Source organism: Primulina tabacum, chromosome 6 (genome assembly GCF_025594145.1).
Source record: "Primulina tabacum isolate GXHZ01 chromosome 6, ASM2559414v2, whole genome shotgun sequence".
Taxonomy (NCBI): domain Eukaryota; kingdom Viridiplantae; phylum Streptophyta; class Magnoliopsida; order Lamiales; family Gesneriaceae; genus Primulina; species Primulina tabacum.
In genome coordinates, this window is record NC_134555.1 from 37,991,035 (window position 1) to 38,063,123 (window position 72,089).

General features: G+C 36.1%; 5 protein-coding genes and 1 pseudogene across 5 annotated transcripts; 4 read left to right on the forward strand and 2 right to left on the reverse strand.

Moving 5' to 3' along the window:
• The first annotated feature begins 7,486 nt into the window (after positions 1 to 7,486).
• Positions 7,487 to 29,344, forward strand: LOC142549936 (putative auxin efflux carrier component 1b; annotated as a pseudogene).
• Positions 8,281 to 10,451, reverse strand: LOC142548185 (uncharacterized). Its single transcript, XM_075656508.1, has 5 exons — positions 10,260 to 10,451; positions 10,049 to 10,179; positions 9,898 to 9,973; positions 8,488 to 9,826; positions 8,281 to 8,376 (listed from the first exon to the last, which is right to left on the reverse strand). Exons 1-4 carry the CDS (start codon positions 10,369 to 10,371, stop codon positions 9,168 to 9,170), a joined length of 978 nt encoding a protein of 325 aa, XP_075512623.1. The 5' UTR covers positions 10,372 to 10,451; the 3' UTR covers positions 8,281 to 8,376; positions 8,488 to 9,167.
• Positions 29,345 to 33,330: 3,986 nt separating the features above from the next.
• Positions 33,331 to 35,510, forward strand: LOC142550246 (uncharacterized). Its single transcript, XM_075659484.1, has 5 exons — positions 33,331 to 33,587; positions 33,654 to 34,084; positions 34,194 to 34,301; positions 34,480 to 34,867; positions 34,928 to 35,510. Exons 1-5 carry the CDS (start codon positions 33,331 to 33,333, stop codon positions 35,508 to 35,510), a joined length of 1,767 nt encoding a protein of 588 aa, XP_075515599.1.
• A 7,294-nt stretch (positions 35,511 to 42,804) lies between these two features.
• On the forward strand, positions 42,805 to 46,110 carry LOC142549370 (uncharacterized). Its single transcript, XM_075658288.1, has 4 exons — positions 42,805 to 43,317; positions 43,533 to 43,847; positions 44,151 to 44,233; positions 45,572 to 46,110. Exons 1-4 carry the CDS (start codon positions 43,152 to 43,154, stop codon positions 45,977 to 45,979), a joined length of 972 nt encoding a protein of 323 aa, XP_075514403.1. The 5' UTR covers positions 42,805 to 43,151; the 3' UTR covers positions 45,980 to 46,110.
• A 20,947-nt stretch (positions 46,111 to 67,057) lies between these two features.
• On the forward strand, positions 67,058 to 69,298 carry LOC142549371 (thaumatin-like protein). The gene is made up of 3 exons (XM_075658290.1): positions 67,058 to 67,205; positions 67,337 to 67,714; positions 68,715 to 69,298. Exons 1-3 carry the CDS (start codon positions 67,136 to 67,138, stop codon positions 69,014 to 69,016), a joined length of 750 nt encoding a protein of 249 aa, XP_075514405.1. The 5' UTR covers positions 67,058 to 67,135; the 3' UTR covers positions 69,017 to 69,298.
• Positions 69,299 to 70,629: 1,331 nt separating this feature from the next.
• On the reverse strand, positions 70,630 to 71,219 carry LOC142548187 (calcium-binding allergen Ole e 8-like). Its single transcript, XM_075656509.1, has one exon. The coding sequence runs from the start codon at positions 71,167 to 71,169 to the stop codon at positions 70,696 to 70,698; it is 474 nt and encodes a 157-aa protein (XP_075512624.1). The 5' UTR covers positions 71,170 to 71,219; the 3' UTR covers positions 70,630 to 70,695.
• Between the last annotated feature and the right edge of the window lie 870 nt (positions 71,220 to 72,089).

Below are 72,089 nucleotides of genomic sequence, written 5' to 3' on the forward strand. Positions count from 1 at the left end.
CGACTCGTTTATCATGTTAATCAAGCTGGATTTGATCTTGGTTAATTAATAGCTCGTTTATCTATTTAACAAACCTGGCTTGAGCTCGGCTCATTTTCAAGTTCGTAAAACATACAATTGAGTTCGAGTTTGAGCTTGATTCGAACTTGTTAAAAATTATATATAATTATAAAATAATTTTAAATTTGACAAAAAAATGTTTTTCATTCATAAATAATCAAAATGATAAATATAACAACTAAAAAATATAAACGAGCCGAGATCGAGCTCGACCTTACGAGCCACCAAAACAAGCCGAGCTCGACCTCACAAGCCTATTGACAAACATGTTTACGAGCTCATGAGCCGAATATCATTAGGCTTGAACTTTAATTTGTTTGATTAAATTCTTGAGCTCGAATTTCGAGCTCGGGTTTGACTTGATATGATTAACAAATGAACTCAAACAAGCTTTTTATCAAGACGAGCTACGAATAACTCGCAAATGATTTAGTTTGTTTACATCCCTACGTGAGTAACATGAACAAAACCCTAAACATAAGTATGCTACTTTATAGCCGTCAATGAGGAATATTAACCATGCTTGTGAGCTTAATCAATTAACTAATCAAAATGGAAGGTTGTTTGATATCAAGATCCGAACTTGAGATCGGAGATCTTATTGTACATATTCCTTCCCCAACTCAAAAATAAAAATTCACTAATCAAAACAGTAGTAATAAATAATTTTTTAAAAATTTAAAAAAAATCGATGTAAAAAATATATAATTGGTCATTTCTTCGTATTTCTAGCAAAAATTGACCGTTTCAATTATATGTATGTGAAAATAATTAAACATTGTCATGTTTTTGTTGAAAATAATATTTGAATGTTGAAAAAGTAACAGTTGAATATTTGAATGTTGAAAATAAGAGTTGTAAATATTGAAAATTAGTGTGTGATGATGTAGATAATGATGTATTTTATTTTTGGATTATTTGTAAAGATTTCCTATAAATAGATCTCTCATTTGTGAAGAAATTCACAATTAAGTGTAGAGAAAAATATTATAAAGTGTGTAGTTTGGTAAATATTGAGAGTTTGAGATTTTTACTTTTTACCATAAATTTTTACTTTCACAACACGTTATCAGCACGAAGCTCTAAAAGTCCTCCATACTTTTCCAAGCTCCAAACAGAAGAAAAAGGTAACAAAAGTAATAATATTTATTTTACTGTTATTTATTTATTGTGTATATATTTAATATATAATATAATGTTATTATTAGAAATAATAAAAATAAATTTTTCAAAAACTTGTTATAAATCCTGGGAGGATGTTAAGACGACATCCCACACTCCCGGTAAGGGATACGACAAGTATAAAAGCCTATAAGATTTTTAAACAAAATAACTTATGACACTTCATTATAATAATGTGATATGATATACATAATTATGACTAATATTATATACATCATATTATTACCATAAAATTATACAAATACATACATTTATTTTTTTGTACACCAACGGTAATAAACGGTAACAAAACGGCTAGTTTTTACCCTATAAATATGATCTCACAAACTCTTTCAATAACTCCAACTTTCTCCTATTCTCTAAAAATTATTCTTCATCAAATTTTCGAAGAAAAAAGAAGATGGCTTTCTCAAGGTTATTTTTAATTATTTTGGTTATCATACTCACGAGTCTTTTATTTATCGGAGAATATCCTCCTCGTGTGTTTTCTTTATTTTTACAAATGCTTGTACTTGTTGTTTATCCATTACTTTGTATTGCAATATTCATTAACTAATAAAATGCATCGTAATTTTTTTAGTACCACCATGTCAAATTTGACAAAGCTCGAATTTGTTGCGCTCGACATCACGGGAAAAATTTATATGCCATGGACTCTCGATGTAGAAATGCATCTTGAGTCATTGGGTTTAAGCGAGACCATTAAAGAAAATGGTATATCTTCATCACAAGAAAAAGCAAAAGCTATAATATTTTTGCGTCGACATCTCGATGAAGGTTTAAAATGTGAATATCTTATCGAAAAAGATCCTATGGCTCTGTGGAAATGATTGAAAGAAAGATTTGAACATATAAGGGAAGTTATACTTCCGACCGCCCGTGATGAATGGAATATGTTAAGATTCCAAGATTTTAAGAAAGTCAGTGATTATAATTCAGCGATGTATCGAATAATCTCGAAGCTAAAATTTTGTGGACGTGAATTTACAGAATCGGAAATACTTGAAAAAATATTTTCCACGTTTCACGCATCAAATATACCTTTACAGCAACAATATAGAATGCGTGGATTTGCGAGATATTCTGAACTCATCGCCTGTCTTCTTGTGGCGGAAAAGAACAATGAGCTATTAATGAGAAATCATCAGTCCCGACCCACTGGATCAACAGCATTTTCAGAAGTAAATGCTGTGAGTAAAAATGAATTTAAACCTGAAAACCAAAATCAAATTCAAAGACAAGGTTTTGGTCGAGGTCGAGGTCGAGGACGTGGTCGTGGTCGTGGACGTGGAATTGGCCGTGGTCGTGGTCGAGGCCGTAGTTTTGAAAACAATAGAGATAGTTATTTTTATAACTCATCTCAAAAGGGCGTCACGAACCACCCACAGAAAAGGCATCATGAGAACATGAGTGTTAATGAAAATCACTCGAAAAGATTTGAAAGTTCTTGTTTCAGATGCGGCACTCCAGGACATTGGTCTTGTATTTGTCGAGCCCCTGAGCACCTTGGCAAGCTCTATAAAGAATCGATAAAGGGGAAAGAAAAAGAGACCAACTTCACTGAACGCAGTGACCGTTTGAGTGATTCAACTCATTTTGATGCTGCTGATTTTATGAATGATTTCTCTGGAAATGATCAATATGTTGGTGGGATAGAAATGAACAATATTGATGCTTCTGATTTTCTCAATGATTTCTCTGAGAATGAACAATATAATGGTAGAATATAAATGTACAATAATTTATTTTTCATGTATTCATATAATAATATTTTTTTGTACAATTATGATATGTGTTATATTTACATATGTATTGTCAGTAATCTTATTTCATTGCATATTTTTTTTTGAAGTTCAAATATGGAAAATGCTATGAGCAAAGCTGAAGTTTGCATACCCGATAGTTGTACAACGCACACTATCCTCCGAGATAAAAGATATTTCTTGTAACTAAAACCAACAAAAACAACAGTGAATACAATATCAGGTCCTGTAGAATTGATTGAAGGATGTGGTAAAGCACAATTTTTGTTACCTAATAGTTCAAAATTTTTGATCAATGATGCTTTATATTCACCACAATCGAAAAGAAATTTGTTGAGTTTTAATGATATATATTCCCATGGGTATGATACTCAAACAATGAATGAAGGGAATGAGAAATATATGTGTCTTATTACATATAAATCAGGAAAGAAATATGTGATTGAAAAACTATCAATGCTCCCTACTGGATTGCATTATACACATATAAGTCCCATTGAATCAAACATGGTAGTAGATAATTATTCAATATTAACCAATTGGCATGATCGATTAGGACATCCTGGTTCAACAATGATGCGAAGAATTATAGAAAATACATATGGTCATCCACTGAAAGACCAGAAGATCTTTCAGAATAATAAGTTTCAATGTAAAGCATGTTCTCTTGGAAAACTTATTATAAGACCATCGCCAGCCAAAATCCAAACTGAATTACCAATGTTTCTTGAACGTATTCAGGGTGATATTTGTGGACCAATCCATCCACCATGTGGACCATTCAGATACTTTATGGTATTAATTGATGCCTCCAGCAGATGGTCACATGTATGTTTATTGTCAACTCGAAATGTTGCATTTGCAAGATTACTTGCTCAAATAATAAAATTGAAGAATCAATTTCCCGATTATACAATCAAGGAAATTAGACTTGATAATGCTGGTGAATTTACTTCCCAGACTTTCAATGATTATTGTATGTCTATGGGAATCATTGTTGAGCATCATGTTGCTCATGTACACAGAATGGATTGGCTGAATCATTGATTAAATGTCTGCAAATGATTGCTAGACCAATGATTATGAAAACAAAGCTCCCTATTTCTATATGGGGACATGCAATTTTACATGCTGTTTCATTAATTCGCATCAGACCAAGTGCATATCATAAATACTCCCCATTGCAGCTTGCATTTGGTAAAGAATCAGACATTTCTCATCTGAGAATTTTTGGATGTATGGTGTATGTGCCTATTGCACCACCGCAACGAAAGAAAATGGGACCTCAAAGAAAGGTTGGAATTTATATCGGTTATGATAGTCCATCAATCATTCGATATCTTGAACCTCAGACAGGCGACGTGTTCACAGCACGTTTTGCTGATTGTCATTTTAATGAGGAAATCTTCCCAATGTTAGGGGGAGAACAAAAACATACCGAAAAAAAAATTACATGGTATGTATCATCATTGTTACATCTGGATCCAAGAAAAAAACAATGTGAAAAAGATGTACAACAAATTGTGCACTTGCAAAGAATAGCAAATCAAACACCAGATGCATTTGCAGACACAAAAGAGGTAACTAAATCATATATACATGCTGCAAATGCCCCTGCTCGAATTGAAATTCAGAAGAAACAAATTGAAAATACTCATGATGTCATTAAACGCCTGAAGCGTGGAAGGCCAGTCGGTTCCAAGGATAAAAATCCTCGAAAAAGAAAATTCATAGAGAAACACGATGATCACAAAATAAAGAATGATGTTTATGAAGAAACACTTGATGATCACAAAATAGAGAATGGTGTTCCTGAAGAAACACATGATGATGAAAATGTTCTGTCAGAACCACAAACTGACGAGAATCATGAAATCTCTATCAATTATATTAATACTGGAAAAATATGGAACTGAAAAGATATAGAAGAAATTGATGACATATTTTCTTATAATGTGGCAATCGACATCATAAATGATAATGAAGATCATGAACCAAAATCTTTTGATGAATGTAAAAATCGGCAGGATTGGATAAAATGGAAAGAAGCCATCCAGGTTGAATTGGATTCGCTAAAGAAACGTAATGTTTTTGGACCTATAGTCCTTACACCTGAAGGTGTAAAACCTGTTGGATACAAATGGGTTTTTATTAGAAAGCGAAATGAGAAAAATGAAATAGTAAGATATAAAGCTCGACTTTTTGCACAAGGTTTTTCTCAAAGGCCTGGAATTGATTATGAAGAAACGTATTCTTCCGTGATGGATGCAATTACGTTTCGGTATTTGATTAGCTTGGCGGTATCTGAAAATTTAGAAATGTGTCTTATGGATGTTGTTACAGCTTACTTATATGGATCACTTGATAGTAATATATATATGAAAATCCCTGAAGGATTTAAGATGTCTGAAGCACAAAGTTCAAAACCCAGAGAATGTTATTCTGTGAAATTACAAAAATCATTATATGGGTTAAAGCAATCCGGTCGAATGTGGTATAATCGACTAAGTGATCACTTGATGAAAAAGGGATATGTAAATAATTCATTATGCCCTTGTGTTTTCATTAAGAAAGCAACATCCGGATGCGTAATTATTGCTGTATATGTTGATGATTTAAACATTATTGGAACAAATAAGGAAATTCAAGAAGTTGTGTCATACTTGAAGGAAGAATTTGAAATGAAGGATCTTGGAAAAACCAAGTATTGTCTGGGTTTACAAATTGAACAAAAAGAATGTGGAATGTTTGTTCATCAAACAAATTATACAGAAAAGATCCTTAAACATTTTAATATGGATAAATCAAATCCTTTAAGTACTCCAATGGTTGTTAGATCATTAAACATAGAAAAAGATCCATTCCATCCATGTGAAGATGATGAAGATATTCTTGGTCCAGAAGTACCATATCTAAGTGCTATCGGTGCCCTTATGTATCTTACAAATTGTACAAGGCCTGATATATCTTTTGCCGTAAATTTGTTGGCAAGATTTAGCACATATCCAACAAAGAGACACTGGAACGGAATTAAACATATATTCCGTTATCTACGATGAACGACAGACTTGGGACTTTTATATTCAAAAGATGCTAATCCAAGTATAATTGGTTATGATGATGCTGGATACTTATCTGATCCACACAAGGCACGTTCTCAAACTAGATATGTATTTACTCGTGGAGGCACTGCAATTTCTTGGCGTTCACAGAAACAAACACTCGTAACAACTTCATCAAACCATGCCGAGATTATTGCACTACATGAAGCAAGCCGTGAATGTGTGTGGTTAAAATCAATGACCCAACATATCCAAATCTCATGCGGATTATCATTCGACGAGAAGCCTGTGATACTATATGAAGATAATGCTGCATGTGTTGCTCAAATGAAAGAGGGATACATAAAAAGCGACAGAACTAAACATATTCCTCCTAAGTTCTTCGCATTCACCAAAGAGCTAGAGAAGAATAAATGTATTGATGTTCGTCACATTCAATCAAGTGAAAACTCATCAGATCTCTTCACAAAGGCACTTCCTACGTCAATATTCAGAAAGTACATATATAATATTGGGGTGCGCAATCTACGAAATTTGTGAAGAATTGTTCGTGTCAACATGAGGGGGAGTTTACGCGACTGCACTATTTTTTCCTTACTATGGTTTTTATCCCAATGGGTTTTTTCTAGTAAGGTTTTTAACGAGGCATTACAAAAACACGTAATGAAGACATCATCGTATCATGATCATCATCACAAGGGGGAGTGTTGAAAATAATATTTGAATGTTGAAAAAGTAATAGTTGAATATTTGAATGTTGAAAATAAGAGTTGTAAATATTGAAAATTAGTGTGTGATGATGTAGGTAATGATGTATTTTATTTTTGAATTATTTGTAAAGATTTCCTATAAATAGATCTCTCATTTGTGAAGAAATTCACAATTAAGTAGAGAGAAAAATATTATAAAGTGTGTAGTTTGGTAAATTTTGAGAGTTTGAGATTTTTACTTTTTACCATAAATTTTTACTTTTCACAACAGTTTTTACTATTTAGTACCATTTGTGTCTATATTTCTTTTTCAGATTTATACACTCTACGCTTAAGAATATATAGTTTTCAAAATAAGAAGGTATTAGTTGAAATGTCAATATAAAATAGTTCCGATTAACGAATGGGTTGTCGGGGTATAAATTTAAAATAACTCAAATATAATATTAAATATTTACGTAAATAAATTTATTTTCATTTTATGTATTATAAATATATACCATTATATTACTTTTCAGGAAAAAAATCATTCGGGACTTAAATTTTTTCCTTTTCAAATGCATAAATTATATTAATATATTTAAAAAATTTAAATATAAACCAAATTGGTTTACCAAGTTAATTTAGTTATTTTGTTAATGGTCATTAAAGTGGGAGATGAACAGAGCGAAATGAAGATGAAAAAGTGGAAGAAAAGAAAGTGAAACTAATGCCTCCTGCAAGTGTAATGACAAGGTTTATTTTGATCATGGTTTGGAGAAAACTCATAAATCCCAACACTTATTCAAAATTAATTCTTCATTTTTCGGGTTTATTTTAGAATATGATTAAAAATCAAGTTTTATTTTTGATAATTTAGTTTATTTTTTGTTACTTCTTTTTCAGGAGGCATGCTGAAATGCCTGCAATAATAGCAAAGTCCATTTCCATACTGTCTGATGCAGGAATTGGCATGGCCATGTTTAGTCTTGGTAAGCATGGTTCGTTGTCGCAATCGCTGAGATCGAAACGGATGCTACCGTTCCAGTTACAATGAAATTTCGCAGAACGGGTATTTTAAAAAAATATTATAAATATATAAAAATTAAAAATTTTGGAAACTATTTAGAAATATGAAAATTAAAATATATATCATTTAAATAGATTATTTGATGTAAATAAGAAATTAAAATATTTTTAAAATTTTATTAACAATTTATTGAACACAATTTATATCGTCATTATATTTAAAATATTTCCAACCATATCAAAAATTAAATATACTATTAAAAATTATTTGTATTTAATTAATTAAAATTTTAAAATATTTTCGATTGGATATATATAAGTTCGCACAAATTTGAATCAATTTAGAGTGATGGACTAATAATAAGCATCAAATCTTATATAAAGTAATGTTACAAATTATTTAACATCAATTAAAATAGAAATATTTTATAATTAACTTAGTTTTTTCCACACTTTGTAATGAAAATTTCTCAATAGAAATAGTTGACTTGTGGTCTCTTCTTCATTAGTCTTTCATTGATGGATGCAGCGGGAAGAAGACTCAAGATTCAACATCTCACATCAACCGATGTGCTTTGCTTTCCAATGTTCCTAGTGAAATTAATGTTAAGCTTATTAAATTACTCATATCATATGATAATAAAATAACAATGAGAAATGAAATATAAGTTGATGAAAACAAACATTTATATAGAAAGGTACCTGTAAATGTTATATCATCGAGACTAATACCATGAGGAATGACGTGGAGGAACAAAAACATTAGTGTATTCTTCTTCGGGATTCAGTTGAGAAAATTGATCTCCACCATATGGTTGCTGATATAAACCAGTGTTAAATTGTCCTAGTGGATATGCATTGAATAGTAGATTTGAAACTGAATGTATATGGTGTAATGAGGGAGAATTTAATAATGTATCGTCACGACGATGGTAGTCTCCAAATTCTTGATGTCCAAAAGAATTACTGGTCTCACTTGAAGATATAGAACCATGACCATCATGTCTAATACCAGTGGCTGCTGGTGCTTGAGGATTATGATATTTATTTCGGTCACTATTAGAAAATCTCTCAAATTGATTATTCCTAGAACCGGTGTATTGAGACGATCCATAATCATGAGATGATAAATCATCATGTCTTGTGCTATAATCATGAGAATACCCAATGTCTGGTTCATTATATCCAATGGCACCACGACCAAAATCTTGAGAGCTCCAATGGTAATTTCTCGAATCATCTCCAAACTGAAATTGATGGTGACCCCCCAAGCCCAAATTTTTTATTTTCTCTTCCACACGCATATATGAATCTGAAGATCCACTAAAATGTTCATCATCTTCAGCACTCGAGAACCCTGTCAAACTTGCTAAAAAGCGACATTATTCTTCTATCCTAGGACGATACCCATGATCAGTGTCTTGTGTTGCATAATAATTCTCTTTTCCCCGTGCCCATGACATGCCAGTATCATATTGATCATCTTGACATGCTTGATCAGCATCTCCATGTTTTTTTCCACTTTCCCGATTGTTCCCATCACCACTATCATCATTGTCGTCACTTTTATCGTCATTGTCAGTTTCATCACTTTCATTTAATATGATTCCTTTTCGTTTTGATAATCTTGAGGTGCCCTCATTGTTTTTGTTCTTGTTGCTCTCTTGGGCATTTGATATTTCATGACCTTGATCAAACCATTCTAAGTCATCGTCTTGCAACACAGAGGGTTCATTATCTCTACTCCATTCATTTAAAATATCATCATCTTTGAATATGTGATCACGATCTATAGGACTATAGTAATCATCATCTCCACTTTTTTGCATCAAATTTCGTACTCTTAACCGCATATTGTAATGGACATATACCAATTTATACAATTTTTCAATCGTCAAACGATTGCGAAGCTTAGCATGTATTAAAGACCATGTGCTCCATTTTCTCTCACAACCAGAAGATGGACATGTTTGACTAAGAACTTTAATTGCAAGTTTTCTTAGGTGGGGAGCTTCTTCACCATACTCATTCCACCATTCAGCTAAGAAATGAAACATATGATATATATTGTATAACTTTAATATCTATGAAAAAACATAAAGAAATTCAAACCTGGAAGACTTTTTTTAACCGCCATTTTTGCAAGTGGGGATCCAAACTCTCCAATTTGTTCAGTAAACAATTTAATCTGTGAAACATGTTTGATAAAAACTATAGTATACTGGATATAAAATATGTTAAGCAAAACTTATAAATATCATACCTCATTAATCATTGCAGCTTGTGTATTTAAATCGGGCTCTAGTCTTTTGATTACTGTCTTCAATCCTCGTCTTACTTCATCAGTGTAAACACAGGTTCCAGAATATTGGAGCATTGGATTGAGAAAATATGCTAAAAACACACAAATTTAAAATTATATAACGATAACAACAACAATGGATTTATTTTTTGTAAATATAATCTAATTTTACCTGCAGCATGTAGGTGTTGGTGTAATTGATTATACCAACGCTCATCAATCACATCCCAGTACAATTGCCAGTCTTTCACACTTTCTTTTATAGATAATTTAGCTCTATCCATTGCTTCATATATAATCGACAGCGTTGGCTTATTGTCTTGATCAACCAACTTTAAAACTTTGACGAGAGGTTACATTGTTGTGCATATATCACAAGCCGACTTCCAAAATTTTGTGTCCAAAATGATCGATGTAATTCTTTCGACATCTTTCCTTCTTTTGCTTGTATTGTTGTACTCATGCCACTCAACTGAAGTGCACAATCTCTTCAAATCTTGACAATACCGGACGAGACTTTCTAAAGAAATAAATTCAGTACCAAAGCGAGTGATTCCAGGTCTCAACAATTCACGATCATTTGTGTAGATTTTCATTAAGTTCACGATTTTGTCACTATTGTATATAAAATTTGTTTTTTGCTTTGCTTTATCAATGCACCTCTTTAGCTTTATCATCTTACCAATATCTTCAAGCATAAGATCAATGCAGTGTGCAGCACAAGGTGACCAAAACATGTGAGGTCTTTCAATCATCAATTTTTGTCCAGCAGCTTTTTTTGCACTTTCACTATCTCTAACCACATGTACAACATTTTCTTCTCCAATATCGTCAATAGCATTATTCAAAAGAGATAATATAAAATCTGATGTCTTTCTTTTATTTGTGCAATTCACTGAACTATGAAATATCATGTTGTGATCGCAGTATATCATAAAATTAATGATAGGATGCTTGTTGCGTGTGCTCCAACCATCACACATTATTGTACATCCATATTTTGGCCATTTGGATTTTAATGTATTCAAATATATAGTGATATCTTCTACCTCCTCTTCCAGGAAAACACCACCTATTTGACGTCCCGAAGGACCTTGTACTCCAGGTCCAACATCTGAGATGGTATTAATCATTGCTTGGTAGTATGGACCAGTATCTGCTGCATGAAATGGAATTGCATTGTATATAAACCATTTTGAAATAGCCTTCCCAACATCTTTGACCTTTTCAGGAGCAAACCAATTTTTTATACTCTTTCGTTTTGATGAAAACATGTAAGAATCAATCCCTTTCGATGGTAACTGAGCTCCCTCTCATACGCTAAAGCTATGAGTCATCTGTTTTCTTAAATTGGGATTTGCACTTGGTGATGATGAACTGCCACCAACATTTCCTGAAATTAAATAATATAATCTAATCAGAATTTTTATATTACTCCATTAAAAATAAGTTTTTAAAATGATACATTAATTTTGAAACATATCGGATATGCATCAACTATAAAAATAAAATATTTATTTACCTGAACCATATCGGTTTTGCATATCTTCCTCAAATGCTCTTGTTCTACGACTTTCTTTCATTGCTTTTCGCAGTGCCCTATTTTCCATATCTTGTAAAGTTTCTTCATAGGTATTATCAAATTTATCATCATCTCCACTGTCATTGCAATTATCGAGTCCATGTATGCTCTGTTGAATTGCATTAATAGCAATTTCTTTCTTTTTTTTATTAAATTTCTCTCGTTCTTAGTATCTTGAAGATGTTTCAAGAACATCAATGATATTTCTTTTGGAGCTTTAGTGCATGACTCAACATTTCCAACAACATGAGCAATATGTTGCTTTAATCTTGTAATTCCACCAGTTATAATTTTTACATAAAGTTTGCATTGTATTGTCTTTCTATCACCTCCGATGGATTTACCAAACTCCCAACCAATATCGAGTTTTGGAGCCATTGTTCATAGGATTTACTGATTTGCACTTTCAAATAAAGAAATTGATAAATTGTATCAAAAAGAAAGTGTAACTGATTTGCATTTTAAAATAATAAACCAAATATATAATAATGTATATATTTATTTAAATGCACAAAAATATAAGTAGAAAAAAATTGGTTGTTTTTTTCTCTTTTTCAGGAATGTTTGAATATGTTTTTAAAAATTATATAATACAAATTTATAGTTGGATTAATATTTGAGCCAAACTATTATTAATAAAAGTCGTTGAGTCAATTTAGATGATATAATATTTATATTATATTTTAGAAAATATAATCATGTACACATAATTAAGTAATAAATTCACTATAATTTATATATATTTCAAGTCCAACTACATATATTCACACAAATCTAACGAAATATATTCGAATAAGCAAAAATCAAACTGTCGTAATTTATTCACTACCATTTTGTATGAACATTAAGCCCAACAAACACACACACAAATATATATACACGTACACACAAAACCCAAAATTCAATATGAGCTAGACCATATATATTCAGGCAAAGTGAAGAAAAATAGGATAGTCAATAACAATACGAAATACGAAGTCTAAAATTTCAGACAATAATTTAAAATAAACAAATTGAGTTATATAAACTAAAAAAATTTAAAGTTAGTGGTTGGCTTACCAATAACTGGTGGTGTACGGTGGCGGCGATGCAAGATTGTCCCTGCTGTGTAAAGCTTAGGAAGTAAGAATGACTTTTGTCTCTTTATTTACCAGAGATAATAGCTCAAAGAGTAACCATGGCGCCAAATGAACGAAGAAATAATCAATAAGATTGTAATTCAACAGCAACATCAGGAAACAGAAAATTGACAAAAGAAGTTGTGGGGACCCGGACGCTAATCATCTTCTTAATCGTTTTTTGAGAATAATTGGATCAATTAATTAAACAAGGTCTAATTTTTTTTTAAATTGGGCCCTGTATAAACAAGTGTACAAATCTATACAACAAGTTATATTCCATTTTATTTAAATACATGATCAGTGCAATATCTACATCATGATCTAAAGTACAAAATCTGTTCAAAGTACAATCATAAACAAACTAATGTCATCTCAATCACATAACCAGTGATAAACTACTAGTTCCACGTCTAAGTCCGAAATCACCACTTTAATCACCATCTCTCATTCTCTTCTTGACCCTGATCATGTCCCACCTGTTTTCATGCATACATACAAACACAACAACAGCCGGATAACTCCGGTGAGAATAGAATTTCTCAGTATAAACAATGTATACATGCAATGTATAAAATCATAAACATTTATTAAAAACATGAATCATAATCTGAAATATAAATCGATACAAACATGTAACATAATTTATGAAACATAATTGATACAAGTCTATAAATCAAGCTCTGACTCTTATTCTTTGACTCGACTCAATCCGACCTAGTATAGGGATCCCGGTTGAATAAGAACGCAACAATTCACCTACTCTCCTCAGCTAGATGGTGGTACGTTCTTATTCCCAGACTTTGGTACACTATATCGAATTTCTGCAATAGAAGCTGATCTGCATTCTAAGCAACATCGATATAAGCCAAACGTCCAGTGACCTGGCACCTCTGCCAATAACCCCGTCACGACTTGGCACATCTGCCAAAGACTCTCTATCTCAAATCAATCGTCTAATCCATGCTTTCTATAAATCAATAGAACAAGCATATATAAATGAAATGAATTCAAATATCTGAAAACAATAGCAAATAAGTATGTGGTTTTGGGAAACTCAAGTTCTATCTCACTCGAGTCATTCTCCCGGTTCAACATTGATTTATACCTTTCTTTTCGTAGTCTCGGTATGAAGAAATGGAAGTTCAGAATTCAAAGCTGTCAATACAATCTGAAATGACATATTCGACAGGTACAATATCAATATACCATCCAAATCAAATCTGTTTTGATCAATCTTAATCTGATTCAAAATCAACGGCATAACGGCATTAGAATGATGTCCCCGGTAACTCAACAATACGAGATATCAATTACAATTCATAACCAATAGCCAATACAATTCATAATTAATCAATAATCGCAATTTCAATACCAAATCTGTATATCTCAATCATATCAATTCTGAAAATCATAACAATTGCATAAACAGTCTGTTCTTCGATCTGACTTCGAATATACGATTACTGATATCACCAGAACACATAATAATAATCAAATCACAATTCCTCCAAAATCATAATTTCAAATTATATCAGAAATCAATAAAACTTACGTCATGTAGTAGCTGTCGACGAGAGAATCACAGAACTGTGTTCGGATCAAAATTTTGATAACCGGAGCTTATAAAATCAAATTCGAAGCAAATTAAGAAATTTGAGAATTCCCTGAAGCTTTCTTTCGTTCTTGCTGTTTCATCTAAAGGAAGAATGAGATTTTTATATATCCAAATGCATGGTGAAGACAAGTGTCCCACTCAAATCCCATTAATTGCACTTTACTCCCTGAAATTTTCATTTTTTGTAATTTGGTCCTCACAACTCTTTTTAATTCAATTTCAATCCTATGGAATTGTAAAACAATGGAATATGACTCAACATTCCAAAATTCATAAATTAAATAATCTCGGATTAAAATGATAAAATCTCGGGCCTTACAATTCTCCCCCTCTGAGACATGATTTCGTCCTCGAAATCGCAGACAATCAAATCACATAAGATAAGAAGATATAACAGAAGCTAAAATAAAAGACTCACCTTAGTGAAATAACTCTGGGAATTCCTGTCTCATATCTGATTCAGTCTCCGAGGTAGCTTCCTCAATGCCATGATGACTCCATTGGACTTTCACAAGCGGAATAGTATTCGTTCTGAGCTGCTTTTCTTTCCGATCAAGAATCTGAATATATAGGTTTCTCAACATAACTCAGACTTTCATCAAGCTCGGCCTCGTCTGGCTGAATAATATGAGAATCATCAGGGAGATATTTTCGCAGCATAGACACATGAAAGACATCATATATTACAGATAGAGAAGGCGGAAGAGCAAGTCGATAAGCACGAGTACCAATCTTCTCCAGAATCTCATAAGGACCAATGTAACGAGGAGACAACTTCCCTCGTTTTCCAAATCTGATAACGTCTCTGAAAGGAGAAATATTCAAAAATACTCTATCTCCTTGCTCAAACTTTAGAGGTCGGCGTCGAATATTTGCATATTTGGCCTGTCTGTCCTGAGCTGTCTTCATTCTCTTCTGAATCAGCTTCACTTTCTCGGTCATATCTCTAATCATATCGGGTCCAAACTCAGGTAGCTCAGAGATATCATCCCAATAGAGAGGGGATCTGCACTTTTTGCCATACAACACTTCAAACGGTGTCATCTCTATACTTGTCAGATAGCTGTTGTTATAAGAAAACTCAAAAAGTGGCAAGATTCTATACTTGTCTGATAGCTGTTGTTATAAGAAAACTCACAAAGTGGCAAAGAATCTTGCCAACTAGTGCCAAAATCTAGCACTACAGCTCTAAGCATATCCTCCAATGTCTGGATAGTCCTCTCTGACTGACCGTCTGTCTGAGGATGATATGCAGTACTCAAATGCAATGTAGTACCCAGAGCCTGCTGCAAACTGTGCCAAAAGTGTGAAGTAAATCAAGGATCACGATCTGATACAATGACTTCGGCACACCATGCAATCTGACCACTTTTCTGACATAAATCTCTGCCATCTGGTCATATCTGTACGTCATTCTGTACGGAATAAAACATGCTGATTTGGTCAATCTGTCAATAACGACCCAAATCGCATCACAACCTCGGGAGGATCACGGTAACTGCGTCAAAAAATCCATGGAAATGTGATCTCATTTCCATTCTGGAATCGATAAGCTATGCAGTAGACCTCCTGGTTTCTTTCTCTTTGCTTTCACATGTTTTCAATTCAAACATTTAGATACAAAATTTGTGACATCTGATTTCATCTGTTTCCACCAAAACTGTCTTTTCAAATCGTTATACATTTTTCTGCCACCAGGATGAATGCTAAATCGACTGCTGTGCGCTTCTGTCAATATCTGCTGTCTCAACTCTGAAACCTCCGGCACAACAATACGATTATTCACATACAGTACATCATCACGAACCTCATATTCTGATTGAGTTCTGAACATTTTGATCCACTTTTTGTGCTTCTTTGATTCTAACAATCAGTTCTGGCTCAGCTTGAATAGCATACAATCTCAAAGATTGACAATCTGCCTCAAATACTAATCCAGAAAGACAACAATCTTCAATCAAATTTGAAACACCAATAGTCGATAAGGATAAAGAACATACCTTTCGACTCAGTGCATCAGCCGCTGCATTCGATTTTCCCGGATAATAATTGATTTCACAATCGAAATCTTTCAACAAATCAAGCCATCTTCATTGCCTCATATTCAATTTAGACTGTGAAAACAGATATTTCAAGCTTTTATGATCAGAATATATCTCAAACTTCTCACCGTACAGATAGTGTCGCCATATCTTCAATGCAAACACGATAGCAGCCAATTCCAGATCATGAATCGGGTATCGAGTCTCATGTGGCTTCAACTGTCTCGAAGCATATGCAATAACATGCCCTCGCTGCATCAAAACACAACCCAATCCTCTGTGAGAAGCATCACAATACACAACGAAATCACCAGTACCTGAAGGAATAGTCAACACTGGAGCACTGGTCAATCTATTCTTCAGCTCTAGAAAATTGGATTCACAAGCCTCTGACCAAACAAATGGTGTATTATTTTGGGTTAGCTAGGTAATCGGCTTTGCAATACTAGAAAAATCTCTAATAAATCGTCGATAGTAGCTCGCTAAACCCATAAAGCTGCGTATCTCTGACACAGATGTCGGTCTCGGCCAACTAATCACAGCCTCAACTTTACTGGGATCAACAGAAATACCATCTCCAGATATGATATGTCCCAAAAATACGACATGTTTCAACCAAAACTCGCATTTCAACAGCTTTGCATATAGTTTCTCAGCTCTCAACGTTTTCATTACAGTTCTCAAATGCTCAGCATGATCAATCATATTCTTTGAATATATCAGAATATCATCAATGAAAATAATCACAAACTCATCAAGATATTTCTGAAACACACGATTCATCAATCCCATAAAAACAGCTGGAGCATTTGTTAGACCAAATGGCATGAAAATAAACTCATAGTGTCCATACCTAGTTCTGAAAGTTGTCTTCAAGATATCAGAGTCTCTGACTCTCAGCTGATGATATCCAGATCTCAGATCGATCTTGGAATATACAGAAGAACCCTGCAACTGATCAAACAAATAATCAATGCGAGGCAAGGGATATTTGTTCTTTACCGTAACCTTGTTCGGTTGCCGTTAGTCAATGCAAAGTCTCATTGAACCGTCTTTCTTTCTCACAAACAGTACTGGAGCACCCCAAGGAGAAACACTCGGTCTGATGTAACCCTTGGCCAGTAAATCTTCCAACTGATCTTTCAACTCTTTCAATTCTATTGGTGCCATTCTGTGTGATGCTCTAGAAATTAGAACGGTACCTGGTACCAATTCGATGCTCAAGTCTATCTCTCTGACTGGAGGCAAGCCCAGAATCTCATCTGGGAAGACGTCAGCAAACTCACATACCACTTGCAAATCTGCCAATGCTGGGCTCGATTTCAATACGTCTACTGAATACACAAGGAATATCTCTGCTCCTTTCTATAACAATCGAGTCATAGATAACGCAGATATCAAAGGAATTCTAGCTCTAGAACCCTTACCGTAGAATTTCCACTCATCAGCCATGTCAGGTCTGAATCTCACAATATTATAGAAACAATCAACGGTAGCTCTGTACTTGGTTAGCATATCAATACCGATAATGCAATCAAAATCAGACAACCCAAGTACAATATAATCTAACTCAATCTCATGCTCATCATACCGCAGTATACAAGATCTAATAGATGTCACTGATATAAGACATCTCCTTAAAGGCGAAGAGATAGATACTACAGTAGATAATGAATCAACAGGCAAGGAATGCATCAATGCAAATTGCTCAGATATGAATGTATGAGATGCACCGGTATCTATCAATACATAAGCAGGATAACCACAAAGAGAACAGTTACCTGCAACAACATCATCAGGTGCGTCCTGAGCCTATTCTTCAGTCAAAGCAAAAACTCTGGCCTGCTGTCTAGGAGGCTGGCTAACAGTCTGGCTTCTTTCAGGCCTCGGTTGTGACTGGGTAGATGGTGCTGTCTGGAAAGAGTGAACAACATATAGTCGTCTACCAGTCTGAGCTACTGATCCAGATGATTTTGCACCCTGGGATCTCTGAGAATATCTCTGTGGACAGACTCTGGCAAAATGTCCTGGCTGTTTACAAATGTTGCAAACGCCAAAAACTCCTCGGCATTGTTCTGTGGGATGTCTTACACCACAAATTATGCAATAGGCCCCTGTATAACTATGTCGGGAACCACTTGAGCTAGATGAACTGCTCCCTGACTTCTTAAACTGTTTCCCTCTAGCTTTCAGCTGATCTCTCTTGCCACTGCTGCTGCTGCCACTCTCAAATCTGGGAGGGGGTTGTTGGAACTGCATTGAGGGTGGTTGCTGTGGTCTCGGTGCTGGTGTGACATACGAAGCTCCTTTCTGTCTAATCAGACCGGCTTCGGCTTCCTTTGCTCTGTTCAAGGCATCAACAAAATTACTTGGTCGCCCAGTGTTCACCAATGTAAATATCTCAGGATTCAGCCCATTGATGAACTGATCAGCAATGGCTTCATCATTCTCGGCAACATGTGGAGCAAATTGCAGCAAGGTAGAGAACTTGGCCACATACTCTTCAATATTCAGGTGACCCTGTCTCAAATTTGCAAACTCTGCACCCTTATCCTTTCTGTACGACACTGGAAAGAATCTTTGATAGAACTCGGTCTTAAAAATATTCCAAGTAATAGTCGTACCTCGATGCTCCAAAGCCCTCTTTGTCGTGATCCACCAATTTTTCGCAACATCATGCAATTGGTGCCCAATCAGTCTGACTCGGTGCTCATCAGTGTAATCCAAGGAATCAAACAGCATTTCTATATCATCTAACCAATTCTCACAGTCAATAGAAGTCTCTGTTCCTTTCAGGGTTGGCGGTTTAAACGACTGAAACCTCTTTAGTAACGTTTCCATCGGTGTTGCTGTGATATCCATCGGATTAGCAGAAATACTGCCCTGTTCTGGGATTCTTCGGGGAGGCATATCTGATTATCAAAAGTGTTAGAAATTACATGTGATGAATCTGTCTCAGTCCTCTTCTGATCATCTTACCTCTGATCAAGAATCGATTCTGATTCATTCTCAATCAATACATATTACCAATCAAATCAGATAAATCAAGTAACATGTATTTCAAAGCAGTAAAATATAATGCAATGCTAGCATGTAAAAGCAGGAAAGAAAACTCAATCTACCCCGCTCACTCTATTCTATCTCAATCTAAAGGATCTATCGCTCTGATACCACCTGTTGTGGGTACCCGGACGCTAATTATCTACTTAATCGTTCTTTGGGAATAATTGGATCAATTAATTAAACAATGTCTAATTTTTTTTTTAAATTGGGCCCTGTATAAACAAGTGTACAAATCTATACAACAAGTTATATTCCATTTTATTTAAATACACGATCAGTGCAATATCTACATCATGATCTAAAGTACAAAATCTGTTCAAAGTACAATCATAAACAAACTAATGTCATCTCAATCACATAACCGGTGATAAAATACTAGTTCCACGTCTAAGTCCGGAATCACCACTTTAATCACCATCTCTCATTCTCTTCTTGACCATGATCCTGTCCCACATGTTCTCATGCACACATACAAACACAACAACTGCCGGATAACTCCGGTGAGAATAGAATTTCTCAGTATAAACAATGTATACATGCAATGTATAAAATCATAAACATTTATTAAAAACATGAATCATAATCTGAAACATAAATCGATACAAACATGTAACATAATCTATGAAACATAATTGATACAAGTCTGTAAATCAAGCTCTGACTCTTATTCTTTGACTCGACTCAATCCGGCCTAGTCTAAGGATTCCGATTGAATAAGAACGCAACAATTCACCTACTCTCCTCAGCTAGATGGTTGTATGTTCTTATTCCCAGACTTTGGTACACTATATCGAATATCTGCAATAGAAGATGATCTGCATTCTAAGTAACATCGATATAAACCAAACGTCCAGTGACCTGGCACCTCTGCCAATAACCCTGTCACGACTTGGCACATCTGCCAAAGACTCTCTATCTCAAATCAATCGTCTAATCCATGCTTTCTATAAATCAATAGAACAAGCATATATAAATGCAATGAATTCAAATATCTGAAAACAATAGCAAATAAGTATGTGGTTTTGGGAAACTCAAGTTCTATCTCACTCGAGTCATTCTCCCGGTTCAACATTGATTTATACATTTCTTTTCGTAGTCTCGGTCTGAAGAAATGGAAGTTCTGAATTCAAAGCAAGCAATACAATCTGAAATGACATATTCGACAGGTACAATATCAATATACCATCCAAATCAAATCTGTCCTGATCAATCTTAATCTGATTCAAAATCAACGGCATAACGACATTAGAATGATGTCCCCGGTAACTCAACAATACGAGATATCAATTACAATTCATAACCAATAGCCAATACAATCCATAATTAATCAATAATCGCAATTTCAATACCAAATCTGTATATCTCAATCATATCAATTCTGAAAATCATAACAATTGCATAAACAGTCTGTTCTTCGATCTGACTTCGAATATACGATTACTGATATCACTAGAACACATAATAATAATCAAATCACAATTCTTCCAAAATCATAATTTCAAATCATATCAGAAATCAATAAAACTTACGTCCTGTAGTAGCTGTCGACGAGAGAATCACAGAATTGTGTTCGGATCAAAATTCTGATAATCGGAGCTTATAAAATCAAATTCGAAGCAAATTAAGAAATTTGAGAATTCCCTGAAGCTTTCTTTCATTCTTGCTATTTCATCTAAAGGAAGAATGAGATTTTTATATATCCAAATGCATGGTGAAGACAAGTGTCCCACTCAAATCCCATTAATTGCACTTTAGTCCCTGAAATCTTTACTATTTGCAATTTGGTCCTCACAGCGCTTTTTAATTCAATTTCAATCCTATGGAATTGTAAAACCATGGAATATGACTCAACATTCCAAAATTCATAAATTAAATAATCTCGGATTAAAATGATAAAATCTCGGGCCTTACAGAAGTGGTGCAAAAGTACATGAAAATGGTGAAGCCTTTTTACGTTCGCTTCTCGAAACGTTACGTGGGAAGTTGAACTTTTCTGGGCAGTTTCACTTTTCTGCCGGATCAGCTTCCAATAGAGGCGAAGCTGTTTTTATGCTGGCGGAGAGATGAGAGTTATCAAAGGGAGAAAGCTACCAGGCACCAGCTGCAATCCTTTAATTGTTTTGAGAAAAATTCAATGTATCTATAGGAAAGATACGTGCTTTAGGTCCAACAACGCATGATTGCATGTGCTACTATTTGGAGCATCATGCAACTATGAACTGTCCAAAAAGCCACACAATGCATGTGCTCAAAATTGCATTATTTGTACTAGAAAGCAAAGATACGTGCATTAGGACCTACAATGCATGTGCTCAAAATTACACACAGATTTTTTGTTCTTGTTGCAGCTGTACAAATCTCTTCCGTTCCGTGTCGTTTCGCGTGTCCCGTTCCGTTCCGCCGTTAAATCCCCGTTTTCGGTATATGAAACGCCGATACAAGCCATCAACCTACACACCTCAGAACCTCGTCAAGGTCCGGAACGCCCGTTCCGACCGTTCCGTTCCCGTTTCGTCCAACCATGTTGATGAGTAATATTAAATTTATAAACTTTACTTCAAAATTTTGAAATGACATAGGTTGAGAATGTGATCAGAGCAAGAATACAGTATGGTCATGACAACATGTCTGCCCTTTTGGTAATGAAATCAACATTCGTTCATGCGTGAGTGAATATTTTATTCCAATTGCATGACATTAAGTTGAGTTAAGAGAATATGAATCAGAGCATGAGAGTAGTACTGAGAGGAGTGATTTTTTGGATAGTTCTCGTCCGTCGTCAAGCTGCTGACATTGCACTGCTTGATCTGATCGGCTAGGTAGGCCTTAAAAGAGTGACGTCGGATCTTAACGGATAATATTATATCTGCTGGGGATATAGCCAATGATAGGGAAATTGTAAGACTAATCTCTAGAGGATATGAGACAGCACCAACAGATAGACACACACCTACTCGGACTCGTGGGTCTAACAACCCGACTCATGAGCACCCAAATAGGTGAAACATTGGTCTAATGGTGAGCTTTTGATGCTAACACATTATGTCAAAAATTATAATTAATTGTGGATAAAATAGAGTCTTTCAAATTTTGTTGTAGAAATGATGGGTATATATGTTTGTGAGTGCAGGATTATTCATGGCATTACAACCTCGGATCATAGCATGTGGGAACTCGATTGCAGCATTTTCAATGGCTGTGAGATTCCTTACAGGACCAGCTGTTATGGCTACTGCTTCCATTGCTATCGGCCTTCGCGACGTCCTCTTGTGGGTTGCCATTGTCCAGGTTCTCGTTTTCCCCTCGGAATTTTCGGCAAGTCAACAAAGGTGGGCAGCTGAATTTTAAACGTGGTGATTGGCAATTGATTTGTCAAAGTTGGTGCAGCAGAAGGAAATTCAAACTGAAATATGAATACGCGTTTTTAATGCGTATTCACACTGATAGGAAGTTCTATAAATAGAGCTCAATGCCTTCATTCTGAAATCATCCCTTCTTCGAGTGTTTTCTCATCTTATAGCATTTAAGTGCTTAGTTCTATAATATTTGTGAGGTGTTTGTTCTCCAGTATTAAGAGAGTGTGTGTTCTCTTTGAAAACACAGTGAGTGAGTTGTACACCACAAAATATTATAGTGAAATTCTTTTCATCTTGCCCGTGGTTTTTACCCTAATAATTTTTAGGGGTTTCCCACGTAAATCTCGGTGTCCAATTTATTCTTTATTTTCGAGATTTATTATCTCAAATTCCGTACGTGGGACCAACAAGTGGTATCAGAGCCTTGGTTTAAAATTTCTTAAAATTCTGAGTATGCTCTGTGGTTGCAGCCTATACTGATCTTCCACATCAAAAAAGACTTTTTTGAGATTTTTTATTTAAGACGGGATTATTTTGTCCGGTCTACTAAAATTGTCGTAGACATAATGGCGGGAAGGTACGAGATAACAAAGTTCAATGGAAGCAATTTTATGCTGTGAAAAATAAAGATACAAGCAGTTTTAAGAAAAGAGAATTGCTTTGCAGCTATTGGAGATAGACCGGTGGAAATTATGGACGATGGAAAGTGGAACGAGATGAATGATAATGTTGTTGCCAATTTACACTTGGCTATAGCAGACGAAGTTTTGTCAAGTATCTCTGAGATAAAAACAGCCAAAGTTATCTGGGACAGACAAAGTTTTATCAAGTATCTCTGAGATAAAAACAGCCAAAGTTATCTGGGACAGACAAAGTTTTATCAAGTATCTCTGAGATAAAAACAGCCAAAGTTATCTGGGATACTCTGACAAAGATGTACGTGGTCAAGTCGCTACACAACATGATTTTCCTAAAGAGAAGGCTTTATACTATTCGGATGGCGGAATCCTCATCAATGACCGACCATATTAATACACTAAATACTCTATTTGCCCAACTCATTTTCATGGGGGATAAAATAGGGGAAAATGAACGTGCGGAGCTTCTACTTCAAAGTCTACCAGATTCATATGATCAACTTATCATCAACATTACCAACAATATTCTTATGGGCTTTCTAAGATTCGACGATGTCTTAACTGCGGTTCTCGGAGAAGAAAGCCGGCGCAAGAATAAGGAAGACAGGTTGGTAACTTCGAAGCAGGCAGAGGCTTTACCAATGATAAGAGGAAGATTTATGAACCGTGACTCCAGTGGGAGCCAAAGACGAGGTAGATCAAAGTCGAGAAGTAAGAAGAAAAATATTTACTGCTTTAAATGTGGCGGTAAAGGGCACTTCAAGAAAGAGTGTACGAGTATCGATAAAAATTCTCAAGGAAATGTGGCCAGTAATTCAGGCGGCGGTGAAATATTATTCAGCGAAGCGACAACAGTTGCAGAAGGCAGACACAAATTATGTGACACATGGATTATGGATTCAGGAGCGACGTGGCACATGACGTCTCGGAGAGAATGGTTTGATCATTATGAACCAGTCTCAGGAAGATCTGTATTCATGGGAAATGATCATGCTTGGAAATCGCTGGGGTCGGTACTGTCAAAATTAAAATGTTTGATGGCACCATTCGCACCATACAAGAGGTACGACATGTGAAGGGACTGACGAAAAATCTTTTGTCCTTGGGGAAATTGGATGACATCGGGTGCAAAACTCGTATCGAGAACAAGATCATGAAAATTGTGAAAGGCCCGCTTGTGGTTATGAAGGCGGAAAAAGTTGCTGCAAATCTGTATGTACTTTTGGGAGAAACACACAAAGAGGCAGAACTAGTTGTTGCATCAATTGGTTCAAGATAAGAATTAATGGTGTTATGGCATAGAAAGCTCGGGCATATGTCAGAACGGGGATTGAAAATTCTCTCAGAACGGAAGCTGCTGCCGGGACTTACAAAAGTATCACTACCCTTTTGTGAGCACTGTGTTACCAGTAAACAACACAGATTAAAGTTTGGCACTTCTACTGTCAGGAGTAAAAGCATATTGGAGCTGATTCATTCGGATGTTTGGCAAGCACCAGTTGTATCCATAGGAGAAGCGAGATACTTTGTCTCGTTCATTGATGATTTCTCTAGGAGATGTTGGGTGTATCCAATCAAGAAGAAATCAGACGTTTTCCGGATCTTCAAAGATTTCAAAGCGCGGGTTGAACTTGATTCAGAAATGAAAATCAAGTGTCTGAGGACAGACAATGGAGGATAATATATCAGTGACGAATTTGATGCATATTGTCAACATGAGGGCATCAAAAGACAATTCACGACGGCTTACACACCTCAACAGAATGGAGTGGCAGAGCGGATGAATAGAACCTTGTTGTATAGAACAAGAGCTATGTTGAGGACTGCAGGTCTAGAAAAGTCATTTTGTGCGAAAACAGTCAAAACCGCTTGTTATATTTTCAATCGTTCTCCTTCAGTGGCGATTGATCTGAAGACTCCAATGGAGATGTGGACCGGGAAGCCGATAGATTATTCTCATTTTCATACGTTTGGAAGTCATGTGTAAGTTTTTTACAATGAGCAAGAAAGATCAAAGTTGGATTCGAAATCCAGAAAATGTATCTTCTTGGATTATGCTGATGGAGTAAAGGGATTTCGCTTGTGGGATCCTACTGTTCACAAGCTTGTCATCAGCAGGGATGTTATCTTCGAGGAAGATAAAGTAAAGAGAGATAAAGGCACACCGAATTAAGAAACTACTATTTTTCAGGTGGAAAATAAGACGGCTGAAGGTCAAGTTTCTTGTGAAGCAGTACCAGAGCACGAAGAACAAGAACATGTTGAGTCTGAAGTTTCCAATGTGAGACAGTCAACTCGAGATAGAAGACCACCAGGTTGCTTTCAGATTATATAACTGAAAGCAATATTGCATATTGTCTATTATCAGAGGATGGTGAGCCATCGAGTTTTCACGAGGCTACTCAAAGCTCGGATGTATCCATGTGTATGATAGCAATGCAAGAAGAGTTGGAGGCATTAGACAGGAATAAAACATGGGATCTTGTTACACTACCACGAGGGTGGAAAGCCATTGATAACAGATGGGTCTATAAGATCAAACGTGATGGCAATAACCAAGTGGAGCGGTATCGTGCTAGATTGGTGGTAAAAGAGTATGCTGAGAAAGAAGGCATTGACTTCAATGAGTTATTTTCTCCTGTGGTTCGGCTTACAACAGTCAGAGTAGTGTTGGCATTATGTGCGGTGTTTGACCTACATCTAGAACAGCTAGATGTGAAAACGGTGTTTCTTCATGGAGATCTTGAAGAAGAAATCTCTATGCTCCAGCCAGAAGATTTTGCGGAAAAATGCAAAGAGAACTTGGTTTGCAGGTTGAACAAATCTCTGTACGGTCTCAAACAGGCGCCGAGGTGTTGGTACAAGAGATTTGATTCCTATATCATGAGCATTGGATACAACAGATTGAGTGCAGACCTTTGTACGTATTTCAAGAGGTCTGGTGATGATTATATCATTTTGCTGTTGTATGTGGACGACATATTGGTAGCAGGCCCCAACAAAGATCAGGTCCAAGGATTGAAGGCACAGTTGGCTAGGGAATTTGATATGAAGGACTTGGGACCAGCAAACAAGATTCTAGGGATGCAAGTTCATCGAGAGAGAAGTAACAGAAAGATTTGGCTTTCACAGAGAAATTATTTGAAGAAAGTTTTGCAACGTTTCAACATGCAAGATAGTAAGCCAATCTCGACCCATCTTCCTGTTAACTTCAAGTTATCCTCCGAGATGTGTCCTAGCAGTGAAGCAGAGAGGATAGAGATGTCTCGAGTACCATATGCATCAGCAGTGGGAAGTTTGATGTTCGCCATGATCTGTACAAGACCTGACATTGCTCAAGCAGTGGGAGCAGTTAGTCGGTATATGGCGAATCCTGGACGAGAGCATTGGAGCACTGTTAAGAGGATCCTTAGATATATTAAGGGTACCTGCTGCATTATGTTATGGAGGATCAGATTTTACACTCATGGGCTATGTCGATTCAGATTATGCGGGTGATCCTGATAAGAGAAAATCTACTACTGGTTATGTGTTTACACTTGCAGGAGGAGCTGTAAGCTGGGTTTAAAAAATGCAGACAGTTGTGGCATTATCTATAACAGAGGCAGAATACATGGCAGCTACTCAAGCTTGCAAGGAGGCAATATGAATCAAAAGGTTATTGGAGGAGATGGGCACAAACAAGAAATGTTTCTTTGTTTTGTGACAATCAGAGTACCTTGCACATTGCAAGGAATCCAGCCTTTCATTCCAGGACGAAACACATTAGAGTACAATTTCACTTTGTGCGGGAAATAGTAGAAGAAGAAAGCGTGGATATGCAGAAGATCCATACAAAAAATAACATAGCTAATTTTCTGACCAAGCCAGTGAACACTGATAAGTTTTAGTGGTGTAGATCCTCAAGTGGCCTAGCAGAAACGTAAGTAGCAGGGAATGCCAAGATTGAAAGGATGTGTGAAGATGTGCTTGATTCTCAATCAAATCTTCAAGTGGGAGAAATATAGGCAAGTCAACAAAGGTGGGCAGCTGAATTTTAAACGTATTGATTGGCAATTGATTTGTCAAAGTTGGTGCTGCAGAAGGAAATTCAGACTGAAATATGAATACGCGTTTTTAACGCGTATTCACACTGATAGGAAGTTCTATAAATAGAGCTCAATTCCTTCATTCTGAAATCATCCCTTCTTCGAGTTTTCTCTCATCTTATAGCATTTAAGTGCTTAGTTCTATAATATTTGTGAGGTGTTTGTTCTCCTGTATTAAGAGAGTGTGTGTTCTCTTTGTAAACACTGTGATTGAGTTGTACACCACAAAATATTATAGTGAAATTCTTTTCATCTTACCAATGGTTCTTACCCTAATAATTTTTAGGGGTTTTCCACGTAAATCTCGGTGTCCAATTTATTCTTTATTTTCGAAATTTATTATCTCAAATTCCGCACGTGGGACCAACAGGAATGACGTACACACACATCTACTCTGCACACGCGATGCATGTGTACAGTTTTTTTTATCATTATTAATGGACTAAAGTGAAATTTGACAAATTATGAAGGAACTAAATTGATATTTGAATTGTTGAAATAAAAAAATAAAAATAAAAGTGTGTGTAAGTGTGTTGAAATTTAAAAAAATAAAATAAAAAATAAAAATGTAATATTAGTGTTATATAATGGTAAAATTGGAAGAAAAATTTGGTGTCCTTTCTAGGTAATTACTATCTTGTCCTCAACTTTAATAAAATAGAATAGATATACACTTACATGGGTAAAAACGCTTTCGTAATTTAAAAAGTTCTAAAAACAGAAGAAAAAAAATATCTAATATTCTTAATTTTTTTAAAAACATTCTTATACATTTTTAAAAAAAAATGGTACAAACACGTATTATAATTTTTTTTTTACTTACACAACACTGAAAATATTTGCATTAATATTTCATGACGATGGTAAATGAGTTTATTTTTATTTTTCTTATTCTATTTTAGACCAAGTCTCTCTTTTTTATTAAATAACTTCATCATAGTTTGTCTATTTTAGAATCTCACTAAATTATTATTATTATTATTATATATATATATATATATATATATATATATATTGTTTAATAATTTCTTGACTCGTGGTGAATGAAGTTTTCACATAGAATGTCACTAAATTATTACCTTTGGACAGTCGACTCCTGAATATTGCCCTTTTATATAATATACATAATTGTGACAAAGAATAAAACAAAAAATTACTTATTTTTCGTTTTGAAATAAAAACATTATTTTTTCTAGTAAATTCATTAAAGAGGCGTCAAGTAAGCTCAAAGGGACGTTTGACAGTACTAAGAGAATTTTAAATAAAAATAATAATGAAATATGGTGTCATATTGGCATATACATACATATAATATATATATATATATTATGATATAATCATATTTACATTTGTGCCCACTACGACTGACCTAGTAGATGTACAATTTAGATATATTTCATCATGTCTAATAGATAAGTATCACCTTATTGGTGGACACGGTTGGTGGACAACGTATCAAAAAATCTATATATATATATGTACAGATCATTGCCCATAAATATTATGTATTGTACGTGATTGGCAGGCTGCACTACCTCAAGGAATTGTCCCCTTTGTATTTGCAAAGGAGAATAACGTACACCACGATATCTTTCGCACAAGGTGAGTACATATTACTCGTTCGATTTATATTTTGGAAGATTTGATTGTTAATTTTTCTAACTCATTTTATCAATAAATTGTATGGTTATATTCCGAATGTTGATTGCGTTACCAATAATGTTCGTGTACTACATTTTATTTGGTCTTTGAAGCTTAGAATTTTCATTTGAAAAAAAAAGTTGTTTGATTTAGCGGCATCGAATATTTTGAGGGCGAAATAAAAAATCAAGAAGATAGAATATGAGCAAAATGTGTAAGCGTCCGAACTTTTTTTCTTTTTTCTTTTAACCTACTCCAATTGTTAAAATATTTTAACATTTAAACGTTTTCCATGAAATTTGCAATATATCAGGATCCAGAAATAGTGAAAAACACCGATGACTTATAATTTATCTGACATCAAAATCTTAAATTTAAGATAAAGATCTCGAGCTAATGATTGACGTCGTTATAAATAAATCAACATTAATGTTTTTTTTCGTATACATAGTATTTCATTTTGAGTTTCGGTTTATGAGAAGTTCCAAAAGTTGTAAAATAGTAAATAGCCTAAAAAAATAATTAGTTAAAATCTATATAAGTTTTTAATCAAAGTCTTAACCTACTTTGTGATAAATACCAAAATAAAGGGTATTTTAAATTATTATTATTTTCAAATAATTATACATTCTATCCCCCACTCTAAAATAAATTTTCTGAAACACATAATTTATTTAGGACCCACAGTTGTATTAAAATTCATATATTTTGCAGCGGAAAGATGAAAGTGATGAACAAATTTGTGATACATAAATATTGACAGGAGAGGTGGTCACCTCTTCAAATAAATTATATTTTGGTAATTGTAGTCTTGTATAAATCTTTTAATTTTTGAAAATGCATACGTCGGTGTCACATCGACGTCAAGTGAAAAAATGACTAAAATCGAAAGGAAAAATAAAACAAAATAGATAATTAGAAATGAAATTTGATAACATGGAAGACCAAAATTAAAAAGTGTCGAGTATACTAGACAAAAATTATAGTTTTTCCTATTTTATAAAAATTAATAATCCCTCCACAAAGTGTTTTTGAATGTGTCCTTGGTGATGATAATAATATTATAATTTTTTACGAAGTTCACAAATAGTGCGATGACTAGTTATTGTGGCATAGATCATTTCGCAAGGCGTGCGTAAAGTTGGCAGATGAGTTTTAACAATTACAATTGGATCTCAAAATCGAGGTTACGTCTTAAACTTAGGACATTGGATGTGTCAAATGAGTTATAAGTCGTCAATGGGAAACATTATGCTTCTTTCTGATATAGCTCAAGGCCTAGAAGAAAAGCTATAAACTTGGATTGAAGTCTTATCAATTTTTCTCTTACCAAAATTAAAAGCTTACAATTCTCTCATGTTCGGGGGACTTATAGTGTACAACTGTAATTATAAATTTTTTATTCTGACATATGAAAACCATTAATAACTGTTGAAAGAGTTGCTCGGAGCTGTGAAATCCAGTCTCCCCGTTAATATTTTATTTCATTTTTGAATTCTTATTATTTATGATGTTAAGAATGTTCCAAGCATACCAATAAATGAAATAGACTGATTGATTTATGGTGTATTCTGTATTTTATAAGATTGATCTTTTCGAAAAGTGTATTATGTATTTTATAACAATAATAATAAATATATGAACAAATTGCTTGATTTATCAATACAGGTCAACCGAAAAAAGTGACATGTTGTGATCTATAAGTTGATATAACACATGCAACTGAAAAGCTTGTGAAGGATCGGTTTTGACAACCTTGAAGTACTTCAAACACAATATTCTTCGTAAGCTGCAATAGTTTATGTTTTAAAAATGAATACACCGATGAATTAAATCAAATTTGGTTTTTAAGCCAAGCGGAACACACTCGAAATAATCATTCGTCAAGAAAACTGAATAGTTTAAAGCTTTTAGCTTGTGTAAATTGAATAACTGAAATAAAAAGGATCAGTTCGGGCTTGTATCAGTTCAGTTATGGGAAGAACTGAACTGATCAAATCAATTTTAAAACAATAGTTAAAAATTTAAAGACACAAGATATATTTATGGATGTTCGGAGACTTCAATTGCTCCTACGTCACCCATTATACCATCTCGGATAGGATACACTAGAAAACTTTTGTTTATTCAACACCTTATGCAAACCCACTCCAGAAAGGCAGCACCTAACTAGAAGTCCTAGCTAGCACTCAAGATGGCAGGCAACACCTAACAATCTCCATAATGTTTAACGTCTCTTATACCAAGACTATAAACACAATGTTTAATATCTTTGTGTGAAGACTAACTCAGCTAAACAATAAGCTCAACTTTCTGTATATGTGAGTGATTGTGTATGAATATGTGAGAACTGATATAATCAATAAAACACGAAAGTTTTCTCATCGAACTGGGTTAACTGCTTCTGGTAAGCTAATATATATGAAATGAGCGTGCTATCTGTCTTCTTCACACACTAGTATTTTGTTGTTGTTCCGCTTATTCTTCAATGGTTTTGATCTGGTATTTATAGTCGCTTAGCTAACCGTACATGAAGACTCAATAATAATGTTTGTTGTATTTGCATGTGCTTCCTCTTCATTCTGACAACTGTTCTTGAAACTTTCCTCTGCAACGTCCATTATTGTACCCTCTTCTGTGAAGTAGCTTGTATATTCGTGCTTAGCTGGATTCCATTTGATAGTCTTGTCGTGATATGTGAATTGATCAGTTACAACTGATGCTCTGAACTGGTCTGGTGAACTGGTTTGGTGGACTCAGTTTGGACTGGTTTAGTTGGCGTCTCGATAGCTTCAGTTTTGGCTCGGAAACTGATCAGTTCGGGACCTGATCGATTTTAACTTTTCTACGTACTAGATAAACTTGTTATAAAAAAATAACAAATTTTGTTAATATCAAAATCAAGTTACAAACATAAAATGGTCCAACAGCTTGTATTATTTTTTTGTTTCAAAATAATGTTTTATCTTTACTTTTTAATGAATGGGGGTAAATAAATATTTTTGAAATCAATTTCAGTAGTTGAGGATGAAGAGAAATATTATTTCTATATTCCGTTACTTAAATTACTTCTTTCCTTATTGCTTTACCTAAGTAAATATTTAACGTGATTTTGCTTTTCTTAGTTGATGAGATATATATTCAAAGATTTGTTACTTTTGAAATTGATTCGATAAGATATGATATTGGTGTTTAAAAAGAGTTTATTCCCAATAAAACTCTCACTTTCTTTTTTTATAGGTTTCCTTGTAGAGATAAGATAGTTCACCAATAAATAAGAGGTCAAGGATACTGGCGAGGGTGGCTTGAATATCGATCATACGTACACTGAAGAGAAGATTTTTTAAGAGAAAAAATATTTCTCGAAGCCGTTGTTGTTTGAAGAGTGGTGATCACCGTGTTGCTCTGAATGTGGCCAACATCTACAGACAACATCCGTAACGATGTTGACTGAAGATTACATCCAATTGATCGTGCTTTCCGGGATTAAGTTTTTGCTTTCTTATTTACGTTTTAATATTATTGGTAGTTTTTAGAAAGCTTTATTTTCTCAAAGCGTTGAGGAAATTGATTTTAGTCTTAATCACTAGTGATAGGTTTTTGTAAACGATTTGGTTTTCTAGTGATTAATTTTTGTCATAAGGCACCGCACAAGTATTTATACTTGTGCATATTTAATCTCGTCCATCTATTTATTTTAAGCGAATTTGTGTTACACACTTTAATTTTCCGCTGCATGTTGTCTTAGATGTGGGAACATCTGGCACAACATTTAATTCAGGTAAAACACAAATCCTCTGTGTTACACCTTATACTGATCTGATTAGTTTAGAGATAATTTATTATCTGTCGAACAACACAATATTCCTTACAAGTGGTATCAGAGCCTAGTCTTGATATACTAAGTGTTGATTTTGGTTTGTGTTTTGTCTTACAGATCTGATCAAATCGACACTTCATTTGCAAGCGCAGCACTTCGACCACCAGTCCTAGATTGTACCAATTACAGCCTATGGAAGGTCAAAATAAGATACTACATAAAATCTATAGATGAACGGGCATGGCAGCGTGTCATCAAAGGATGGACTTCACCAATCATGATAGATCAAGAGGGTGACAACTTGCCAAAACCTGAAACTGACTGGACTGCTAATGAAGCGCAAAGTTCGAACTATAACTCAAAGGCCTTGAATGCTATATTTACGACGGTTGACACCAACATGTTCAGTTTAATCACAAACCGTACTTCTGCTAAAAGTGCATGTGATATTTTCCAAAGACACTGTGAAGGTTCTGAAAGTGTGCGACGAACCAGATTGAGGATGCTCACTTCAAAATTCGAGATGATGAGGATGTAAGAGTCTGAGAACATACTCGATTATGATCGTTGCCTACGGGAAATTGCTAATGAGGCATTCAGTATTGGAGACTCTATCTCAAATGAGCGCCTAGTCAGCAAGGTCCTTCGTTCTCTCCCCGAAAGATTCAACATAAAAATTTGCGCAATAGAAGAGGCTAAGGATACTTCTCAGATGGCCTTGGAAGACCTCATCAGTTCACTACGCACTTTTGAGATGAACCTGGATATGCAGAAGAAGGATAAAGGGAAGACAATTGCACTCCAAGCGTCAAATGAGTCCTACAACGAACTTCTTCAAATATCTCAGGAAGTCAATGATTCTGATCTCTGCGAGGATTCTATCTCCCTTATCACAAAGAAATTTGGTGATTATTTGAAAAGAATTAGAGATAAGAAGAAGGATACACAACCATCTAAATTTTCAAGTCTTCATGCACCTGAAAGGTCACAAAAGTACCCTGCCAAGCAACAATCTCAACCACGGAATGAAGGCAAGGGACAATACAATTAAAAAAGATATGATTCGGTGCAGTGTAGAGAGTGCAAGGGCTTTGGACACTATGCCAATGAATGTGCTAACAAATTGCGAAAAAAACAAAGGATACAATGTGTCTCTAAGCGATGAAGAATCCGATGCTGAGGAGAAATCCACTGATGAAGAAAATCAAACATCATTGAGCATTATTGACAAAAAATCGCAGACTGCAGGTGAACCCTTTAGGTGTTGCCCTAGGTGCTGCCACACCTGGCCGCAACATCTGCAAACATTCAGCATGTTTAAAAACCACAACTTCTGGAAATTTGAGTGGAGATGATGAATTAGAAGCTGATGATGAATAAATCACTCTTGAGAGTGTGCAAAAGCTTTATGAATAGTTGTTTAAAGATTGGACCAAAAGAAACAAGTTAAACTCGAGTCTTATGAAGGAGAACACCGATCTAAAAGCCGTAGTTGCCAAACTCGAGGTAATGTTGAGCAAAAAGGATTTGGAACCTGGAAATATCAAAGAAGAACTTCAAAAGGCAACTGAAACCTTGTCCAAGTTTAACTCGAGCACCTCCAAGCTTGAAACCATTCTTTCAATGGGAAGAGATGACAAGAAGGGTTTAGGGTTCAAAGACAGTGTGCATGAAATTGGAGAATCTTCAACAACCACTGTTTTTGTAAAAGGAAAGACTGAAACATTCACACCACCAGAGTCTACACCGTCCACCAAACGCTTTCCACCGAAAAGACAACCCACTGCGCATGTTACTAAGAAGAGAAAACGAAGGTATGTATGTCATTACTGCTTCAAGCCTGGACATATCAGGCCATATTGTTTTAAACTCAGGGATAATCGCATGAACCAAAACCTAAGTCAGATGTTGCCTCAAATGTTGCACAACACTTTCCGCAACACCCCCAAGAATCGACCTACAGTAAGGCAGGTTTGGGTACCAAAGGTACAATTTCACTGTAATGTTGTATATACTTCATTAAAAACTAACACTGCAGGTTACTGGTACTTTGATAGCGGGAACTCACGCTATATGACAGGGTCACGAGACTATCTCATCGATTATGTTGAACAAAAAGGTGGCAGAGTAACCTATGTAGGGGGAGCAAAAAGAAAAATTGTTGGAAATGGAACTTTGAATATCGAAGGACTACCAAAGCTCCACAATGTGCTCCATGTTGAAGGGCTAACCTCAAACTTGATAAGCATAAGTCAATTATGCTATGACAACCTGCATGTCAAGTTTAATAAGAATGTGTGTGAAGTTTTTGATGAATCTAACATTTGCATCATGACAGGTACAAGGTCATCGGATAATTGCTACCAAATTGGTGAAGAACTGTCGTGCAAACAGGCACAAATCACTGAACTTGACCTTTGGCATCAAAAACTGGACATGCAAATTTTAAAACCTTGAAGAACCTGAGTAAGTATGATGCAGTAAGAGGTATGCCTAATCTCTCTTCTGGTATACCATATGTGTGCGGGGATTGTCAAAAAGGAAAACAAACTCACGTGTCGCATCCAGTGTTGCCAACATCTAGGACAACACGCTGTCTGGAATTATTACGCATGGACCTTATGGGTCCTATGGAAGTTGAAAGCCTCGGAGGTAAGAAATACTCTTATGTGTGCATTGATGATTTCTCACGATTTTCATGGGTTAGTTTTATTATAGAGAAATCAGATACTTTCGATATAGTCAAAAATTTAATCACAAGAATAACCAACTTCCACAACCTGAAGGTAAGAAAGATCAGAACTGATCATGATAAAGAATTTGAAAATATTTCGTTCTCATCCTTCTGTGACAGAAAGGTATTTCACACGAATTTTCAGCACCAAAAACACCACAACAAAATGGCAATGCCGAACGTAAGAACAGGACTTTGCAAGAAATGGCGAGAGTAATGCTAACTTCAAATAACATTGCAAAGCGTTTTTGGGCAGAAGCCCTTAACACGGCATGTCATATTTCAAATAGGGTGTATTTAAGGAGCGGATCAACCATGACCTCCTATGAAATAATCATGGGAAAGAAGCCTAACATTAGATATTTTCATGTGTTTGGCTGTGTGTGTTACACCTTGAATGATAGGGATCAACTTGCTCAGTTCGATTCAAAGAGTGATAAGTGTTTGTTCCTTGGTTATGCCACTAATAGTCGTGCTTATCGTACGTTTAATCTAAGAACGAGGATTATTATGGAATCAACTAATATTGTGTTTGATGATTGTGCAGATCTTAAGAAGAAAACTGCTGAAGATGATGTTGAAGATCTTCTGGAAGCTCAAACTTCACTGGAAAACACATATGTTGCCCCAGATGTTGCAACATCTGGCACAACATGTGATACTGAAGTCACCAAATCACAAGAAGATGCTCACAGCGATGATGAGGCAGTAGATGATGGACCGTGTATTCCAAGCAAAATCCAAAAGAACCATCCAGCATCTCAAATTATCGGAGAAATGAGTGAGGATGTCCAAACCAGAAAGAAAGATAAAGTCGACTATCGAAAAATGGTTGGACTAGTGTGCATGAGTACCATGTACTCACAGGTTAGATTTTCATGCTTTGTGTCTCAGATTGAGCCTAAAAATGTTATGGAAGCATTAAAAGATGAATTTTGGATTAATGCTATGCATGATGAGCTTGAAGAGTTTGTTCGAAATGATGTTTGGGATTTAGTTCCACCTCCTGACCATGGCAATGTAATTGAAACAAAGTGGTCTTTAAAAATAAAACTGATGACTCAGGAAACATCATTCAAAACAAAGCAAGGTTGGTTGCTCAAGGGTACACATAGGTTGAAGGGGTTGATTTTGATGAGACCTTTGCTCCTGTTGCCCGCATTGAGTCAATCCGACTTTTGCTAGCCATTGCATGCTACATGAAAATAAAACTGTTTCAAATGGATGTAAAAAGTGCTTTCCTGAATGGGTTCTTGAGTGAAGAAGTACATGTTAGACAGCCTAAAAGATTCGAAGATCCACACAATCCGAATCATTTGTACAAGCTGAAAAAGGCTCTCTATGGCTTGAAGCAAGCACCCCGTGAACCCTTAGTGGTGTACTGTGACAATTCTAGTGCAATAAACATTTCAAAAAATCCGGTACAACACTCTCGTACTAAACACATTGACATCCGTCATCACTTTATTAGGGATCTAGTAGAGAAATGATTGATTCGAATGGAATTTGTTGATACCAATAACCAACTGGCCGACATATTCACCAAAGCATTAGATTTTGAGAGATTCTCCAACCTTAGGAAATCTCTCAGCATGTGTTCTGCTTAGTCATTCATAGATGTTGTCTCAAATGTTACAACATCTCGGACAACATCTAACATGCATGTGCATTTCTAGGACTTAGGCATTCTGCATTTTTCATGCACTCTGTGATATGATGTGTTGGAGTGATGTTGCTCAATCTTCGGTTACACTAACAATTCCTTATTCTATTGTTTTTAAACACACTTGGACATGTAAAATATTGTAACTAAGTCACTAAGGAGTGAAGAATGATCATGTACACCATAAGTTTGTCCCATGAAAAAGGTGATTTGAGTAAATTGAAAATATTTATAATCATGCTCTGTATCAGAAGAAAAGATTGGAAAAAACTACCTAAAAGAGTCCAATGAAGACTGTACTTTTAGTGTGAGAGCTACCTCTTCTGAATCTAATACAGAAATCAAAACAGAAGAAAATGGAAAAAGTTACCTAGAGGAGTCTAAAAGAAGATTGTTCCTCTAGTGTGGGAGCTACCACTTCTATGATCTGAAATTGGTTAAGTCTCTAAGTGTGAAGAAAAATCAAGAAAATTTTTAGGAATTGGTTGTGTTAGAGAAGATGTTGCCAACATCTGCGACAACACCTCATTTGTAAACATATCGCATACTTGTCTCATGTTTCTATTTCTGTTACATTCTGTTTTTACGCATAAATAGGTCATGCATAAACATATCATCGTGAATATTGCTGTGCCACAAGGATATGTGTATTTCGATAAATAAAAATTCGGTAAAATTCCAGACTTTGCAAAATCTCTAATCTATGTGATCATTGATGTTTAGTGGGGCTAAAATTCGATGTGGAGTTATATCTAGAAATTTTGAAAAGTGGTTAGCCTAAAATTGTCTCTGTAATAGTTGAAAAGGTATAAGCTCTTAAAAAGTGTCGTTAATTTTCTTACCGTTGGGAGATTTCAGTGAAGTAAATCAATTCCTTTTAACCGTTTGGACTCACTTAATTATTTGATTTTATTACCGTTGCATTGTTCATTCATGCTTATCTCATTTCTTGTTTTCATCTAATTCGTCAATTTTTGCCTCATTATTTCTCGACTTTCCGTACCATCCTCTCGCAATTTCTCTGTGCAAAACTTTTTCCCAAAATTGTCAATTCTTAACTTCGCTTGAAACTTATCTTGTGAAAAATGGCAGGAAAGGGCTTTGATCCGCTCGATATCCGAAGCGAAATGGGCCATACAGAGGATGTTTTCTCACCTCCTGCAACATCTGCTACAACACCTTCTGCGCAGAACCTGCAGATCATTCCTGCTGCTCTCATGCCCGAGCCTCTGGAAGTTATTGCTCCCGGTGAACCTGGGAATGCGATTGATATGGACAATCCGCCAATAATCCAGGTCTTTGATCCTCCACGCCCTCATGTTCGTCACTCAAAGAGACAGGCTGGGTATAACCCAGATCTCACTCCAGGCAAAATATTTCGATTTAAGGGCCAGCCCTCCACTCGCCCTTCTCTTATTGATCCTGCTGAGACTTCGGGAGATGACTCAAATGATGAGGACTACGAGTTGGTAGCTCGTAAAAAACCCACAACTCGGATTTTTATTGAACACTCGTCCTCATCTTCTGATAAGGATGCCGACTCTCCTCCTGACATTGTCCCCTTCACTGCACAGCAAACTCAAACTCCTGTTGAGGAAAGTGAAGATGAAATCTCCTTGGCCGAATTTATGGCCAACTTGAAGAAGGACAAGAAGTACGGCGCGTCCACCTCGGTGCCCACACCAAGCATTCCTCCTACCATAAGCATTGGCTCTGGTACGTCCTCTCACTCTTCTGATGATTTGCCGGTTGAGGGTGCCACATCTGTTCCTGCTGATCATGAAGATTCATGATCTGCTGAAGAGGATGTCGCTGAAAATGCTGCCCACATTCCTGTCAACATCGACTTTGCTGATTATGATCTTGATGGTGCGTTCAGCACACAGTTCTATACAAAACACATGGTATCTCAGTGGTACTTATATGCGAACCGAGTCTTTCTTGAGGAAAGGAATATAGATTTTGATGCCTTCGAACAATACAATTTGGTGACATTTCTGAAAAAGTGCACACTCCTCTCCACTGTATTGGCAGTCACGCCATTTTTTCGCTGCCATGTCCTGGAATTCTATGCCATTCTGTCTACAGGGGTGAGTGATGTACGATCTCTGAAGTACGGGAAAGTGTTTGTCCGAGGCAGGATCTATAATTTCAATCCTTCAGTGATCAATGCACTTTACCAGACTCCAACACCTGATGTTGATGGAATTGCCCCGGATATTCATCTGGTCACTTCCGCACTCACCGGGGGCATTATTACTCAATTTCCGAGTCATCCAAAGAAACTACTAGCTGCAAACCTCACCACATTCTACTCGGTCCTCCACAAACTGGCTATTCGGAATTGGACTCCTTCCACCAACACCACAACAGTCACGAGACACCAAGCACTGGTTCTGTACTCCATCGGGACAGATGGGGTGTTCAATTTTGGCCAGTTAGTTTTCAACACGGTAATTCAGTATACGGACGGAGCTCTCAAGTCATCCAAACTTCCTTTTCCAAGCCTCATCTACGGAGTGCTTGTATCCCAAGGTTTTGTTCGAGATCTCACTGAGCACCTATCTGACCTTGGTGAACCTTTCAAGATTACCCATGCCTTCTTCAAAGGAAATCGAAAGATTGATCTTCCTTGGATTGCACCTTCGGCCGCACCTACCAGACAGCACGACTCTCATATTCCTCTGATGACAACTGATTACATCATGATCTCTGTACCTGATGCTCACGCCCACATTGATCATGCTATGGCAAAGGTTAAGCAATCCAAGGCTACTATTGCGCATGCCATGAATACGATTGAGCAGGCCAACACTGACATTACCTACTACGAAGCTGTGGCCAGAAACTTTCGATTCCTTTTGGATGTAGCAGTCTTTCCCGGACAAAAAGGGGGAGATGATGATCAAACAACACCTGGTCCATCTGGGACCAAGGATGATATAGAGGAGGAAGAGAATGATGATGGAGAGGGAGATGCTTGACTGTGGAGATGCTTGACTGTGTTTCTGTTTTTGGTGTGATAGACCTACCTACTTCTCTCTATTGTGAACTGTTAATGAACTGGTACAGGTGTTGTCTCAAGTGTTGCCAACAATTCTAACAACACCCGTGCTAACCTTATTTTCTTCAGGGAGAGAAAATTTCTCTAACTCAGGGGGAGTTAATTTGAGCTATTCCAGGATAAATGGGTTTGATCTCATTTTGTCCAAGAAAGGCAAAAAGGGGGAGATTGAAGGGAAATATTATTTCCGAATTTAATTGATATATTCCGTTACTTAAATTACTTCTTTCCTTATTGCTTTACCTAAGTAAATATTTAACGTGATTTTGCCTTTCTTAGTTGATGAGATATATATTCAAAGATTTGTTATTTTTGAAATTGATTTGATAAGATATGATATTGGTGTTTAAAAAGAGTTTATTCCCAATAAAACTCTCACTTTCTTTTTGTTATAGGTTTCTTTGTAGAGATAAGATAGTTCACCAATAAATAAGAGGTCAAGGATACTGGCGAGGGTGGCTTGAATATCGATCATACATACACTGAAGAGAAGATTTTTTCAGAGAAAAAATATTTCTCGAAGCCGTTGCTGTTTGAAGAGTGGTGATCACCGTGTTGCTCTGAATGTGTCCAACATCTATAGACAACATCCGTAACGATGTTGACTGAAGATTACATCCAATTGATCGTGCTTTTCGGGATCAAGTTTTTGCTTTCTTATTTACGTTTTAATATTATTGGTAGTTTTTAGAAAGCTTTATTTTCTCAAAGCGTTGAAGAAATTGATTTTAGTCTTAATCACTAGTGATAGGTTTTTGTAAACGATTTGGTTTTCTAGTGATTAATTTTTGCCATAAGGCACCGCACAAGTATTTGTATTTATGCATATTTAATCTCATCCATCTATTTATTTTAAGCGGATTTGTGTTACACACTTTAATTTTTCGCTGCATGTTGTCTTAGATGTGGGAACATCTGGCACAACATTTAATTCTGGTAAAACACAAATCCTCTGTGTTACACCTTATACTGATCTGATTAGTTTAGAGATATTTTATTTTATTATCTGTCGAACAACACAAAATTCCTTACAGAGGATACAAATTAGATAAATGAAATCCAAGGTGAAGACAAACGAGAATTAAACAAAATCTGGGAACTTTTAGTATCACGTTCATGTTGGTTGAGACAAGGTAAAAAAGGTAAAATGTTGCGGAATAATGTAATGAAATACTCCAACGTAAGACAAGAAGAATGAGTTGAGATGCTTGGTGGAAAACTCGACTCGAGCTTGATTTCAAATGTTACTGTCATAATGGTTTCAATCACTTGAGTTCGCATTTATTTTTAAACATTATAATGTACCATTTTATTCTTAATTTTGTTAAAACTTACGCATTACAATTAAATATCCAATTTCTGAAAAATTTTGAGGTTATGTGTGAATTATGAAACATGGAAAATTGTTAAAAAAAATTAGTTGGTGGAGAATATTTTTACAATTGAGCCTCGAACTCGGGATGTCGTCTGAAACTTAGGACATTGGTGCCAGATAAGCTACAATTCATCGGCTGAAAAATTATAATTTGGCAAAAACTTGTGTGAGACGGTTTCACGGGTCGTAGTTTGTGATACAGATCTCTTACTTGGGTCATCCATAAAAAATATTACTTTTTATGCTAAGAGTATTACTTTTTATTGTGAATATCGGTAGGGTTGACCCGTTTCACAGATAAAGATCATGAGACCATCTCACAAGAGACTTACTCTTACAATTTTAGTATATTTGTATTTTTGTTATTTGTAGTTTTGATTATTTATCTCGTCAAATTTTATTATTATTCTTATTACTTATATCCTTCTAAGATTAGTTAGTTTTCATCATGATTGTTAACATGACAATGCATACGTGATAGTCATGTCGTTGTCACGTCGAAAAAATATACTAAATTATACAAAAAAAACAAAGTAAAACAAAAATATATGATTAAAACTGAAATTTAATAACACAGATAACTAAAACTCAGATTATGAGGCAATTATATCGTACCAAAATCACAACTTTGTCTGGTCGTAATCAAGTAACATGGGTGGGACTCGAAATTGACTCGATTGGCTTTGATCGCACACTTACTCCAATCTCTAGTTCCACATGTTGGTATTGAAATATTATGTTTCATACCCCTATAATGTTACTTATTAACATATATATATATATATATATATATAGGAATAAAATTTCTGTAGAAAATCCGAAGAGTGGGCAGTTGGGATGGAGAATAAGTGCGAAAGGCACGAGAGAGGGAGAAGAACAATAAATGTGGTGGTAAAAAATAAGGTGATGAGGCCTATGATAACCCTCATCATCGTCACGTCGTTTTTCATCGTTCAGTCCCTTTCTCTGAAACTCATATGCCATTTGCTTCTTCTTGATCTTCTTCTTATTCTTTCATATATATATATATATATATGTATAATATGCCAATTCACTTCCATGTCTCTTTTTTACAATATATTACAATTTATACTCGACTTTAATTCTCTAGCTTCTCTTGAATTGATAATATAATTAAGTAGGCCAGTACTGATACTGTTGATACAGGTATAACATATGCCACAAAATTTTCATGTTCAGTTATTTTACTTCTTACTCTTGAGAGGATTAAGAGAAAGCCGAATTCGAAGACAAGAAGATAGATGTGGATGATGGGATGCAATGACGGCGGAGATCAGCTTTGTAGCGTTCAAGATCCATTAAATGGACGGAAGCTCCGCCCTTCCATGCCGATAACCGCGGCTGCCACCACCTCCACAGCTCACAGCCATGGTACCGATCGTTTTCTTGCCCTAAACCATCACTTTGGCAAGTCTTTTAATTTATACTTGTTTCTCACAAATATATGTGTCTAAATTTAACATAATCAAGACTAGGTTTAATTCATGGGATTCTTGCCCCCCACAAAATGCCACTAAAATTTTAGTGCGGGATTTTAAGAAAGGACTAGGTCTTGAGCTAATTCGTTCCCATAAACCCATTTGACTTCCTTCTTTTCTTGATTCTAATGCATATTTCTGCAGTGATTGCTGAACAAAACAAGAAAGAATTTAGTACACAACAAGTCGTGGTTAGCTCCCGTTGGAACCCGACTCCCGATCAGCTCCAAACCCTCGAAGAATTGTATCGCCGAGGCGTCCGAACCCCGTCCGCCGAGCAAATCCAGCACATAACAGCGCAGCTCCGACGATACGGCAAGATCGAGGGCAAGAATGTGTTCTACTGGTTCCAGAATCACAAGGCCAGAGAACGCCAAAAACGGCGACGCCAACTCGATCAAGAACCTCATAACGTGAACCAAATTCCCAACTTAGAAAGGAAGAAACAATCATCAGCAGGTACTGACTGAAGGGTTAGACTGATAATTAAAAGCATAGATTAGCTAGCCATTATATATCCGTACTTTTTTTTTAATATTTTCGACCCGCTTTAATGCATGAAAGTTACAAAAGAAAGAACCATGTGGTTCTGTATAGTAACACACGATTCTCCTTCAGCGATCCGATTTGTTTTCAATGTATTATTCGTCACGGAAAGCTGTCATGATGGTTGATTTTGCGATGCATATTGTTTTCATATTCAGATAGCCTCTAACAAGTTGTATTCTGTTTTGTTTTTCTTTCTGTCCACTCTTCTCGCAGGGGAAAATGGGACAGTATTTGAAGTTGAACAGACTTATAAGAAGTTGGCATCTCCCAAAAAATCCACCGCCACTATTGCACTGGTTTGTTTTTTTACTTCACCAGTACCCTTTAATTCAGAATTTTTTTTTGTTCTACACAAGTTCCCCTTTTGTTTACTATAGATTTAGAAATTCTTGGATATTCTAATTAAAGCACCAATATAAAAGTTTAAGTACTAGTATATATCTCATGATTAGCCAATGATTACTTGCATTTGAAAGATCTCCCATGATGTATATCTCACATGAAATATATGTAAAAAAAATAAAATCATGTTTTATTGAGAGTATGAGCCATATCGAATGTGTGACATGGACATATAGTGATGTTTAAATCAAGGATCTTCCCCCTAGAACAAAAAAATAATACTTAATTTGATGTAAGTTTTAGTCCCCTTTTCATTTTCCGGGACCATCCTTGATTGACATGGGAAGTAGCCAAAACCTTTTCGTTTGAAGGAGAGAGCCTGAAAGCTGCATATGTGGGTGTTTTCTGGCTAGGAAACATGTTTAGGTTAAGAAATTAACTTCAATGGGCACTGGTACTGTTATAGAGTTCTGCTCAATTGCTCTTTCTTTGCTATTTCTTTCTCTTTTCACCTACATTTTCGTGGCACTTTATCATGTGAATAAATGAAATTTTATTTGTTGTTTGCTTATTTAGAAAGGGAAAAACGGGGAGAAGTCCGATACATCCTATATTCAATGGTTTATTACATTTTCAATCATGTAACTCGTAACTTTTTTATTTTGATGATCTTACACTAATCATTTGCATTTTGTTTTTCAATTCTAGTCATTTTTTTGTCGAAATATTGACAATACATCATCACCACGCACGTCGTCAATTTTCGATATAAATTCATCAGTTTTCGATGTCGAATCAATGCTGATCTGGTTTTAAAAAAAAAACTAAAATTGCAACTTAGTTAAATAAAACTATAATTTGACCAACAACAATACCAAATAAAAATGAAAACGTACGAGTTACGAAATAAAAGTTGCAGTTTTCTTTAGTATCCAATATTTCCTATTCAATATTCCTATATGATTGACATTTAAGTACCGGAGCACTAAGGTTTTTCCCTCGACAAAACCATAGCAGTATTTACATATTTTACCGGAAAATTTGTTGGTACATAATTGGTATTATTCAAGTGTTGTCAAAGCTTTATTTTCGATCGATGGATTTTTTTCTTTTGATAATTAGAATAGAAAGATTGACGGTCTTTTTTTCCTAATATTGTGCTTCTAAGTTCTAAGTTGTGAAATTTGACAATGTATCCATTTTCTGCTTAATTTTTTGTGTATAAATATATAACATAATCTAATTAATTTAGATCTAATTGTTCATGATCCCTGTGGAATAATAAATGTTAGAAAAATATGCCAAGACGGGGGGCAGAAGGTAATAAAGCAGATGGATGGGTACAGTACAATGAGGAGACAGAACTGGCGCTGGAAGAGAGGAGAAATCCCAGTATTTGGCAAATGTTGCATTTGTCGTCTTCTTCTTCTTCTTCTGCATCTCCCAACAACCTATTTAACTCATCATCTGCCACTGTGGACACAAACCCTTTAAACCACCACCATTTTCCAAGCCTGCATGAACAGTGCGGCGGAGCAGCTGGTGGTGGTTGTGTGGAGGAGCACACGAAGACCCTGCAGTTGTTCCCGGTTCGAAGCGGCGGCCGACGGCCATGCGAGGAGGAGGAGGAGGAGGAGGAGGATCAATCCACTGTAGCTCCTGATTATCAATTTTTTGAGTTTCTACCATTGAAGAAATAATTATTAATTAATTTTTTATCCTTGTTTTTTTTTCCTAAATCATTTATGTATAATATATATAATAAATGTAGTGATGACATGAATGATACGATGGTTTTTGAGCTTTGGATTTATGTTTCTTGATGAAAAGTGGGGAAACTGTCATTTTTTGTTTGTTTTTTGCTGGCGTAGTTGACTTTTGTAACATATTATTGCATTGCTTCGTATATATGTAATTATAATATTTTAATATATTATTACTATAAAATTCAAATTTTAAATAATCACCAATGTAATTGCGGTAAAACAAATATATGATTAGATAATAGTGTAAATAAATGATCTTGTAGTTTGAAGAAAATAAATAATTCGAATATATGATTTTAGGTAAATGAATATATTTATGCAATTTAGTTTTATCCGCACGTTTAAGAGTATCAATTAAGTGGGATGTTCTTTATATAAGTATGTCTCTTGTGAGACGGTCGCACGAATATTTATCTGTGAGACGGGTCAACTCTACTGATATTCACAATAAAAAGTAATAATCTTAGCATAAAAAAATAATATTTTTTTCATGGATGACCCAAATAAGATATCTGTCTCACAAAATACGACCCGTGAGACCGTCGTACACAAATTTTTGCATTTGTATATAGTTGAGATATCTAGTGCAACCGCATGATCAATATTGGAATGGTACATGGTCAAGATCAAGGGTTATAATATATTGCAAAAACTTGAGTGAGACGGTCTCACGGGTTGTATTTTGTGATATTGATATCTTATTTGGGTCATCCATGAAAAAGTATTAATTTTTATTGTGAATATCGGTAAGATTAACCCGTCACACATATAAAGATTTGTGAGATCGTCTCACAAGAGACCTACTCATAATATATTGGTATTTCTTTTCTTTTCTTTTTTTCCTTTTAATACAACGGGGCGAAGAATTTATCTAAACTTAACACCATTACTAAACATCATCACGTAGTCGGTGGGATATGAACCCAAAACTACGAGGGTCTTGTTCGTCTATTATTATCTTTCTTATCCATATTGTATAAATGATCAAATTGAGTATTTGGACAACACGAAATACAAAACAAACCCTAAAAAGTTATAGTTGATCAAATAATAATATGGAACAGAAGATTGAAATTTAAATTGAGAAAACATGCAACCTGCCGGCAATGAAATAAATACTCAACAATGTATTTAATTTGCAGATGAATAAATGAGCTAGTAATGGGGTCATCACCCGGCCTGCCAAGGAAAATGACAATACCAAACACTGCAAATTGCAATGTAGCAAGCAAAATACAGGCAGGCAAAAGGACCAGCAGTGCCTCACTTTTCCTCTTCTGATTTTTTTTCAAAACTAAATCAAACTTATGATTATATATCAAATCATCACCTCATCATTCCTCATATGTAGGTATAGTAGCAAGATATGAGGAATGATGAGGTGATGATTTGATATATAATCATAAGTTTGATTTAGTTTGGAAGAAAAGCAGAAGAGGAAAAGTGAGACAATGCTGGTCCTTTTGCCTATATTATATATATCGTACATACTTATTGAGCATTGATGAGATGTCATTCACCTATTGAATGTGAAGAAACATAGAAAAATTGTACGTCTAATAAGTAAGTGAAAACTCATTGATGCTCACATAAGTGTGCATAGTAGGTGTTCAGCGTAACAAAACTATATGTGTCTATATATATAATTAATATATAGATACATTTATGTCCCGGTCATAAATTCTAATTATAGCTGATCGACTTCGTCATTTCGAAGTTATTGGGGCTTTACACCATTGTTCTTTGGTTGAGGAAATGATTCATTAGAAGATTCACGTTCATTAAACATTGACTAGTTTGTCGATTGAGCGACGAAACGCTTTCGTGTATGTAAATAACTCTTAAATTGTTCTCTCAGCAACTGAATATTTGATTATGCACTTAGAGAGTGTAATCCAATTGAATATGTGCTTTGCTCTTTTGATGATCAGTAGTGATAATTTGGTTCGATTTGGAAGTCTTTAATTAATGTCTCTGATGCACTTATATTTGATTTTTATTCTTAAAATTTATTACCTCAAATAATTTATTTCCTGATACGACAGTTACATTTTTTCGGGATAACACAGATTTTTGCCAGATTAATCGCGAGAGGAAGACATTTTTCATTTGTTTGCTGGGAAGTTGGAGAATTTTCATTTCCAATTTCGTTGGGCTTATAGCAAGCTTTAGCCCAATAGATTTGGTCTTCTTGCACAAAAATATTAACTCTCCAAAAAAACTATCGTGTTGAAAAATAATATTTAAAATGTGTGTATTGAATATTTGAATGTTGAATATTTGAATGTTGAAAATAAGAGTTGTAAATATTGAAAATTAGTGTGTGATGATGTAGGTAATTATGTATTTTATTTTTGGATTATTTGTAAAGATTTCCTATAAATAGATCTCTCATTTGTGAAGAAAATCACAATTGAGTAGATAGAAAAATATTAAAAAGTGTGTAGTTTGGTAAATTTTGAGAGTTTGAGATTTTTACTTTTTACCATAAATTTTTACTTTTTCATAACACGTTATCAGCACGAAGCTCTAAAAGTCCTCCATATTTTTCCAAGCTCCAAACCAGAAGAAAAAGGTAACAAAAGTAATAATATTTATTTTATTTTTTATTTATTGTTTATATATTTAATATATAATATAATGTTATTATATAATAAAATAAATTTTTCAAAAACTTGTTATAAATCCTGGGAGGATGTTAAGACGACATCCCACACTCCCGGTAAGGGATACGACAAGTATAAAAGCCTATAAGATTTTTAAACAAAATAAATTGTGACACCGCATTATAATAATGTGATATAATATACATAATTATTTAAACATGCTAATATTATATACATCATATTATTGTCATAAAATTATACAAATGCATACATTTATTTTTTGTACACCAACGGTCATAAACGGTAACAAAACGGCTAGTTTTTGCCCTATAAATATGATCTCACAAACACATTCAATCACTCCAACTTTCACTTCTTCTCTAAAAATTATTCTTCGTCAAATTTTCGAAGAAAAAAGAAGATGGCTTTCTCCAGGGTATTTTTAATTATTTTGGTTGTCATACTCACGAGTCTTGTATTTATTAGAGAATATCCTCCTCGTGTGTTTTTTTTATTTTTATGAATGCTTGTACTTGTTGTTTATCCATTACTTTGTATTGCGATATTCATTAACTAATAAAATGCATCGTAATTTTTTTAGTACCACCATGTCAAACTTGGCAAAGCTCGAATTCATTGCTCTTGATATTACGGGAAAAAATTATATGCCATGGACTCTCGACGAGGGATTGAAATGTGATAATCTAATTGAAAAAGATCACATGGCTTTGTGGAAGTGATTAAAAGAAAGATTCGAGCATAAAAGGGAAGTTATACTTCCGACCGCCCGAGATGAATGGAATACGTTGAGATTCCAAGATTTTAAAAAAGTCAATGATTACAATTCGTCGATGTATAAAATAATCTCGCAATTGAAATTTTGTAGGCATGAGATTACTGAAATGGAAATGCTTGAAAAAACATTTTCCACTTTTCACGCATCGAATATAACTCTACAACAACAATATAGAGTGCGTGGATTTTCGAGATATTCTGAACTTATCGCCTGTCTCCTTGTTGCGGAAAAGAATAATGAGCTGTTAATGAGAAATCATCAGGCACGACCCACTGGTTTAACGACATTTCCTGAAGTAAATGTCGTAAACAAAAATGAATTTAAATCTGGAAACCAAAATCAAAGTTATAGACAAGATTTTGGTCGAGAACGAAATCGAGGTCGTGGTCGTGGTCGTTGACGTGGTCGTGGTCGTGAACGCGGCCGTGGTTTTGAAAATAATCGAGATAGTTACTTTCATAACTCATCTCAAAAGAGTGTCCCAAACCATTCACAGAAAAGGCATCATGAAAATATAAGTGTTAATGAGAATCACTCAAAAAGATTTGAAAGTTCTTGTTTCAGATGTGGTACTCCAGGACATTAGTCCCGTATTTGTCGATCCCCTGAGCACCTTTGTAAACTTTATAAAGAATCAATAAAGGGGAAAAAAAAGGAGACCAACTTCATTGAACAGAGTGAACATTTGAGTAATTCAACTCATTTTGATGCTGGAGATTTTCTGATTGATTTCTCAGACAATGATCAATTTGCTGGTGAAATAAATATGTAAAATATTTTATGTACCCGTATGATAATGTTTTATCGCGTGCTATTTTTTTACATATGTATTGTATTGTATTTTATTTTTATAAATATATTGTCAGTAATTTTATTTCATTGCATATTTTTTTTGAAGTTCAAACATGGAAAATTCTATGAACAAAGCTGAAGTTTGCATACCCGATAGTGGTACAACGCACACTATCCTCCGAGATAAAAGATATTTCTTGGAACTAAAACCAACAAAAACAATGGTGAATACAATATCAGGTCCTGTAGACTTGATTAAAGGATGTGGTAAAGCACAATTTTTGTTACCTAATGGTACAAAATTTTTGATCAATGATGCTTTGTTTTCACCACAATCAAAAAAAAATTTGTTGAGTTTTAATGATAAATATTCTCATGGGTATGATACTCAAACAATGAATGAAGGGAATGAGAAATATATGTGTCTTACCACATACAAATCAGGAAAGAAATATGTAGTTGAAAAACTACCAATGCTACCTACTGGATTGCATTATACATATATAAGTCCAATTAAATCAAATATGGTAACTGATAATTCTTCAATACTGATCAATTGGCATGATCGATTAGGACATCCTGGTTCAACAATTATGCGAAGAATTATAGAAAATACACATGGTCATCCATTGAAAGACCAGAAGATCTTTCAGAATAATAAGTTTCAATGTAAAGCATGTTCTCTTGGAAAACTTATTATAAGACCATCACCAGTCAAAATCCAAAATGAATCGTCAATATTTCTTGAACGTATTCAGGGTGATATTTGTGGACCAATTCATCCACCATGTGGACCATTCAGATACTTTATGGTATTGATTGATGCCTTCAGCAGATGGTCACATGTATGTTTATTGTCAACTCGAAACGTTGCATTTGCAATATTACTTGCTCAAATAATAAAATTGAGGAATCAATTTCCCGATTATACAATTAAGAAAATTAGACTTGATAATGCTGGTGAATTTACTTCCCAGACTTTCAATGATTATTGTATATCTATGGGAATCATTGTTGAGCATCATGTTGCTCATGTACATGCACAGAATAGATTGGCTGAATTATTGATTAAACGTCTGCAAATGATTGCTAGACCAATGATTATGAAAACAAAGCTCCCTATTTCTATATGGGGACATGCAATTTTACATGATGCTTCATTAATTCGCATCAGACCAAGTGCATATCATAAATACTCCTCATTGCAGCTTGCATTTGGTAAAGAATCAGACATTTCTCATCTGAGAATTTTTGGATGTATGGTGTATGTGCCTATTGCACCACCGCAACGAAAGAAAATGGGACCTCAAAGAAAGATTGGAATTTATATCGGTTATGATAGTCCATCAATCATTCGATATCTTGAACCTCAGACAGGCGACGTGTTCACAGCATGTATTGCTGATTGTCATTTTAATGAGAAAATCTTCCCAATGTTAGGGGGAGAACAGAAACATACCGAAAAGGAAATTACATGGTATGTATCATCATTGTTACATCTGGATCTAAGAACAAAACAATGTGAAAAAGATGTACAGCAAATTGTGCACTTGCAAAGAATAGCAAATCAAATACCAGATGCATTTGCAGACACAAAAGGGGTAACTAAATCATATATACATGCTGCAAATGCCCCTGCTCGAATTGAAATTCCGAAGAAACAAATTGAAGATACTCATGATGTCATTAAACGCCTGAAGCGTGGAAGGCTAGTCGGTTCCAAGGATAAAAATCCTCGAAAAAGAAAATTCATAGAGAAACACGATGATCACAAAAAAGAAAATGATGTTCCTGAAGAAACACATGATAATCACAAAATAGAGAATGATGTTCCTGAAGAAACACATGATGATGAAAATGTTCTGTCAGAAACACAAACTGACGAGAATCATGAAATATCTATCAATTACATTAATACTGGAAAAATATGGAACCGAAAAGATATAGAAGAAATTGATGATATATTTTCTTATAATGTGGCAATCGACATCATAAATGATAATGAAGATCATGAAACAAAATCATTTGGTGAATGTAAAAATCGGCAGGATTGGATAAAATGGAAAGAAGCCATCCAGGTTGAATTGGATTCGCTAAATAAACGTAATGTTTTTGGACCTATAGTCCTTACACCTGAAGGTGTAAAACCTATTGGATACAAATGGGTTTTTATTCGAAAGCGAAATGAGAAAAATGAAATAGTAAGATATAAAGCTCGACTTGTTGCATAAGGTTTTTCTCAAAGGCCTGGAATTGATTATGAAGAAACATATTCTCTCGTGTTGGATGCAATTACGTTTCGGTATTTGATTAGCTTGGAGGTATCTGAAAATTTAGAAATGCGTCTTATGGATGTTGTTACAGCTTACTTATATGGATCACTTGATAGCAATATATATATATATGAAAATCCCTGAAGTATTTAAGATGCCTGAAGCACAAAGTTCAAAACCCAGAGAATGTTATTCTGTGAAATTACAAAGATCATTATATGGGTTAAAGCAATCCGGCCGAATGTGGTATAATCGGCTAAGTGATCACTTGATGAAAAAGGGATATGTAAATAATTCAATATGCCCTTGTGTTTTCATTAAGAAAACAACATCAGGATGCGTAATTATTGCTGTATATATTGATGATTTAAACATCATTGTAACGAATAAGGAAATTCAAGAAGCTGTGTCATATTTGAAGGAAGAATTTGAAATGAAGGATCTTGGAAAAACCAAGTATTGTTTGGGTTTACAAATTGAACAAAAGAATGTGGAATATTTGTTCACCAGACAAATTATACAGAAAAGATCCTTAAACGTTTTAATATGGATAAATCAAATCCTTTAAGTACTCCAATGGTTGTTAGATCATTAAATATAGAAAATGATCCATTTCGTCCATGTGAAGATGATGAAGATATTCTTGGTCCAGAAGTATCATATCTAAGTGCTATCGGTGCCCTTATGTATCTTACAAATTGTACAAGGCCCGATATATCTTTAGCAGTAAATTTATTGGCAAGATTTAGCACATATCCAACAAAGAGACACTGGAACGGAATTAAACATATGTTCCGTTATCTACGAGGAACGACAGACTTGGGACTTTTGTATTCAAAAGATGCTAATCCAAGTATAATTGGTTATGCCGATACTGGATACTTATCTGATCCACACAAGGCACGTTCCCAAACTGGATATATATTTACTCTTGGAGGCACTGCAATTTCTTGGCGTTCACAGAAACAAACGTTCGTAACAACTTCATCAAATCATGCCGAGATTATTGCACTACATGAAGCAAATCGTGAATGTGTGTGGTTAAAATCAATGACCCAACATATCCAAATCTCATGCGGATTATCATTTGACGAGAAGCCTGTGATACTATATGAAGATAATGCTGCATGTGTTGCTCAAATGAAAGAAGGATACATAAAAAGCGACAGAACTAAACATATTCCTCCTAAGTTCTTTGCATTCACCAAGGAGCTTAAGAAGAATAAATGTATTGATGTTCGTCACATTCAATCAAGTGAAAACTCATCAGATCTCTTCACAAAGGCACTTCCTACGACAATATTCAGAAAGCACATATATAATATTGGGATGCGCAATCTACAAAATTTGTGAGGAATTGTTCGTGTCAACATGAGGGGGAGTTTACATGACTGCACTCTTTTTCCCTTACTATGGTTTTTAACCCGATGGGTTTTTCCTAGTAAGGTTTTTAACGAGGCAGTATAAAAACACGTAATGAAGACAAACATTATGATCATCATAACAAGGGGGAGTGTTGAAAAATAATATTTAAAATGTGTGTATTGAATATTTGAATGTTGAAAATAAGAGTTGTAAATATTGAAAATTAGTATGTGACGATGTAGGTAATGATGAATTCATTTTTGGATTATTTGTAAAGATTTTCTATAAATAGATCTCTCATTTGTGAAGAAAATCACAATTGAGTAGAGAGAAAAATATTTAAAAGTGTGTAGTTTGGTAAATTTTGAGAGTTTGAGATTTTTATTTTTTTACCATAAATTTTTACTTTTTCATAACATATCGTACTATTTTTTTAGAAACCAAACATATCATAAAGTTGAAAAAATCTATGGTTACAAATAGCCATCACCACAAGGAAAAAAAGGGCGATTTGCGAAGTTTTTCAGTCGTAAAATATTTATTCGTGATGGTTTAACAACGTCCGGGAATTCACGGCCTGTCGCTTTCAATGGCAGATTTTAATAAATCATAGCTGAATTTTGCGACGGTTGTGGAAGTGAATAATTTTGGAGACGGTTTTAAAAAAACCGTCAGCAAATTCTTACGGCAAGTGCATGAACACCGTCTCTGATAGTTTAAAACTGTTGTTGATCTTAGAGACGGTTTAAAAAAACAATCTTTACCTTTGTATAGTGGAAATGGATTTTTAAACAAGTTAATATGTCTTACACAAAACTTAAATAAAAAAGTTGCGAGATAATAATATAATTCAAAAAAAAATGTTTCATGTTCACACACGGTATGAAAATATCGAACTACAAACATAAAATGCAAACATGTTTTTTATTCGAATTCAATACGAAGAAATGTAAACAGACTAATTAACAAAACTCATTGGGTTCGTGAGTCTCATAACCATCCTCGTTCTCATCGCCATTGTCGTTGCCATACGCGTCGTGGATGTACAACCGATGCTTGGGTGAGGCCTGGGATGCCGAGATGGTGTATGCCTGAACAGTGAAGGCATGGTGGAGGCATGCATGATGGAGTCCTGGAGTTATGACATCCGTGCTCAAAGGTCCATCCACTCCTGAGTCGCTACATCCGCCCTCTCAGTGGCAGCTCGAGCCACCTCCCTAGCAACACTTGCCTCTTCTCTTGTAGACTCTAAGCCCTCTCTGGGGGAAGCCATCGTCCGAGAATTGGAAGCTTCTTGTGGTTGTATGTGGTGCAAAGGCCTCTAGGTAATTATCAGATGATTTTGTCCCTAATTCACGTACTTGTCCCTTCCTCGGACCTCCAAAAACATCCAAATACAACAGATTAATCTGAGGATAGGAGAGGAGCGATTACGAACCATCAGCTGAGGAAGGCTGCGACAATGCCTCCACAGCAGCGCCCATCGCAGCCTGCACAGGCAACAACGAGTTCCAATTAATTAAAAATGCCAAAATTATGTAAATTTTTTATTCAAATTTAGACAAACGCATTACAATAAAACTTGATCAACAATTAGTGTGTCGGTCTTGGTGGTGCGAGTCTTGTCAAAAAGCTTTCATGAGTTGGGATCTCGACCAAACTCCGCACGATGTACGACAATGACATACACTAATTAAAAAGATATTTCATAAAATATTTCATCATGATTAAAAAACGAAATCAATAATGATACCCCATGGGCCCCCTAGGCCCATATTACATTTTGGAGACCCAGACCGCATGTGGGTGGGACTAGGCCCGGATTACATTTTGGAGACCCAGACCGCATTTGAATGGGAAGCCCATCAGAGCCCAGATATTCCCCTATAAATACCAGGTTTGAGCGTACGGTTGATTCATTCAATATATTGTTTTTAGCGGTACCCTTAGCTGGTCCCCCATATATCCTCAGTCACGGACTTGAGCGTCGGAAGGGCTACGCCAGGACACCCTCCTGGCCCCTTTCTAACGGTCTTCTTCGTGATTTCAGGCTCAGGACCATTTCAAAACCTTGCGTCTGTACTAGTGACGCTTGCCGAAATCGGACCATAAATTTCCCGTGAGTATCACTTGGCGCCGTCTGTGGGAAAGTTTGAGTTGAGACGTAGAGATGGTAGGCAAGAGAGAGAGTAGAACAGCTACCTCAGCATCATCGCGTCCTCAAATGGGACCCGAACAATCTCATGTTGAGACAAGATAGGAACAACTTCGTCAAGAGACAGGAGCCGAACAACTTCGTCAAGAGACCAGGGTCGAGCAACCCCGTCCTAATGAAAATGTGGGGAACTTGACCCTGGAGCAGTTGGGTCAATTTATTACCCAAACGGTAGACGAGGCCATGAAGAGGAATCAAGAGTCTATGTTTGCTGAAGGACAAGCCACTCGCCAGGAGCGAGAGGAGAATGCTGAGGGTCATCAGAGCATGGTTGAAGAGACGCAACCCCTCCAAGAGGAAGGAATCCCGAGATAGAGGAGATGTGGAAGGAGATAAGAATGTTGAGGCAACAATTGGGAAACAGAGCTCCAGTTTCCAAGAAGGAGAGTCATTTTTCCCCCGCCATTTTGGAGGAAGGGCTTCCTCCAAGTTTCCGACAATCAAATGTGGGAGAGTACGATGGTCGTACTGACCCAGAAGAACATTTGGGAAGGTTTGAGAACACAGCTCTGTTGCATCAGTATTCAGATGTAGTTAAGTGTAAGGTGTTTCTGGGCACGTTGGTGAGGTCAGCCCAGCAATGGTTTAATACCATGCAGCCCAACTCTCTACGATCTTTCGAGGATTTTTCCGCTGCTTTCTTGCACAGATTCGCTAGCAGCAAGAGGCACCAAAGAAATTATTTGAGCTTGTTTGTGAGGAAGCAACAAGAAACTGAAACTCTGCGAGAATTTATCCAGCGTTTCAACGATGCAGCGTTGGATATACCAGATGCTTCCCCTGACATCATGATAAGTGCATTTACCAAAGGACTGAGGGGAGGAGAGTTCTTTAAATCGTTGGTCAAGAAACCTCCATCAAGTTATGATGATCTGTTATCTCGGGCGGAAAAATATGTAAATCTAGAAGATGCACAGCGGCATAAGAGGATGGAGCAGCGGCCCGTGGGAAGTAGAGTTGAGGGAGCGGAAAGAGGAGGTAGGAAGAGAGGTGCAGGCGAGAAGGAGAAGGATAAAGCTAGGGGCAGAGGACAATTCTCATCACATGTTCTCCAGGATAGGAGTCGTGACAAGGTGATAAAGGTGAGGGAGCCCGCGAGAAGGTGGGAGAAGTCATGAAGGGTTGAGTACGGTGCTAGATTGCCTTCGTGGGACAGACGAGAAAGATCTGCACCTGGGAGTCGACCGAGGTCTCACCCGTCCCCTAGACATGGTCAAGGCCCCCCATGGATAAATCGGAGGGTTGGGGAGCAGAGAGAGGAAGGTTGAGGTCAAGATGTCCCTCGAAAGCCTGTCGAACCGAGGAAGGGAATGGATGAGGATAAACACCCTACGAGAGGAATTATTCATATGATCTCGGGGGGTGCTACGGATGGAGATTCCGGACGAGCTCGGAAAGCGCATGGGAGGAGGTTGGGAAACTTTGAAATATCTAGGGGTGCAGACTTACCACAAGACCCCGTCATCAGCTTTGGCCCGGAAGACCTCCGAGGCGTTGTGACTCCACATAACGATGCTTTGGTGGTGACGGCCACCATTGCCAATTATGATATGGCGAGGATATTTATTGATAATGGAAGCTCCGTGAACGTCTTGTTCAAGAGCACGTTGGATCAAATGAAGATGGAAGGATTTGAGTTTGAGCCGGTATCCACCCCGCTGTATGGGTTTGTAGGACACGCCATCCCGCCTTTGGGTCAGATTGTTCTTCCCCTATCCTTGGGGACTGATCCTCGGCGGGTAACAAAAATGATAGCCTTCACCGTGGTAGATACCCCGTCAGCGTATAATGCAATTCGAGGACGGCCAGCCCTGAAGGATTTCAGAGCTGTAGCTTCCACATATCATCAGAAGCTTAAGTTTCCTGTGGGAAAAAGAGTTGGAGTCTTGTGCAGGGATCAAAAAGTCGCGCGTCGGTGTTATGAAGGGGTAGTGAGGGAGGAGGAAAAAAGAGCGCGTGTGAGGCTTAACATGATTAGGAAAAGAAAAAGTGGGTAACTTTGTCCTGTGGAGGTACAAGAGGAGCAGAGATGAAAGTTGGAGAATGCGCCGGGCAAGGCTCTAAAGAGGCTCAGGAACGCTTACCACCTTAGAGAATATTAATCTTGACTCGAATTTTGTAGTATTTCGTTTTTCAATTTGTCTTGTGTTATCAGTTGAAATTTAATAAAGCCAAATTCTTATATTAAGTTCGTGGATGTTGTTGTATTGTGAGGTTGAAATAAATTTTATTTTCCTGCTATGGCATCGCCTAGTAGAGGAGCAGAGTTGGGAAAGAGAAAAATTTTATTTTTCTTCTAAGGCATCGCTTAGTAAAGGAGTAGAGTTGTGAAGGAGAAAAATTTTATTTTCCTGCTATGGCATCCATCGCCTAGCAGAGGAGCAGAGTGCAGAAGAAGAATTTTATTTTCCTGCTAAGGCATCGCCTAGCAGAGGAGCAGAGTTGGGGAGGAGAAAAATAAAATTTTCCTGCTAAGGCATCGCCTAGCAGAGGAGCAGAGTGGAGGAGAAGTATTTTATTTTCCTACTAAGGCATCGCCTATCAGAGGAGTAGAGTTGGGGAGGAGAAAAATTAAATTTTCCTGCTAAGGAATCGCCTAGCAGAGGAGTAGAGTTGGGGAGGAGAAAAATTAAATTTTCCTGGTAAGGCATCGCCTAGCAGAGGAGCAGAGTGGAGGAGAAGAATTTTATTTTCTGCTAAGACATCGCCTAGCAGAGGAGCAGAGTTGGGGAGGAGAAAAATTAAATTTTCCTGCTAAGGCATCGCTTAGTAGAGGAGCAGAGTTGTGAATGAGAAAAATTAAATTTTCCTGCTAAGACATCGTCTAGCAGAGTAGCAGAGTGGAGGAGAAGAGTTTTATTGTCCTGCTAAGGCATCGCCTAGCAGAGGAGCAGAGTTGGGGAGGAGAAAAATTAAATTTTCCTGCTAAGGCCTCGCCTAGCGGAGGAGCAGAGTGGAGGAGAAGAATTTTATTTTCCTGCTAAGGCATCGCCTAGCAGAGGAGCAGAGTTGGGGAGGAGAAAATTAAATTTTCCTGCTAAGGCCTCGCGTAGCAGAGTGGAGGAGAAGAATTTTATTTTCTTGCTAAGGCATCGCCTAGCAGAGAAGCAGAGTTGGGGAGGAGAAAAATTAAATTTTCCTGCTAAGGAGTCTCCTAGCAGAGGAGCAGAGTGAGAGTGGAGAATTTTATTACCTGCTAAGGCATCGCCTAGCAGAGGAGCAGAGTGGAGGAGAAAAATTTATTTTCATGCTAAGGCATCGCTTAGCAGTGGAGTTGGCGGGTGAGGATATTGAAGTTTTATTTTTCCTGCTAAGGACTATTTTAGCTGAGGAGTCAAGGGCACTGGGAAGTGAGAATTATTTTCTTTCAAAAGCTTAGTAAAGTACCTTGAAGATGGGGGCAACGAGGGCATACCGTGTTAGAAAAATTTATTTTGTTTGCCGATAACGAATTATGTTTGCCGCTACGAAAATTATGGGGATCGACCCGGTCAGGTCGTGGGGGTTTGGGGGCAACGCCCCCAAAAGCTCTTCAGCGCGAGGGTGGGCTGGGCGAGCTCCATGAAGGTGGGGCGATCGTGCGAAGGGGTAGGATGTGTGGGCGCTGGGTGAGGCGAGGCGAGGCGAGGGTGATGGCGCGAGTGCGCAAGCGAGGCAAGATGGTGGCGTGGGCTCGGTCTCTTGGGCGAGCGCGTGAGACGCCGATGGGCTCGGATGGCGAGGGGGCGAGCAGGAGGGAAGGTGTGGTTGGGCGAGTCTAGGGGCGAGACGTTGATGGGCGAGAGGAGCGTGCGTTTGGGCGAGCAAGGGGCGAGAGCTCAGGCTCGTCTAGCGAGGGGGCGAGTGGGAGTGCAGGTGTGGTTGGGCGAGGCTAGGGGCGAGACGGTGATCGGCAAGGGCAGCGGCGAGGGCAGCGGCGAGGGTGAGGGCTCGGCTGGCGAGGGGGCGAGCGGTAATGTAGGTGTGGTTGGGCGAGGCTAGGGGCGAGATGGTGATCGGCGAGGGCAGCGACGAGGTGGGGCGAGGGCGAGCGCGCGCGACTGGCGAGAGTGCGCAGGCGGAGGCAGGCGAGGTGCTGGAGGGGCGAGGGTAAGAGCGCAGCAGGCAGAGGAGGGGAGCGTGCGGTTAGGCGAGGCTCGAGGCAAGAGGGTGATGGGCGAAGAGCGAGGGGCGAGGTCTGTTGGAGTGAGATGGGGCGTGGTTGTGAGGTAGGGTGCCAGGGCATGATCACGCGAATGGGTGGGAGAGTGCGGTTGCCAGGAGTGGACCTCTATTTTTAGGGGAAGCCCAGACCAAATCTTTCCATTCAGGACAAGATTGCGATTTGATATGTTTCCAAACTTGTGGAGACTAATGAGCAGTAGAGGAAAAATGTACAACTCACCCCTTGTAAACCAAGAACAACGCAACTAATCGAACTTCGAACATGCGATTCAGTTTGACTCGGTAGGGGGAGACTGGTGATACCCCATGGGCCCCATAGGCCCATATTACATTTTGGAGACCCAGACCGCATGTGGGTGGGACTAGGCCCGGATTACATTTTGGAGACCTAGACCGCATTTGAATGGGAAGCCCATCAGAGCCCAGATATTCCCCTATAAATACTAGGTTTGAGCGTACGGTTGATTCATTCAATATATTGTTTTCAGCGGCACCCTTAGCTGTTCTCCCATATATCCTCAGTCACGGACTTGAGCATCGGAGGGGCTACGCTAGGACACCCTCCTGACCCCTTTCTAACGGTCTTCTTCGTGATTTCAGGCTCACGACCATTTCAAAACCCTGCGTCTGTACTAGTGACGCTTGCCAAAATCGGACCATAAATTTTCCGTGAGATACCCCATGGGCCCCCTGGGCCCATATTACATTTTGGAGACCCAGACCGCATGTGGGTGGGACTAGGCCCGGATTACATTTTGGAGACCCAGACCGCATTTGAATGGGAAGCCCATCAGAACCCAGATATTCCCCTATAAATACCAGGTTAGAGCGTACGGTTGATTCATTCAATATATTGTTTTTAGCGGTACCCTTAGCTGTTCTCCCATATATCCTCAGTCACGGACTTGAGCGTCGGAGGGGCTATGCCAGGACACCCTCCTGGCCCCTTTCTAACGGTCTTCTTCGTGATTTCAGGCTCAGGACCATTTCAAAACCCTGCGTCTGTACTAGTGACGCTTGCCGAAATCGGATCATAAATTTCCCGTGAGTATCAAATAACATATCATCGTCTTTGTGTGATGTTAGAATGACCGTGAACCTTACTCTTCGTCATACCTGTATCTGGACTTGCGGGATCGTTATGCCGATTTTCCTTATATTTCTCTGCCCGTGCTTGCCGATCACTGGTAGTCCAAACTTCTTGCCATGCCACTCATATATCAGCGGAGACGCTGGCGGGTTTTCGTCCCTAATCGCGACATGCATGCAGTGTCTTTCGATACAAATCACCCACGTTCTTGTGCCAACACGAATGTGTTAGAGTAGATGCCCTGCAAGCCAACGGTTGGCTAGGGAATTTATTGACTCAATTGAAATAAACAATCTTTATTTTAATATAATTTAACTTTTTATGGTCTTGTTATACTTTATATGTATACCCATGCAAACAGCATAGATAAAGTCCTTGATTATGCTTTAATACAAATGAATCGTAATTCGATGTTGAAACTCATTTGTAAACACTGCATATTCTAAATTAGTTCCTAGTCGATTCAGCCGCCTAAAACAGGGATAAAGGCCACTTGAGCTCGAGACTATCATCTGTGATGTTGTGTACTGCGTTTCTTGGTAAGGGCATAGGGATGTCCAAACATGCAGATGGGTAGTCATATGATGATTATACCGAACAACCCTGCCTCGGACTTTCCAAGTGGTTATCATTCATCGAGAGGATAAGTCCGTGGTTATGATTGTACACCATTAGTCCTTACGACCCGGGACAAAACTGAGTCTCTATATGCTAGGGTTGTGCTTGGACTCGTTTACCGCCTCCAGGAGAGTCATCAGGTGGCGAGGTTGGGTACAATTACGACACATATAGGAGCAAGTGCATTGTAATCGGGGATTCACCGCTCACCTACGGGTGTAGATATCCTGTGTGATATGATGAAATAATAGTGCATGGAATCTCTGGCCAGAGTATGAGATGTACGTTAGAGAAGGAGTTCTCAAATAGTACACGCGATGCCACTATTATAGTTATCACATAGTTATCGAATTATTATGCAACCCTCGATGAACCAATGGTTGCAGATTCGATCGGGATATATGAGATGAAGGGACCGTACTGTACGTTAATCATAATCGACTGATTCATGCAGGCACTATCAGTGATACCTAGGGGATCATGGGGCGATGCTACTAGACGCTCTTACCATGATCCGATGGGTGCTATCAGAAATGAGTTCTGACATTCTTGATCAAGGTGTTAATGAAAAGAATGGGTGCAATGGCAGAGACGTGTTTGTGAGGAATTGAGCCACATGTCCTATCATGCAAGTTGGTATATATATATATTGTCTCATTTCTTCAACAATTTCAGCAGAAAAACCGAGAGTTCCATCGAGAAATCCCTTTGAAAAGCTTCAAGTTTATTTTGAGCTTAAAGTTGTGATTTTAAAAGATTCGGTTATCAGATTTTAAATCCGGACACAGTACTGTACTCCCGTCGTTGACAGCTACAACTGGATGTAAGTTTTATTGAGTTCTGTTATCATTTGAAATTATGATATTGGAGGAATTTTTATTTGATCATTATTATGTGTTCTAAGAATACTACACATCGTAGAATCGAAGTCAGATCGAAGAACAGATTGATTATGGAATTGTTATGAATTTCTGATTATATGGACTGAAAACCGGACTGATTTAGATTATTGATTGATTACAGATTGTATCGGATATGGATTATGATTTGTAATTGATATTTGTTGATATGGTATTTACGGGGATATTGAGATTGTGCCGTTATGCCGATGATTTGAATTAAATTCAGATTAATCAGATTCAGTATTGAATTGAGAATGAAAGGTTGATATTATTATTCTCGATATGTCATTTCAGATTTACAGAGACAGTCTTGAGTTCAGAACGTATATTGCTTCAGACCGAGACTACGAACGAAAGGTATAAGTCAATGTGGTATTGGGAGATCGACTCAAGTAGGATATACTTGAGTTTTCCTAAATCACATACTTCTTATTATTATGTTCATTGCTTTGACTCGATATGCTTGTTCTATGGATGTATAGAATGCAGGTATTAGTCGAGTGATCTTGTGACAGAAGTGCTTGATAGTGGTGGGATCGCCACGGGCACATTGCACGATGTCACAAGATAGTGTATTGACGATAGTGCCACAGTTTGTGACGGATAGGTCAAGACACTGGATGTTTGGTTATATCGACGTGGATAGAATCGGAGTTTCTTCTATTACTGTTGGTCGATATAGGAATACCAACGTCTGGAAACCGGGATCCCTAGACTAGGATTGAGTCTAGTCTGAGTCGTAGAGTCATGAGTATGATTGATATTTTGATATTAATTATGTTTCAGACTTGGATATATATATCTGATATCTGCTTCATGCTTTATATTGATTATATGACTGCATGTTCGTTGATTTATATTGGGATTATATTCTCACCGGAATTATCCGGCTGTTGTCGTGTTTGTATGTGTGCATGACAACAGGTGGGACAAGATCAGGGTCGAGGAGATGACGAGAGATCATGATTAGAGTGGAGACCACGGACTTTGATGTTGCTGTAGATAAGGTTTGAACACTTGATAGCTAGATGTTGAACCTTCGTCTGTATCAAATATATGGTGTACAGGACTTGTACCTTATGTTATACTGATATGTATACTAGTATGATTTTCATTACGTTCCGCATTTAAAATAAAAAAAAATTTAGACCCTGTTTATTATAATTGTTTAAATGGTCCCAATGACGATTATGAACTTGATTAGCGTCCGGGTCCCCACAATGGGGCTAATTAGGGTAAACCCGAATAAGAATAAATGTTATTCTGAATCACAAATAGTTGTGAACTCACGGCTAGCTGTATCCCTGAACCATTGAGGGACACAAGTATTGGATTATTTTGTCCCCGTTGAGAGAATAAATTCAAGGAGTTGAATTTATATTATGATATAGTAAATTCAAGGAGTTGAATTTATGATAATTAAATTTTGAGAAAATAAATTCAAGTAGTTGAATTTATGAGATAGTAAATTCAAGAAGTTGAATTTATGAAATTTGGAGAGAATAAATTCAAGGAGTTTAATTTATAAAATTTGAGAATTTAATTTATTAAACTCAAAAGTTGAGTTTATTAAATATTAAATTTTGGAGGTGATAAATTCAAGGAGTTGAATTTAAAATTTAAATATTAAATTCAAATTTTGAATTTATAATGGATTTAATTTATTAAGCTCAAAAGTTGAGTTTATTAAATAATAAATTAAAAATAGTGAGAAGTGTGTTTAATGGGCTTGTAGGAGTACAAGTCCAATATACTAAATAATTAAAGTTTTAATGGACTTTGATTAATTAATTGGACTAGTCCAACTAGTCCAATTAATTAATCAAGCTCATTAATGTTAATTATAACTATTAGGTCATGGCTTGATTATAAAAAGGAGTAAGTAAGCCATAACCCTAGCCTCCAAGAGACCACAACTTCTTTCCAAAATGTTTCGGTGATTTGAAAGAGAATAAGATTTGGGATGCAAATATTTTAGAATCTTTAATTGACTTAATTAATGAGATTAATTAATTAAATTAAAGATTAGAAATAAATATAAGAATTTGATCCTTATTTGACAACCACAAGGCATCCGAAATTTCTTTCTGAAAAATTGCTTTTCGGCTCTTCAAATTTTCGAAATAGTGCTCTCGAAAATTCCTTCAAACAGCAAGAAAATTTTGGCTTTGAAAATTGAGTCGAATTTTTCGTGTTATATCTCTACGCAAAAGTTCTTCTAAATTTCTAGTGCAATTTAGAATAGGAACAAATATTCCAGTCGTGGACCGGATTAGGAGATCGAAGAATGTTTGTAGGGATTTACAACAAGAGCTACATCCGCTAATACCGGAGTAGTTGGAGCCACGTGATCTAATTCACAAAGGTATAATTTTCTAAACATCCTATGAATGTTTTGTTAAAATCATACGAGCGCCCAAAGAAAAACATATTTTGATTGTCAAAATAAAATTAAAAAAAATTTAAAATTTCCGATGCGTTTGGGCGTGTAGAAAACCGAGAGAGATCCAAGAGAATGTCCAACTATAATTATTTTGCATTTATATATTCAAATTATCAAGATTAAAAATAATGATAATCATAGACAAATTTTTTATAATAGATATAATTTCGGCCTCGATGATTAAATTAAAACAATTTGTTGCAAATTCTAGAGACAGTTAAATGAAAACAACCTCGAATAAGTGGTATAATATTTTTGTTTCTGTCTGTATATTTGTATCATTTCACATATTCATTTAAATTACATTGTGCAAACGATTCAAAATGCATTTCAATAATTACAAAACCCTTCCCATTTAGTTAAAAACTAGCACAATCCGAACTCAAATGTTTCCTGCTTGTCGATATTTTTCAAAATCTAAGTGTTGAATCGTTAATATTCATCGTGTATACGTATTTCTTTGCTCGAAGAACCGAATAATTCGACGTAAAAAAACGTATTAAAAAAATATGAATTGCTCGCCCAAAATAAGGTACATATATTATATATATCATGCGATATGTATGAAACATAAAAAAAATAATATAGCGACCTAAATAAAATATATGTCTCGTAAAATTGAATCATGACATGGTTTTACAAAAGTTTGTATGTTATTCAAATGGCTGAACCCAAACTGCTGCAGGAAGCCACGTTCCATTATATTTTCGAAAATATTAAATTGATTATTTAACAGTACTAAGAAGAAAATTCAAATAAAATTAAATGAATATTTATCTCTCTTTCTTAAATGTGAATTTTTTTCAATAAAAAAACAGTTATTATTATGATAAATACTTTAATGGAAGAAATCATTTCCCGGTAAGAAAAGATTCCAAAGCACATGGCCTTGTTCCATTTCTTGTTAGTATTCTCCGTAATTATTTCATATTTTTCCCAAAATTAAATAAATAAAAGGAATGCTTCTTAATCATGCAGTCAAATATAAAAGCTTATTATATAAAATATTATATTTCAATTTTATATACTACTTTAAAAAATCACAGATAAGACTTTTCCAATGTTTTTGTTGGGTAAAATTTAATTTAATTTTTACTTTAAATCATCTAACTCGGGCTGAACTCGAGCATACTGCAACATACTTTTCGACACAAAGTTTCAAACTCGTAGCTAGCAAGTTTTAATATATTTATTATATTTCAATTTAAAAGTAAATATTAGGATATTGAAAATCTGATTTCAAACTCTAATTGAAATCGAACTAGAATATAAAATGAGAAAACTTCTATTTTTTGTCATATATATTTGTTAGTTTTTTATTTTTTTATTGTCAAATTACAGTAATAATATGTTACATTTGTTTTTTTTTTTTTTACAATTTGATATCTTGTTTTTCGATTTGACGACAATATATCACATCAACGTTTTTAGTAAAATATGATTAAATTGTCATAAAATAAAAAAATAGAACTAAAACCGAAATTTTACTAAAAAAATCAAAATCACGAAAAACAACAAATAGTAATTTTCCTATAAAATAATTATTTTTAAAATTCTGAACCAAATATTAAATCTAGTAAAAATATTTCAGATCAATCTTATAAAAAGTTAAAATTACTTCACAAGAAAAGCTGAAAATTCATCATAAAAAGTTAAAATTACAAAATAAAAAAGTTGAAAATTACAAAATATTTATCCTTCTAACCTTTTTTCTTGTATTGCTTTAGACCAATCAACTGTCTTCTTTATTAATAAAGGTGTAGCTAGGCTCCCTCGCTTACGCACTCACACACTGCTGCTCAATCTCTTCACGTTTAGCAGCAGCCATGGCAGCAGTGCTGCTCAGATCTCTCTTTTCTTTCCTATGTTTCTCCATTTTTGCTTCCCAAATTTCAGGTGCAATTTTAATCCGAACGTAACCCATTTCACTTGATGTCTTATTTTGCTGTATGATGCTGAGAATTACTGTATTTTCTTCTGTTCAATCACCTCTTTGTTTGTTTGTTTGTTATTTTTGGGTGTCGAAGAGGCGTCAGCAGGTAGAACAATGACAATGTACAACAGATGCAGCTACCCTGTGTGGCCGGGCATACAACCGAATGCCGGGAAGCCAATTTTGGCCAAGGGTGGATTCAAGCTCCCGCCGAACAAGGCCTACACGCTGCAACTGCCCGAGGGCTGGTCTGGCCGTATGTGGGGACGCCACGGCTGCTCATTCGACTCCACCGGCCGTGGGCGGTGCTCAACCGGCGATTGCGGCGGCTCCCTCTTCTGCAATGGGCTGGGTGGGGCCCCTCCCGCCACCCTCGCCGAGATAACCTTTGGTAATGAACATGACTTCTACGACGTTAGCCTCGTTGACGGCTACAATCTCGCCATTTCCATTACCCCTTTTCGTGGCTCAGGTATGGAGCTAGTGATCAGTCTTGTGCTGTCGTGAAAAATATCTTGATTTATTCATGATTTGGAGTGATTTATAAGATTAAGACATACCATGAGTAAAAGTTTCGTGTTCTCTTTTGAGATTTTCCAAGGAAAATTGTCTCTCCAATATTAAATTCATTTGGGTTTGACTCTCTGGCATAAACAAGTGATTATCATATGGTTTTTTAGTTAAATATCATCTAATTTGCTTGATCATTTGATGTTTGTGTGGCTGTTCGCATGTCGATTTTGAAATTTATTAGCTTTAAGCCTTTGGTCTTCATTTCACTTGTGAATTTTAAAGGAAGCTCTCATGTCTAACAATTACTGTAGTTGAAATTTAAAGGAAGTTGTTGTGAATCCTGTAAAATGTTGTTGTATTTTATCTCGGTGAAGATCCGTTCATACTTCCTTCATCTTTGATTGTGTTTCAATATGGTTGGCAAACATGAAAATCTTGAAATAGTCGAATATAGAACAATGGATTAACTTACTAAGCCCTCCATGTGGTTTAGTCATCTGATAAATTTGTTGTTATATTATTCATTTGCAGATTACAAAATTTTTATCTGGAACGTTCATTCGAACTAATATAACAGAAAGTCGTTCATATAAGATTAGCGGAATCTTGTTTGTACTTTGCCTGCCATTTTCTTGGCTCGAGTCTGTCTTACATAAACAAATGCTAAGAGACACCATGCTTGTGAGCTCTGGTGCGTGTGCTTGCAAAATTATGCACAATAAACTATGCTAGCTATTATTTCCTGTCTATCTTCTTCTTTATACCAAAATAACCAACCCAAGTTGTTAGAAATATGAAAAAGATAGTCTTATGAATCTATTCGCAATCTTCCACCATACGGGAAACAGGATCTTACACTAATGCTACAAGACCCCTCAAATCTTGGACATTCTAGTGTATGATTATATGATGACAAAGTGATTGATTAACATATATGTTTGGCCATTGAAATACCGCAGGAAAGTGTAACTATGCAGGGTGTGTGAGTGACCTCAATGTGATGTGCCCGGTAGGGCTTCAGGTCCGGTCAGACGACAAGAAGAGTGTGGTGGCATGCAAGAGCGCATGTTCGGCGTTCAACTCACCCAGGTACTGCTGCACAGGCAGATTCGGGAACCCCGGATCATGCAAGCCCACGGCCTATTCCAAGATTTTCAAGGCTGCTTGCCCCAAGGCTTACTCTTATGCATATGATGATCCCACTAGCATTGCCACTTGCATCGCCTCAACCTACTTGCTTACCTTTTGTCCCCATCATTAGATATATATTGCAATGTAATGCCTATCTTAAGTGACTACCACTAGTACTTTTTGTGATCCATTGGGGGTGTACCATCAAATTTGATTACTTGTTTTGCCCTTGTTGGATGGACTGCTTCCATGGTTGGTTGGCGCATGAATTTCATTGGTCGATTTGAAAATATCGGGTTATGGCTGTAGCCATTCGACGAGTTCGTGCTTGGGTTGTTTTACTGGTTTCCTATTTCTCCCCTCAAAGATCTAGTAAACGGTTCTAAAGATTGGAGTATTGTCGAAAATCATATCCCTACCAGAATCTCTTATTGTAGATGATGAAGCTGATATATCATCTTGTATAAAATTATCATCTTGGATTAATCATTTTTGGTTTTTTCAAAATTTGTTAAATGTCATACTTAAATTCTTTTTATCTCAAAAAGAAAATCCAGCTACGCATGGATAGAAATTGAGCTACTGACCAGATGAATAATCGAGTTTCGAATGCTCTTGTCATATATACACTGTATTATTAAATTATATTATTAAACTTGAGCTTTCATACTAAATAATTTGTGAGTTTATTAGTAATTTTTGTATATTTCTCTTTATTTTTCTGATTATTTCTCCAACATATCTCTAATTTATATAATAAGTAAAATTATCTCATTAAACTTTATCTGATCACTAATCTTTAAGTATAATGTCTTAATAAAATAATATATTATTTTTACACAAATTATCAAACATAAAAAATATTAATATGACATGTATCGCGTACAAAGAAACATTTTATAATCTCATTTCTGAGTTCTTCCTAAACTAATTGATACCATTCAAAAAGTACATGTGGTAAGGCAATAAGTGCAAACGATTTTATATAATAATATATTGTTATAGTTCGTTGTTAAAATATAACAATTGAATTTAATTTTCTTCTTCTAATCATTTGTTCAAGTTATGTAATCTTATAAAACATGAACCCCTTTTCATAACCAATTGGTGGCAGTGCTATTTTATGTTCTTTTTTTTTATTATTAACATATCTATAATATATTTATTTCAAGTTCTCATAATTTGGTTTGTTATCTTCAAAAGTTGAGGTATTGGGGATTATATTTGCAAATGAATTTATATAATTTCATTTATTATTAGAATAAAAATTAAATATATTAGGTTATATTTAAGACAAAAACTTGTGTGAGACGATCTCACATGTCGTATCTTGTGATGCGGATATCTTATTTAGTTAATCCATGAAAGAATATTACTTTTTATGCTAAAAATATTACTTTTTATCGGTAGGGTTGACATGTCTAACAAATAAAGATTTGTGAGACCGTCTCACAAAAATCTACTCTATATTTAAGCTTTTATCAGATTATTTAGTAAAGACATTAAATTATAATTATCATACTACACAATTTGACTTTCTAAAATTATATATAAAAAAAATTATAAATTGATTGTAGCAAATGTGCATATTCAAATCTCATTGTTCACTGAACATATCAAAGTGATTTATATTTAAAATAAAAATAATATTTTTAACGTAAAAATTAATAATAATATAAAATCCATTCCTAAAATTATCTCGATTTGATAGAAGCTTTTATTTAAGAATAACCCTTGGTTCAATTTTTACATACAAACTAGCAACAAAAAAAGAACCTATAACACGTGCATAGCGTGAAACGGCGCCGTTCACGCGGCATTATTAGTCGTCATCATCTTCTTGAACTCGTCAAAGCTCACAAAACCGTCTCCGTCGGAATCAACGGACTCGATCATGCCAGCACAGTCGGCGACGGAGCAGTGCTCGCCGAGGCGTGTGAGGATCAGGTGAAGCTCCGCGGCGGAGATCTTGCCGTCGTGATCCTGGTCGTATAGCTCGAACGCATCCTTCAGCTCCTTCTCCGCCGAGTTGTACGGATCGGCGTCGTCCATGCAGAAGGCGGCGAACTCCTCGAGATTGATGTGCCCGTCCTTATCGGTGTCGATCTCCGCCATCATTTTGGCCACCTCCTCCGCGGAGGTGCTGGATCCGAGAGCCTCCAGCACCCCGCTGAGCTCCTCCGTCGAGATCTTTCCGTCGCCATTAGAATCGAAGCGCTGGAACACCTTCCGAACCTCGTCCATGTTCTGGAGATACATCGAGGTGGCCGGATTCGCTGCCATTTCCGCTGACTTTTAGGGGGTTTGTGCTTTGGTTTGAATTTTTCACGAGTGGAAACGAAGTTATATAGGAAGAGGTCATAGTGGAGATACACGTGTGGACCTATTTTTTATTTGTTCTTTTCTTTTTGTTTAATTTAATCATAGTAATAGGCTGTTTGACTAATTGCATGTGCTTTCCATTGGATAAATAATTTTGATCTGAATAGGGATGGCAATTAATTGCATGTGCTTTCCATTGGATAAATAATTTTGATCTAAGAATAGGGATGTTAATTTTCCCCACGGGTTTGGGGCTCCGCGGGAAAAACTCGAAACGGGGATGGAGATCCCCGATTTTTTTGGATTCGGGGATTTTTTTAAATCTCCGATGTAATTCGGGGCGGGTATGAGATTACTATCCCCATCCCCGAAATCTCCGAACTCGCCACGAAAATAATATCAATAATAAAATAATAATATTATTAATATTAATAATATAATAATATTATTATTTTTAAAATATTAATAATCTTATTAATATTAATATTGATATTAATATTAATATTATCTCTAATAATATCAGATAATAATAAGTTTTGATTTGAAAAAATTTCCGAATTCGTTATCGTCTTGCAATATTAATATTTTTGAAACGAGGATTGAGGCGGGGATGGAATTCAGGGATGGGGATGGGAATGGCAAACCCGCCCCCAGCCCGACCCATTGCCATCCCTATCTAAGAATCAATAGTGTTTATTTTATAAAATTTTTATCATAAATAATTTTAAAGTAAGTCTCTTGTGAGACGATCTCACGAATCTTTATCTGTGAGACGAGTCAACCCTACCTATATTCACAATAAAAAGTAATACTATTAGCATAAAAAGTAATATTTTTTCAAGGATGACCCAAATAAGAGATCTATCTCACAAAATACGATC

Coding starts and splice junctions, on each gene's coding strand:
- LOC142548185 (XM_075656508.1), bottom strand. CDS start 10,371: ATGGATAGAGCTAAATTATCTATAAAAGAAAGTGTGAAAGACTGGCAA. Junction 10,180..10,259: donor CCAACACCTACATGCTGCAG/GTAAAATTAGAT, acceptor GTGTGTTTTTAG/CATATTTTCTCAATCCAATG. Junction 9,827..9,897: donor GGTTAAAAAAAGTCTTCCAG/GTTTGAATTTCT, acceptor TTCATTTCTTAG/CTGAATGGTGGAATGAGTAT.
- LOC142550246 (XM_075659484.1), top strand. CDS start 33,331: ATGATAGATCAAGAGGGTGACAACTTGCCAAAACCTGAAACTGACTGG. Junction 33,588..33,653: donor AAATTCGAGATGATGAGGAT/GTAAGAGTCTGA, acceptor TGAGGCATTCAG/TATTGGAGACTCTATCTCAA. Junction 34,868..34,927: donor ACTAAGAAGAGAAAACGAAG/GTATGTATGTCA, acceptor TTTTAAACTCAG/GGATAATCGCATGAACCAAA.
- LOC142549370 (XM_075658288.1), top strand. CDS start 43,152: ATGTGGATGATGGGATGCAATGACGGCGGAGATCAGCTTTGTAGCGTT. Junction 43,318..43,532: donor TGCCCTAAACCATCACTTTG/GCAAGTCTTTTA, acceptor ATATTTCTGCAG/TGATTGCTGAACAAAACAAG. Junction 44,234..45,571: donor CCACCGCCACTATTGCACTG/GTTTGTTTTTTT, acceptor AATAAATGTTAG/AAAAATATGCCAAGACGGGG.
- LOC142549371 (XM_075658290.1), top strand. CDS start 67,136: ATGGCAGCAGTGCTGCTCAGATCTCTCTTTTCTTTCCTATGTTTCTCC. Junction 67,206..67,336: donor TTTTGCTTCCCAAATTTCAG/GTGCAATTTTAA, acceptor TGGGTGTCGAAG/AGGCGTCAGCAGGTAGAACA. Junction 67,715..68,714: donor TACCCCTTTTCGTGGCTCAG/GTATGGAGCTAG, acceptor GAAATACCGCAG/GAAAGTGTAACTATGCAGGG.
- LOC142548187 (XM_075656509.1), bottom strand. CDS start 71,169: ATGGCAGCGAATCCGGCCACCTCGATGTATCTCCAGAACATGGACGAG.